This window comes from Arachis ipaensis, chromosome B7, assembly GCF_059453495.1.
Source record: "Arachis ipaensis isolate K30076 ecotype BB chromosome B7, ASM5945349v1, whole genome shotgun sequence".
Taxonomy (NCBI): domain Eukaryota; kingdom Viridiplantae; phylum Streptophyta; class Magnoliopsida; order Fabales; family Fabaceae; genus Arachis; species Arachis ipaensis.
The window spans coordinates 120,341,098-120,413,186 of record NC_142442.1 but is presented as its reverse complement, the minus strand read 5'-3'; the positions used below and the strand labels follow the sequence as shown (position 1 = coordinate 120,413,186).

At 37.0% G+C, this 72,089-nt stretch overlaps 2 protein-coding genes and 1 non-coding gene across 5 annotated transcripts; 1 reads left to right on the top strand and 2 right to left on the bottom strand.

Annotated features, from left to right (window-relative positions):
* Window positions 1-26,468: 26,468 nt before the first annotated feature.
* LOC107608422 (uncharacterized) lies at window positions 26,469-27,375 on the bottom strand. The gene has a single exon (XM_016310213.3). It carries the CDS (start codon window positions 27,373-27,375, stop codon window positions 26,686-26,688), a length of 690 nt encoding a protein of 229 aa, XP_016165699.3. The 3' UTR covers window positions 26,469-26,685.
* A 2,012-nt stretch (window positions 27,376-29,387) lies between these two features.
* On the bottom strand, window positions 29,388-34,272 carry LOC107610143 (transmembrane and coiled-coil domain-containing protein STS1-like). 3 transcript variants are annotated; one of them, XR_015892180.1, is made up of 15 exons: window positions 33,691-34,107; window positions 33,520-33,604; window positions 32,726-33,217; window positions 32,449-32,617; window positions 32,203-32,355; window positions 31,950-32,044; window positions 31,756-31,847; window positions 31,481-31,551; window positions 31,246-31,381; window positions 30,755-30,814; window positions 30,575-30,679; window positions 30,400-30,476; window positions 30,240-30,310; window positions 30,035-30,092; window positions 29,388-29,945 (listed from the first exon to the last, which is right to left on the bottom strand). XR_015892180.1 is itself a non-coding variant. In XM_016312227.3 (15 exons), the coding sequence occupies exons 1-15, from the start codon at window positions 33,915-33,917 to the stop codon at window positions 29,799-29,801; spliced, it is 2,019 nt and encodes a 672-aa protein (XP_016167713.1). In that variant the 5' UTR covers window positions 33,918-34,272; the 3' UTR covers window positions 29,388-29,798. The 3 variants fall into 3 exon arrangements, 1 of the variants encoding a protein (XP_016167713.1); XM_016312227.3 differs by having other exon boundaries at window positions 30,575-30,660; window positions 33,691-34,272; XR_015892181.1 differs by lacking the exons at window positions 29,388-29,945; window positions 30,035-30,092 and having other exon boundaries at window positions 30,575-30,643.
* Window positions 34,273-56,870: 22,598 nt separating this feature from the next.
* Window positions 56,871-56,978, top strand: LOC148553915 (small nucleolar RNA R71). The gene has a single exon (XR_015892768.1). It is a non-coding gene; the product is annotated as a small nucleolar RNA R71 (small nucleolar RNA).
* Window positions 56,979-72,089: the final 15,111 nt, after the last annotated feature.

Sequence of the window (72,089 nt, the reverse complement as noted above, 5' to 3'; positions counted from 1 at the left end):
TTTATGTTAAATTCACATTTCTGGACTTTACTATGAGTTTGTGTGTTTTTCTGTGATTTCAGATATTTTCTGGCTGAAATTGAGGGACTTGAGCAAAAATCAGATTCAGAGGTTGAAGAAGGACTGCTGATGCTGTTGGATTCTGACCTCCCTGCACTCAAAGTGAATTTTCTGGAGCTACAGAACTCCAAATGGCGCGCTCTCAACGGCGTTGGAAAGTAGACATCCAGGGATTTCCAGCAATATATAATAGTCCATACTTTGCCCGATTTTAGACGATGCAAAAAGGCATTGAACGCCAGTTCTACGCTGCAGTCTGGAGTTAAACGCCAGAAACACGTCACAAACCAGAGTTGAACGCCAAAAACACGTTACAACTTGGCGTTCAACTCCAAAAGAAGCCTCTGCACATGTAAACTTCAAGCTCAGCCCAAGCACACACCAAGTGGGCCCCGGAAGTGGATTTATGCATCAATTACTTACTTTTGTAAACCCTAGTAGCTAGTTTAGTATATATATAGAACTTTTTATCATTGTATTCAAAGTCTTGGTTACTTCGGTTCCCCTCTGGGGATGAGACCAATGAACTCCATTATCACTTATGTATTTTCAATGGTAGAGTTTCTGTACTCCATAGATTAAGGTGTGGAGCTCTGCTGTTCCTCATGATTTAATGCAAAGTACTACTGTTTTCTATTCAATTCAACTTATTCCGCTTCTAAGATATCCATTCGCACCCAAGAACATGATGAATGTGATGATTATGTGACGCTCATCATCATTCTCACTTATGAACGCGTGCCTGATAAACACTTCCGTTCTACATGCAAACAAGCTAGAATGAGTATCTCTTAGATATCTAATACAGAGGACCGAGTCCGAGATATTAGAATCTTTGTGGTATAAGTTAGAACCCATGGATGGCCATTCTTGAGATCCGGAAAGTCTAAACCTTGTCTGTGGTATTCCGAGTAGGATCTGGGAAGGGATGGCTGTGACGAACTTCAAATTCGCGAGTGCTGGGCGTAGTGACAGAAGCAAAAGGAGAGTGAATCCTATTCCAGTATGATCGAGAACCTCAGATGATTAGCCGTGCCGTGACAGAGCATTTGGACCTTTTTCACAGAGAGGATGGGATGTAGCCATTGACAACGGTGATGCCCTATATAAAGCTTGCCATGGAAAGGAGTAGGACTGGTTGGATGAAGACAGCAGGAAAGCAGAGGTTCAGAGGAACGAAAGCATCTCTATACGCTTATCTGAAATTCTCACCAATGAATTACATAAGTATTTCTATCTTTATTTTCTGTTTATTTACTATTATTATTCGAAAACTCCATAACCATTTAATATCCGCCTGACTGAGATTTACAAGATGACCATAGCTTACTTCATACCAACAATCTCCGTGGGATCGACCCTTACTTACATAAGGTTTTATTACTTGGACGACCCAGTGCACTTGCTGGTTAGTTGTATCAAAGTTGTGACAAATTATGAATTAAGATTAGAGCACCAATTTTTTGGAGCCATTACCAGGGATCACAATTTTGTACACCAGTATTTCATTCATCTCTTCCCAGTTTTCTAAATTCCCCACCGTTACGCATTTTTGGGTAGTTAGTGTTAAAATCTTGTGATTTTGGTTGTTTAGACATACTCTAACATGGATTCTAAGTGGGTTCTATCCCTATTTCATATGGGCTGAGGTAAGAAGTACTCAAACCCTTGTGATTTATCAATTTCATGAACCCTAGGTTGATTATAAGTGTGATAATTGATTATGTTAGAGTATTGGGTAATTTTGGTGCACAATTGGAAGATTGATATTGCTTGAGGAGCTTTGGTGAGGGTTGGAGCTAAGGATTGGTGGAGACTCTCAAGAAGAAGTTCAATTATTTTGGCTACAAGAGGTACGGTTTAAGTTTCATTTAAGTACCGTGTGGTGTGATGAGAATTCCTAGGCTAGATGCCCCTAAGATTAAGTTTGGATTGTGTGAATGGTTGGCACTAATATGCATAGTTGATATGTAATATAAATTAATGATTGAGTTGAGAATTGTGTGAATTTGTATGTTTGGTGCGTTGAGGATTTGATGAATTGGATAATGAATATTGGTTTGTGGAATATGTATTTAAATTGTGAATTTGGGCCGGAGGCCATGAATCTTGGGCCGGAGGCCAGAAAGAGGTAAGGAAGGTAAGTTGATGTGTGTATTGTGTGATGATATAAGAGATTGGAAGGATCTTTGATATTGAATGTGTGAATAATTGGTTTGATTATTGAATAATCAGGTTTGAGGAATTAAGGTGTGGGATTTGATAGTTTTGGGTGAAATTATGTAGATGAGGTAGGTTTGGTTTTAGTTGAGTGTAATTATGTGAATGTGGTTGGGTTGTGGTCTTTTGGATGAGTGGAAATGAATTTAGCCTGTGAACATTGGAAAAATTGGTGATTTCTATTTTTGGGTAGAAATTGATTTTTGACCAACTTTGGTGGTCCGTAACTCGGTCCACGGAGTTTGGAATTCTTCAAAATTAGATTTTTATGAAAGTTTATTCAACGATCTTTCCAACAGTTCAGAAAATAGATGAAAAAGGAATTTTGTAGAAGAAGTTATGTGTGTTGGAAGTTTGGGGTTTGAAAATGTAATTCTGCAGCTTTTTTAACTTGGTAAAAATTTTGGAATATCGTGCTTCCACGCGCACGTGTGGCCGACGCGCACGCGTCAATCTCGATTTTTACTCACCCATGCGTGCGCCTGGCCGACGCGTACGTATTGCTGCACTGATACGAATGCCTCGTAGAAAATTCAGAGAGTTGTGCGGGTACTGTGCTGGTTTTGTGCGAGAAGCACAAAATGCACCCACACGTATGCGTGGCTGACGCACACGCGTCACTCTGCTTTTCTGATTCCCACATGGGCGCATGGGCGACGCTCACGCGTCACTTTACTTTTTCAGTCTTCCACGCGTGCACGTGGGCGACATGCACGCGTGACCTTGTTTTTGGCAGAAATTGATTTTTGAGTTTTAAAGCTGAATTTCAGACTTCTAAGCCTCCACTTTCATCCTTTAAGCCTTAAATTTTTATAGTATGCCTAGTAATGAAGAGAAGTTAGGACATCTGGTAACTTACGGATGAAGTAAAGTAAGAACGAATGATGAATGATGAGTAATGATAATTGTATGAGTTGCTAAGGATGAAGGTGAAAGTACTGTGTACAGTATGAGCCAGATGGCTGTGATAAGAATTGAATTATGGCTGAGTATGTATATGTATATGATTAATGACTAAATGTGGTAAGGGAATAATGATGGAACGTGTTGAATGTGATGTGTGAACCCGAGGTAGTAGGCAGTGGCGTTGTCCACTTGCTCCGGGTATGAGATGGGAAGAAGGATTATGATAAATGAGTTTAATTATGGAGTTTTGAATGAATGTATGTTTGAGATGCCTAGGTAGTAGCAAGGGTTGTGGTTCATCCTACTTGCTCCAGGTCAGAAATTGTGATGCCTGGGTAGTAGAAGGGTTGTGGTTCGTCCCACTTGCTCCAGGTCAGAGATTGTGACGCCTGGGTAGTAGCGGCAGTAGTGGTGATTCCACTCGCTCCAAGTTGAACTTTTAAACACCTGCCTGGGTAGATGCAGTAGCATTGATTCCACTTGCTCCGGGTTTGGTTTGCAACTCCTGGGGTAGATGTAGTCGTTATCCCCCACTTGCTCCCAGTCGAGGTTGATTTGAGATTTATGAAACTATCTGAGTTTCAAATTTCCTTGGGTAGATGCAGTGGGTCGGCTCCACTTGCTCCAGGTTGAGATCTGAGATTCTGCTGACCCTATATCGTAAGTGTGGCTAGACACTGTGAAAGTTCCGGATGAGCTCGCCTCCGTGAATAAACACCAGTGTGGGTGTTGTGTGATTATGATTATGATTGTGAATAACTCGAGTTGGGGATGCACGACAGAGGGACAGTCCAATGGTTAGCTACCAGGACTTGTCGGGTTGGCTTTATAACTGACAGATGAGACTCATCAGCCATAGGGCATGCATACATCATTTGCATATGTTTGAATTGTTTGGGTTTGCCCATTTATTTGGATTGCTGTATCATATATGCTATGTTACCTGACTATATGCTATCTGTTTTACTTGTACCTTAATTGTGTATTACTTGTCTGTATTGATTGTGTTTGTACAACTGAGAGGTCCTTCATGCTGGTGTCGGTTGACGCTGAGGGCTATTCTTGTTGAGATGGAATAATGATATGATTAATTTAAAATGATGATTACTGACTGTGACAATTTGAGTTCCCTGTGTTGATGCAGTGAAGTGATTTTACTGCTCCAGGTTGATATTGAGATAATTTGAGTTCCCTGGGTAGACGTAGTGAAGTGATTTCACTTGCTCCAGGTGAGAATATGAAGTATTGATATAGAATTGCTGAGACAAAGTAACTGGTGACGGTTTGGCTTATGATTCCAATTCTGATTTGTCGAAGAGTTAGAAAGTTATGAAGCATGAGGAATATGAATAAAATTTAGCATTCCCTTATGAGAGTTGCCTATTTATGGATTAGCGAGAACATAGGATGAATATTTGGTGAAAGGAAGTTTTGGATGCTTAGTGAGTTTTTATTAGAATGCATTGTATTTATTTGGCACTTTTACCATACTGGGAACCCATGGGTCGGGGGTTCTCATTTCGTATATATCTCTTGTTTTTCAGATACAGGTCCAGGTGCTCAGAAGTGAGTTGTGATTCATCTGAGAGATGGCAAAGATCTTTATATTCTCTACTTTATATTTTGCTTAGAATCTCTCCACTTTTATTTGGAAAAGCTCATATTATGTATTGAACTCTTTTGGACTTGCCTATAGAGGCTCTTATGTTTCTTTAGGGAGAGATTAGGAGATACTGTTGTCAACTACTTTTATACTGTACCCTAGCCAGCCTAAACTTCGCGGGTTGCGACTAGTGGCTATTTACTTATGTTATATATCTGTATACTGTCCTTCTCTTATTCTCCTTTATGACTTTATCCTTATAACGCTTTCGATATTATGCTTTATCTTTTAGTTGTCGATGCGTGAGTGATACGATTTCGCGATTTTATTTTTACACTTTTCAGGCTTCTCGATTAATACTCCTTTCAATTTTACTTATAATTATGTATTAAAAATCCACCTAAGAGTCGTACCACCATAATATCATTGACTTATGACTCGAGCATAAGGATTTGAATATTAGGGTGTTACAAATTGCATGATCACTGGCATCACACATTAGTTCAAATGGTAAGTCCCAGTTGGGTGCAGAGATGATAGGAGCAGTGACAAACTTGGCTTTCAGAGTTTCAAAGGTGTGCAGGCATTCTTGGTCAAAGACGAATGGAACATCAGTGGCCAAGAGATTGCACAGGGGTTTTGCGATTTTTGAAAAATCTTTGATGAACCGCTTGTAAAATCCTGCATGTCCTAGGAAACTTCTGATTGCCTTGACATTAGTAGGTGGAGACAAGTGTTCTATCACTTCCACATTAGCTTGATCCACTTCTATCTTCTTATTTGAGATCCGATGTCCAAGAACAATGCCTTCAATTACCATGAAATGGCATTTTTTCCAGTTTAGAACTAGGTTTGTTTCTTTGCATCTTTTCAGAACTCGGGTCAGATGATCAAGACAGGAGTCAAATGAGTCTCTAAAAACAGAGAAGTCATCCATGAATACTTCAAGGAACTTCTCTACCATATCAGAGAGGATGGATAACATACATCATTAAAAGGTGGCAGGTGCGTTGCACAGGCCAAATGGCATTCGCTAGTAGGCAAACACGCCAGATGGGCATGTGAATGCTGTTTTCTCTTGATCCTATGGATCCACTGCTATTTGATTGTACCTGGAATATCCATCCAGGAAATAGTAAAAAGCCTGACCTGCTAGTCTTTCTAGCATCTAGTCTATGAAGGGTAAAGGAATGTGATCTTTCCTGGTGGCATCATTGAGTCTTCTATAGTCAATGCACATACGCCACCCTGTAACTGTCCTTTTCGGGATCAGCTCATTTTTTTCATTTTGAACCACTGTCATGCCTCCCTTCTTAGGAACAACCTGGACAGGGCTCACCCAGGGGCTTTTAGAAATGGGATAAATGATCCAGCCTCCCAGAGCTTAGTGACTTCCTTCTGCACTACTTCCTTCATAGCCGGATTCAATCGCTTCTGTGGTTGTACCACAGGTTTGGCATTATCCTCCAGCAGGATTTTATGCATGCATCGGGATGGGCTAATGCCCTTAAGGTCACTTATAGTCCACCCAAGGGCGGTCCTATGCGTTTTGAGCACCTTAATTAGTGCTTCTTCTTCCTGTAGTTCTAAGGTAGAGCTTATGATCACATGATACGTATCTCCATCTCCCAGAAATGTATATTTCAGGGAGGAAGGTAATGGCTTAAGCTCAAACTTTGGAGGCTTCTCCTTTTCCTCAGAGGTTTCCAGAGGTTCCTCTGAATCAGGCTGGGTATCATCAAGGATATCATTCAGCCCTTTCCTGAGGCTTTCGGCCATGTTGACCTCTTCCACCAGGGAATCAATGAGGTCAATGCTCATGTATTCCTCAGGGATGTCTGGATGCTGCATAGCTTTGACAGCATTTAATACGAACTTTTCCTCATTGACCCTTAGGGTTACTTCCCTTTTTTCAACATCAATGAGGGTCCATCCTATAACTAAGAAGGGTCTCCCTAGGATAAGGAATGCACTCTTATGCCCTTCCATGTCCAACACCACAAAGTCAAGGGAAAAGCAAAGGGTCCAACCCTAATAATCATGTCTTCAATTACTCATGATGGTATCTTAATGGAACCATAAGCAAGTTGAAGGCATATGCGGGTTGGTTTGACTTCATCAGTCAAACACAGCTTCTTTATTAAGGAAGCAGGTATTAGGTTGATGCTTGCTCCAAGGTCATATAGAGTTGTCCTTGTACAAGCATCACCTAGAGTGCATGGTATCATAAAGCTTCCAGGATCCTTAAGTTTCTCTTGTAAGCTATTCTGATTGATTGCACTGCACTCTTCAGTGAGGAGGACTGTTTCTATCTCTTTTCAATCCTTCTTATGACTTAAGATGTCCTTCATGAACTTCGCATAAGATGGTATCTGTTCAAGAGCCTCTGCAAAAGGGATCTTTATCTCTAATGTTCTGAAATAATTCACAAAGCGGGCAAATTGTTTATCTTTTTCCTCTTGACAGAGTTTCTGATGAAACGGCATCTGAGCCTTATACTCATCAACCTTGGTTGATGAAGGCCGAATGCCATGTGAGTTGGAAGGAGGGTTACTAGCTTACTTAGGAGGGTTGTTATCAGTGAGTGACTGACCTCTTTTGCTTGGGCGTTCAACGCCCATGCTGCTGCCCCCTCCCTGGCATTCAACGCCAGGGACACTACCCCCTTGTGGGCGTTCAACGCCAAGGGTGCTGCCTCCTTGGGCGTTTGAACGCCCAGTCTCTTCCCTTTCCTAGCGTTCAATGCCAGGAGTGATACCTCCCTGGGTGTTTGAACGCCCAGAGATATCCTGTGCAGAGACCTGGTTTCCCTTCTTATTGTATTGAGGTTGGGTATTTAAGGATTTCCCACTCCTCAGTTGGATAGCCTGGCGTTCTTCTATTATCTACTTAGATAACTGCTGCCTTGTTTGACTCAGCTGGGCTTCTACATTCCTGTGAGAAGCCTGAGTTTTTTGCAAAGCCTCTTACAGTTCCAATAGTTGCTGGGCAAGGGTGTGCAGTTGCTGAGTCAATGGGCCATCCTGTTCTGGAGGGTTAGGTTCAGTAGCTACTGCCTTAACCTCTCCTATTATAGAAGTCTCAGCAGATGAGTACAGATGCTGATTAGTGGTAATTGTCTCAATAATCTCTTGAGCTTCTCCTATGGTCTTTCTCATGTGTATGAAACCACCAACAGAGTGGTCCAAAGACAATCTAGCCATGTCTGAAAGTTTATAGTAGAAGATGTATAACTGTATCCATTTTGAAAATATTTCAGTGGGATATTTTCTTAACATCCTCCTGTACCTCTCCCAGGCATCATAAAGAGATTCATTATCTCCTTATTTGAAGCCTTGGATGTCCAGCCTCAGCTGGGTCATCTTCCTTGGGGGAAAGTATTGATTTAAAAACTTATCTACTAACTGTTTCCAAGTTTTAAACTAACTTTAGGCTAGTTATCCAACCACCTTTTTGCTTGATCTTTTACAACAAAAGGAAAGAGCAATAATCTGTAGGCATCTTGGTCTATTCCCTCACTGTGTACTGTATCAGCAATCTTTAAGAAATCTGCTAGGAACTCTGTAGGTTCTTCCTGAGGAAGCCCAGAATACTGGCAGTTCTGCTGTACTAGAGTAATGAGTTGAGAGTTGAGTTCAAAGCTACTTGCTCTGATGTGAGGTTTGCTAATACTTCTTCCATAGAAGTCAGCAGTGGAATTTGTGTAAGATCCCAGGGTTCTTCTGAACTCTTCATTCCCATTTGGGTTCATGATGAAGAAAGGTAGAAGAAGAGAAGAAAGAAGAAAGATAGAAGAGGTAGAAGAAGAAATAGCAATGGAAAAGATAAACAGAATTAAAATATTTTTGTTTTTAATTTATTTATTGATTAATTGCGAAAAATAAGATTAATAATTTAAAAAGAATTGAAAATGAAATTATGAAATTCGAAAATAGAAGAGAGAGATGAAAATAATTTTCAAAAAATAAGAAAGAGAAGAATTAGTTAGGAAGTTTTGAAAAAGAAGAGAGAGAAGATATGTAACAAATTGAGAAAAGATTTGAATTTAAGATTTAAAATTTGAAAATTAAAATTTGAAAATTAAAATTTAAAATTTTGAAATTTGAAATTTAAATTTGATTTTTAAACTTTTAATTTGAAATTTGGTTTTTGAAATTTAAATTTGAAATTTTTTGAAATTTAGATTTTTAAATTTTGAAAAAGTTTTGAAATTCGAAAAGATTTTATTTTAAAATTTGAAGTTAGAAAAGATAAGATAAGAAACAAAAAAGATTTTAAAAAGATAAGATTTTGAAATTTGATTTTGAAAAAGATATGATTTTCAACCACTTCCCTAACTAGCCAATCATCATCAAGTACGTTTTCTCCCACCCCCAAGGCACTCCATGCTGCTCATTTCCACCTTGAATGGCCAAAAATAAGAGAGAAAGAAAAGAGAGAAAACTTTAAACACATGAAACTTCAAATCTTGATTTCTTCCAAACTAAAACTCAAATCAAAATTTTAAATCGAATAAAGTGATCCTTTCTTCTTCCTCTTCAAAATCATGTGACATTTCTTGGATCAAAATCAGGTGCTGCTCTCCTTCCTTCTTCAATTTGGTTTCAAGAAAACCTTGTTAAACTTGTGTTTTCTTGATGTTCTTTCATAGATCTCTTGCTTAGCTTTACTTATGGGCCAAGAAATTTCATTTTCTAGCAAGTTTAAGGTGAGGATAATCTTCTTATATGGCTGCTAAAGTTTCGGTTAAGCATGCTTCATGAGATTTAAAGTTTTTCTTGATTGGATTTAAGAGGAAAAAGTGCTCTAAGAACACTTTGAAGGATAGTCGAATTAGGAGCAGCAAATTAAGCTAAGATTTGGTGAAATTAATCTTTATTAATTGTGTTTGAGTTGTGTGATTATTTTATGGTTTAGTTATTCTTGAAATTGATTGTTTATATGAGTGATTCTTGGTGAAATTTTGGTGAAAATTTGATAAAATTCAAGCTATGAATTTTGTTCTTGAGGGTTGCTGGAAATACAAACCCTAGGCCTTAAATTGAGGATAAATTTGTATTGAAATCAAGTGGAAATCATGGGACTTTAGTGGCTACTAATTTAATTTGAATTTTTGGAAAAATTAATTATCGAAAAGATTGAAAAACGGGTCAGAATTAAAGAAAGAATCTGAAGAATTTACGTAGAACACTTTTAGTTTTATCAAAAACAACTCTTTGATCTTGTTAGGGCTCAAAGTAAAAATATTTTTATGTTTTGGGGAGAAAAGTATAAAATACTAAAAGTTTAGAGGGATTAAATTATAAATATCAAAAGTTAAGGGGGTGAAAATATAATTTTTATAAAATTTTTGTGGTCAACTTGTAATTTTTGAATATATATATATAATAAAATATTATTAAAAATATTTAATAATAAAATAATTGCAAAAAGGCAATTTTTTTAAAGCCTTAGGAAGACAACTTTAAGTTGAGAATCTCATAATTACTTTCATAAAACATCTAGGGAGTGGTAAGAATATGTTAAGAAGGCAAAGATGAAAGAAAGATAAAATGTTAAACAAAAGATAAAAATTAAAGAAAAAGAAAGTAAAACTTTAATGTAAAGATAAAAATCAATTAGGAAAGCGAGCTAGATACAATATAGTTAGTACTTGAATTGTGTTTAGGGTTTAAGGGTGAGCAAGGGTAGCGGGTACCTGATTACCCGTCCGAACTCAAACTGAACCAGTTAAATTAGTTTTGAAACCAACGGGTAATCGAGTCCAATCCGAACCAAACCAATGCCTCTCTCTAGTAATTGGTTCGGGTAACAGTTCTGAGGGTGCAGAACCCGAACCAACCCGTGGACCTGACCATATATTAATTAAATAAAAAAAATTTAAATATATATGCCTTTTAATGATGTTGAGTTTCTCACCCAATAACCCTAACACTAGCAGAGGTTTCCCCACCCTATGAAGTAAACCCTAGCAGAGCTTTCTCAAACCTCACCTTACCTGTAAGTGATACTGTTATTGGAAGTACTTCTTCTCCAAGTGCAGCCACTCCCACTGTATTTAATGTGTTTAGATTTTAATATATTTGGTGTTTAACATGTCTAGTTTATTTCTATTGATTTTACATATTTATTGTACTTAAAAAATTTTTAAGATAAAAATTTTGTTTTTTTATTTTTTTTTATGAATTTCTATTTCATCGGGTACTCAATTATCCGAACCGAACCAATTCATTTTTAATCGGTTTGGTTTGGTTCGGGTACATATACAAAAAATGTAAATCCAAACCAAACCGAACTAATTATAATTCAATTGGTTTGGTTCTAATTTCACCATAAACCTTAACCAATCCGACCCGTGCTCACCCTATTAGGGTTAGGTAAAGTATGAAGAATCAAACCGGTTCAGTATAGACTTAATGGACCTATGCTTAGAACAGGTTGGTTATTCATATTGAAACCAAGTAACTACAAAGTAAAGGTTAAAGACATAAACAAAGGAAGAATGTAAGTAAAGAGACACTGAACGAGAGTGTGAGATTGGTGATTAACTGATAACTAAGAAATAAGTTAAAAATGTTGTACATAAGAATGGATTATTGAATTGGGTCTTGGGCCAAACACTGGAACAGATAGAGATGCTTGTAAACTATGGGTCACTTTTTCGCTAGCCCTAGAGATCTTGTAGGTTAGAGTTCACCTACAGAGAGTTGTTATTCCTGTATGTCGAAGTTCACCTATAGTGGATATCAATTGTGTACTTCAAGGTGTTGCTCCTGTAGGCCAACATTCACCTACAGAGAGTTGTTATTCCTGTAAGCCAAAGTTTACTTACAGAGGCACTATTACTGTAGGCTAAAGTTTACCTACAAAAAGTTGCTATTCCTATAAGTCAAAGTTCACTTACAGGGGCACCATTTTTGTAGGCCAAAGTTTACCTACAGAAGGTTGCTGTGTTGGGTTTAGTTCTAGAAAAGCCTTATCCGGCTAAGAATGCTGGGTTACATCGGGGGCGGGTCGAAACTGACAAATGAGCTCATTATCCGCGCTAGGGATAGACATGCATCATCCTTGTATGCGCATTATTCTTTGTTGCATAATCTCTGTGTTTTTGTTTTGTTTCTTGTATTCCTTTATTTGTGTTTTGCTTTCTATTTTCTCTATTTATCTATTTTTTATTTTTCTCTGTTTACTCCTGTTTACTGTAAAATACGTTACTATTTGACGAGTACAACGGAAGCAATTAACATGACTAATTAGTCCGACTTTACTAAGAGCTTTCCAATTCTTATCCCTTTCCTCCCCCTTCAGATGCAGGTAGGAATACTCTCCCGTAATCCGCTAGTTATAACATCCCAGATTTTTAAAAATTAAATAATTAGTTATTTATAAGTTATTATATTATATTGAGATTTTGTTTTAAAAAAAATTATTTTACCAAAAATAATTAATTAAAATTTTATAATTATTAAAATTTAATTAAATTATGACTTATTTTATTAATTTAAATTATTTATTAAAAATTATTTCGATAAACAAAAATTTAAATTAATTTTTATAATTGTTAATATTATTATTATTATTTCCTTAGTTTAACTCATATTTGGCCAAAGCCAATAGCGAAACGAAAAGAAAGAAAGCTTGGCTTATATGAATACGTATATATATTATAAACATGACACATACCCCTTCTTTATTCATTAGTCATCATAATCATCATCTAGCTTCTTTTGGTTTCATTTTTTTTTCATGGTGAAGAGATAGTGACCGAGAGTGAGGGAGAAAACCGTGGAACCCATAAATCTTTTGACTTCAATTACTTTAAATATGTAACTCCAATAAAAAATTTAATCTGGTAAAAGTATTCGTATTTTTCTCTTCTACACATTGGCATTACTTTTATCCGATAGAAATTAACAGTGACGTAGCTCTATTTTCTTTTGAGTTTGGCCAACTGGAGTTTTAAGAGGCATAGACAATTTCTGACATTTTCTTCTTCAGCAGTCCAGTAAAAAAATTTCTCCAGAATTTCCATTGTTTTGGTTTCATACCGAAGTAGGATTTGATAATTTTATAATAATTAAACGTAAATTTGATAAGTGAATGTTGGTTTGATTGATTATTATTTGAATTTGATTAAGTTTATGTTGGATTTTTGTTGAATTATTGTTGTTTGCTTGAGATTTTGGTTTGGCTACGTATAAACAGCCAGCTAGGATGTTTTGATTATTTTGGAGCTGTTGTGATGTGGTATTTCGAGATAAATTTGATTTATCAAAAAAAGAGTTTGAGAAACGATTTCGATGGGACCTGAGAAGGGTGACAAAGTCAGAGTTTTAGAGGAAGTGCTATCGAAATTTTTAGAAGAATTCTGAGAAGTTTTATTTTGGTTAATTTGGATTAAAAGAATTGTTTTATTTAATTTTAATTTATTTAAGAAAAGAATGATATTTAGAAATGGATTTAAAAATGAAATTGAATTTAATTAAGAATTGAGACATCGGGTAAGAAGCAGTGGCGTTGTCCACTTGCTCCGGAGAAGAGATGAGGAAGAATAATGATTAAAACTGAGTTTGAATTATGAAATTTAATGAATATAGTAAAGGAGGCATGATTGTCGTTGATTGATGATGAGTATGTCTGTATTTTTTCTCTGGTTGTAAGGGTGACAGGGCACGTAATCCCTCTAATGGTGATAGAGCACATAATCCCTCTAATGGTGACAGGGCACATATTCCCTCTAATGATGTGACAGGGCACGTAATCCCTCTAATGATATGATAGGGCATTCTCCCTCTAATGGTGACAGGATACATAATCCATCTAATGGTGATAGGGCACATAATCCCTTTAATGGTGACAGGGCACGTATTTCCTCTAATGGTATTAATGCACAATAGAGAGACAGTGTCTGGGTTAGTTACCGGACATGTCGGGTTGGCTATATAACTGACAGATGAGTTTATTAGTCATAGGACAGACATGCATCATACTTGTTTGTGCATATTTGTTTGTGAGTGTGTTTTCTGTGATTGTGCGTGTGATATATGATTGTTTGATTCTGTGTTCTATATTTGTTAAGTCTAAATGTATTCTACTGCTCGTAGCTGTTAGCTATGGTAATAAAATGAACATAACTATATACCCCGACCCTACTAAGAACTCCCCAATTCTTACTCCCTATTTCCACCCCCTTTCAGTTACAGGTGCGAAAGTTTAGTGCGGAGCTACAGGAGCGTAGAAGAATATATTCACGAGTTGATTTGTTAGAATTTACTTTTTCCTCGCCGTTTATTGTTTTAGTTTTTAGAAGGGTAGGATTTGTTTATGAGAATCTTGAAATAAGTCTATGTATTTAATATATATATATATATATATATATATATATATATATATATATATATATATATATATATATATATACCTTTGTGGTAAAGTGGTTTAAAAAATAAAAAATCTTCATTTTCTTAATAAGAGTTTCGATTCGTACTCGCGAAAGCTCAATATTAAATAAATATAGTATTTAATTAAAGGAATAGAGGTAAGTAGCGCTTGAACTTTTAGTACGATTATGAGGTGCTAAAAGTTAGAGTGTTACACTGGTGGTTATTTTGCAAAAGGATTCTACTTTGGGTAGTCTTTTAAGTCTTGAGCGAGATTCATTTTTTATTTATATGTATATACTGTGAGATCAGCCGACATCTACATACCGTTTATCTACAAACTTTAGCCTAGGTCCTCCGTATGATGTTACTGTTATGTGGCTACTCAATGAAGTACTAGTGAGATGCTCTATGACGACGTATGATCGTGCATAGGAGTAGTAGAAGATGTTCCACCTTTTGATAATATTTGACCTGATTTGAGTTTTGAAGATCTAGAATGTACTTTTCCTCACTTTTATAGTTTAGAGAGATTAGATGATTATAGAGTCTAGTCTAGTCTGGGTGCCAACTTAGGAACTTTTTAAACAGGTCAGTGTCTGGGATGTTGTATGTATATAGTTATTATCTAGCTACTTCTAGGGATATTCTAACTAGGATCTATACTCTAATAAAGGCTAAATAACTTAATGTTGTTAACTGCTTGAGATATATATAAGTGTGGTTGTTTATAATTGTGTTATCTGTTATTATTTGCAAATTGATTATGAATAATTCCATTTATAAATCCAAGCAATTAAAAAAAAGACATCGCCAAATAACTATATTTTAACAACGAATCAGACTCATATAGTAAACAATAAATAATAATTAGGAAGACAAGTTGGTAGCACTCAATTTTCAGTATGATCTAGACATATTGAAAATTGGGTTGTTGCATCTTCGGTCCCTTAGAATCAATTTGTGAGTAGGCTTTACATTTATAATTGTTTAATTTTGCATATATAATTATTTTGATATACATTGCTTTAAACGTATAATTATACTTACAAAAATTACTATTAAAATTACTATTAAAGGATTTTAATTTGACTTGAATAATTGATTTATTAGAATTAAATATTTATTCTTGTTAAGCTTGTTTTAATTTGTACATGGGACTTTATGTTTTTATGAGGCTACATAATTTTAAAACTAATTATTTATACTTGCTATTGTTGGAATCCTTTATGATTTAAAAAGTACAATTAAAAATGATTTGTATGAGAAAGTATTGATTCATCTTATTTGAGATTGTGTATTTGAAAGATTAATAGTTTGTTATGTTTTGAATTATATATTTTGAATTGGTTGGGGATACTCGTATTAGAAAATTGTAGTTAACAATGGTCATGACGTTAATTTAGATGCATCTGACTCAGATCTCAGCTAGCATGGGCGTTGCTAGCCTAAGGTGTAGGCCATACGTTGGATCTGTTATTTTGTATGGACACACGAGCAGAAAGGGCTATCCTTAGAGGTGGAGCTGCCCAAGTGTAAATTATTTGATTTGATTTCTGTACTGAGAACTCCCTTATTGATTCACTTATTAGTATCAACTACTATTTTCTAATTAAAATTAGGTTAAGTAGGATTTTGGTCCCTAAGGTATAGGCCGAAAATATTTTTTGTCCCCAACCATTTTTTGCATACAAAATCGTCCCTAAGGTTTAACTTAGTTTTAAAATCGTCCTTCATACTAAAATACCCTTCTCCTTCTTTACCAAAATACTCACTTTTTATTCTTTTTTTCCTTCTTCTCCATTACAGTAGCATCTATTTTTCTTTTTCTTTTTCTTCATCACAGTATTAGCAGAAAAATGAAATCAGAAGCATAGCCAATGTAATAAAAAGGGTTATCTGAGAAAAAAATCAAAATCGTTCCCGACCTTTTTTTGTTATTAAAATCATCCTCAATGTACAAAACGTTATAAAATTGTCTTTTTGTCTATAAATAATATTTTTTGGACAATTTTTCCTTAAACAAAAATGAAAAAACCCTCCCTACCCTTACTACTAACCTCCATGATCATCACCATTGCTACACATCTCTTCCTCCCTTTCTTTGTTGCCATCACCACTTCCACCATAACTAGCACATCTTCTTTCTCTCTATTTTTAATTCATCATTCGAAATCACTACCACCTACCCACTACTCCCAACCCTTTTTTTCACATGAACCATTTTCTTTATACAACAATTCAACAACAACAACAATCACAATAAATCCACAAAAATTTTAACTTAAGGTGATTTTTCAACAGTCACCCCCAAGCCCCACATATCACATAAAAATTCACTTCAACATTCTAAAATAATCAAACTTTAATAGAATGAATTGAAGAAATACAAGTTCAGAAACAAAAAACACCACACCTCAACCGTGGAGGACAAAATTAAAAGGCATCAAACATTGGAGAGGAAATTGATTATCAAGAACATAGACTTAGTGTAGGTCTTGTACCAAGAGAACCCAATCCTAGCCTTCACCAAATGATTCAAATTCAAATCAAACTTCCCTGGGCACAAATGGGTCCTCCACATGCGTCGTTGTAGGTTGATTCCAACTCCAATTTCTCAAGAACAGGCACCTAGCAAAAAGCATCACTATATACTCATAGCACTCAAACAAAACCCTATTCCCAACGTGCAGTACCTTCAGCGAAAGGAAGGACACAGCGAAGGGAGCCCCGAGCTCCGTCGACTAAGTGTAGCACGTTCTCTGGGCCTCTTCGCCGGTGACAACGACAACGACCCCAACGAACAGAATTTCGAGCACCTCGTTACCCCGCGCAACCCAGGCGCCCGACTCCGACCTGTTGCCATCCCCCTAATGAAGCAACTGCTGACGTCTCCTCGCTGTAAAAGGCTGCCCTCTTCTCCGTCATTGCCTCCCTCATCTTCCTTTCCTTTTCCATTTTTTCCCTCTTTTGTTCCTTTTTTTTGTTTCAGTTTGTCTGTTTTAGGTGCAGTGGGGAGGGATGGGGGTGGGACTGGGATAATTAGTAAAATAGAAAAAGGGTATTTGTGTCATTTCAAAATTATTATGTTCAAAGGAACGGTTTTATAATATTTTGTAATGTTGAGAATGATTTTAATAATAAAAAAAGGTCGGGGACGATTTTGATTTTGGCCTCAGAATTTAGGGACGAAAAAAGTACTTAACCCTAAAAAAAATAGCAATAGCAGCAACAATTTCAACTAGCAGCAATAGCAGAAGACAACTTGCAGCAACAGCAGAAGACAAGAAGAGAAGAGAAACTATCACCATCTCTCTCAATCCAAAGAACAACAACAAAGAGAGAAAAAAGCGAAGCAGGAAGCAGGGAGAGGGTGCATTCATGCGGCGCACAACAGGGCAAGGAGGAAGGTTGAGGATGACGACACCGGGACGGTTGGAAAGCCACGCGCCGATACCGGGATGTGCACGGCGGAAGAACGAACAATGGACGTGCCTCTCCACCTTCCTTTCACGCACGGGAGCTATGTGGTAGCTTGAGCAGATCCGTGACAAGGAAGGATGTAGCGGCTGCAGCTGATGGACCGAAGGTACACGGTAGCAAGGAGTCTTGAAACTGGTGACTGGCGCCTTTGCCCCCTTTTGGGTTCGCATAAAGTTGAGGATTAATGGCCTTGGGTTCACCCAATTTCGATTATTAAATCAAATTGAGCAACATGTGATTCGCGGCGGTTGATACACAAAACAGCTGCTATCTTGACCAATCTTCAACGGAGACAACTAACGTTACAACAACTGTAGGTACTCAATCAATTTGCGGCAATTCGAAAAAATGCCGGCAATTTTTCACTGCAATTTTCCGTTTTTCTTGTAGTGTTCACAAATAAAATTGCCTCTCATGATGATGGTCAGTAGTAAAAAATGCAACGATATACGGAGAGAAAACGCTTATATGGAAAAAAAATTTCTTCTTTTTTTTGGTCAACTAACAAAAAAGTCATTTAAAAAAAAACTAATTTGTCGTGTTGCCCCAGTAATGAGCTCCTAAAGTCCTAGTATTTTTTGAAGTTATTATTAGTCAAGACTTAACTCTGTACATTAATCTAATATATTTTTCTAATTCAAATTTTTTCACTACTAAGTGTGTATTTAGATTAAAATTTACAAATGAAAGTTTGAATAAAATTTTGCAAACTTGATTTTGATGGAAAGTAGATTTGTGTTAACATAATTTATGTTTGACAACTTTTTTATCAAAATAAATTATAATAAAATAAATATTATTTGGATTACACTACTCAACATCACTTTTAAATGAAAAGTTACTAAAAAAGACATTAATTTAAATAATTACTATCATTTTAATTTAGATATTTGAATAGATATTAGTAATTAATTTATAAAAAAATTAATATTTACTTACTAAATTAAAAATAAAATATAAAAATTGGTAAAATATACTTTATATCAAAAAATATATATATGAATAAACTAATAGTTTAAGATGTTAATGTAAATAAATAATAAATTAAAATATAAAACACCAATAAAATACATAAAAAATAATATCATATATATAGTCAAATAAAAATAAGTAAAAAATTAAATCAACAAAACCAAATAAAAATAAAAAAGATTTCCTAAAAAATAGACATAGACAACAATTTAATAAATGATAAAAAAGCCCATATGAACTAAGAAACAATAAGAACTTTAATAAACAATAACATATATGAGAAATCAGAATACTAAAAAAATTATAAAAAATATTTATTATATAAATAAAATAAATACAATAAAAATATAAAAGAAAGTACTATAAATTTTATAATGTTAAACAAAAATTTTTTTTATAATTTTTCTAGTATTCTCAATGCTCTTTAATTTAGTATTATTTTGTATTATAAAATTTTTATTATTTATAACTTTATTGTTATTTATGGTTAGTTTTTTATTTATTTTGTTCTTTTTAACGGGATCATCATTTATATTATAGAAAATTTCAATAATAAACATTAGTATATAAGAATTACAAACTCACTGTTACTTGTATATTTTTTATAGAAGAAAATAAAAGGTAGAGTTAATAAGAAAGTGATGGTTCTGATTGAACTTGAGAAGGGGGTTGAATCAAGTTTGCTTAAAATTTACTTTTCAAGCTCTGTTTTAGCGGAAGCAGAAAATGCAGGAGATTTTTTTGTTTAGTCTCATGTGCAGAACAGAAACAGTGAAGGGAGGAAGAGAAAGAGGCCAGCATATATCTTGGTTCAGATTCTTAGTGCAATGAATCCTACGTCCAGTCTCCACCACAAACCATGGTAGAATTTTCACTATAATCCACTTATTACAATCACCAATACTATTGAATTACAACCTAATTCAACTAGTATCTACCACTAAGCTTTCTTCACCAAAGCTCAGTAACCCATAGTGCTATCCCAACTTGGAAGGGAAATCTAAACAGATTCAAACTCCCCAAGTGCTAACTTAACTTGGTAAGGGGAACTAGTCCTAGTTCAACAACTCAAAACACAAAATATCATTGGCTCTTTCATGCATCTTTTTGCCTTTTCTCTCATGACTTTTTCACTCACATTTTCAACCTTTTTCTCAATACAAAAGATGACTCAAGATAGCCAAAACAAATAAAATAAGAAATGAAATTCGAATAGAAGAAAAAGAATTCAACTCAAAGTTGAGATGATGTTCTGAATTTTCTTACTCTCTTTTTCTTGTCTTCAAATGTTGGAATGAGGTTGGTTTTATATCTTCAGCTTGCTCTCTAATTTTCCTCTTCTATTTCCTTGTCCCAGCTAACCATTGGAGCTGTCTCTACTAGCATGCAGTCCTTCTTCACCTTGCTCCACTAACTCTGCTGGTTGAGGAGTTCGTCCACCACCTCTGCTGTCCTTGGTTATGCTTTGTTTCTTAGAATGCATTTCTTTTTTTCTCTGCTCCATTACCTCTGCTACTTCTATTCTTTGCAAGTTTGTGTTTTACTCACCCACAATCTGAATGTTGCTTTGCTGATGTCCTTAGGTTAGTGGAGATGTCCTTGTATCCTTATTGCTTTGCCAGAGCCACACATGTCCTTGCTATGTTGTAGCTTCATCTTTGTTCCAGCTGTCTTTCATTTTTCATAATGAAGACAAATGCCCCTTTATCACTTTGCAAATGCAGAGCCTTCTTTCTTTGCACTTTTTTCTGATCGGTGCTTGTTTAAAGGCTTTGGGCTTATACATTGAGTTTATGCATTTAAAGAATACTTTTAGCAACATGTTGGGATGAGAATTGAATAATGGGTTGTTGCTTTGGAGCTGTGACATATGAGGTTGCTGAAGCAACATTAACTTGAGCTGAAACAACATGTAAATGGGCATGCATCACTTAGCACACACATTAAATCAACTTGGGCTTTTAACCCAATAAATGTTTGTCATCATTTGTTTATAAATCCAAAATCAATCTAACTCAACAATCTCTCCCTTGATGACAAACATAATAAAAAAGGATAAATAAAATTGAATTTTAATTTAGAGATGGAGTATGAACAGTTCCCTTTGATGATCAACCGAAATATGTAGTGCTCCCCCTCAATGTCAGCATTTCTCCCCCTTAATCATGGTTTACTTCTTGAGATAGACATAACTTAAAGCAGCCAAACAACCAATACCAAGGCAATACAACACAGCAACAATAATACAAAACATATGATCATTTAACACAAATACCATTATGCAAAAGGTGTAGCAATAGATTAACAAAGAACACATAATGTCTATCATGCAAAGATTATTTCGGGAGATAACAGCATAGCATAAACATTAAACATCAAAGGCTTTAAAGATCTCTTTTCTTTTCTCCCCCTTTTGTCATCAAGGAGGGAAAATAAAAAAATTTGCACAAGAGTGTTAGATTCACAGCAGTAACAGCCATAAGTAGCAATCAAAATAAAAGAAGTAAACTATTTACAGCTATCCAACGCAGGCAGAATAAAGTTTCAAAGGATGCGAATGCGAAGAGTTGGGTATAGGAATGGATAGAAGTGTGTGTGAAACAGTGCATGAAGTGGCGACTTGATATAAACCTAAAGTAGTGCAACGGTCTCAGCTTGAAATTGAGTTGAAAAATGAAAATTTTGAAAAACATTGAATTTCACCACTGTAACCAAATGAACCAAGTTTTCAAAAGATGAAAAGGTTAATTGTTGAAACAATTAAAAATAAGTCCAAGTTAAAATGGAAAACAATTGTTTTAAAATCCAAATTCAAAGTAGGCCAAACACTTTTAGACACAAGTGACTCATCTGAGAGTAGACAAGCAAACACCCTAGGCCCACCAATTCTGATAAGCCTCCAACGAGTCCAAATAGAAGCAAATAAAATTAATGAAGCCACTCATCATCTGCCCAGAATAGTCTCATCTCGGCTTATGAGACAAAATGCTTAAACCAGAATATCAGAGAAATTAAGAAAAATTAGATGAATCAAGAATGCCCAGAGCAGTTTGTAACTTGCAAAACCTCTCTTCTATCAATGGTTTAGTAAAAATATCAGCTAGTTAATCTTCAGATTTACCAAATTGAATATCTAAATTTCCATTTTGCATATGTTCTCTTATAGAATGAAATCTGACTTCAATGTGCTTTGTTCTTAAGTGCAAAACAGGGTTTTTTGAAATATTGATAGCACTCATATTGTCACAACGTAATGGAATATTAGACACTTTCAGTTTAGAATCAGCTAACTGAGTTTTCAACCAAAGTAATTGAGAGCAACAAAAAGAGGCTGCAATATACTCAGCTTCGGTAGTGGATAGTGCCATTGTTGCTTGCTTCTTGCTTGACCATACATTGAGAGACTTGCCAAGGAAGCAACACATGCCACTTGTGCTTCTTCTATCAATTATGTCCCCAGCAAAATCTGTATCACAATAACCCACTAATTGAAAAGAATCAGTTTTGGGATACCATAAACCATAATTAGTGGTACGAAGCACATATCGGATGATCCTTTTGAAAGTTGAGAGATAAGATTCCTTAGGCTTTGATTAGAATCTTGAGCACACACCAATGCTTTGTATGATGTCATGCCTTGAGGAGGTAAGATACATCAAAGAACCAATCATTCTTCTATAACGTGTCTCATCAACATCTCTAGCATGTTCATCTGTGTCAAGCTTGATGTTAGGATGCATAGGGGTTCCTATTGGCTTGGCACACTCCATCCCAAATTTCTTGACAAGTTCCTTTGCATATTTTTCTTGATGCACAAAAATACCTTCTGCAGTTTGCTTGATTTGCAAGACTAGGAAGAAGGTTAATTCTCCCATCATGCTCATATCAAATTCACTTGTCATTAAGTTAGTAAAATCTGCACACAAAGCCTCATCAGCTGAACCAAAAATGATATCATCAACATATACTTGCACAAGAATAAAATTATCATTATAATTCTTAATAAATAAAGTGGTGCTAGTGGCTCCTCTTTGAAAATTATTTTTCAATAAAAATGAGTTAAGCCTCTCATACCAAGCTCTAGGAGCTTGTCTTAAACCATATAAGGCTTTAGCTAGTTTGAAAACATAGTTAGGAAAAGTTTTATTTTCAAACCCAGGTGGTTAAGCCACATAGACCTCTCTATCTATGATACCATTGAGGAATGCACACTTTACGTCCATTTGGAATAGCTTGAAGCTGCAATGATCTGCATATGCTAGGAGTAATCTGATGGCTTCCATTCGAGCTACAGATACAAATGATTTATCGAAATCAATCCCTTCTTCTTTATCATAGCCCTGAGCAACCAATCTTGCTTTGTTTCGGACGATGGTTCTATCTTCACCCAACTTATTTCTAAAAATCCATTTCGTGCCAGTGACTTTCTTTCCATTTGAGTGAGGCACCAATGTCCAAACTTGATTCTTCTCAAACTGCTGCAATTTCTCCTCCATAGCTAATACCCAAGATGGATCAGCAAGAACTTCTTGGATATTTTGAGGTTTAATCTTTGATATAAGATCTAAGTTGTTGGATTCAGCTCTTTTCAAAGATGATCTAGTTGATATTCCTTTAGAGGGATCACCTATAATGAATTCTTCAGGATAATTTCTCAAAAATTTCTATTCCCTAGGCCTTCTGGTTTGAGTTGAGGATTCAGGTTCCTCCTGATCAACAATGGCCTCTGCATCAATATTTTCTGCTGCAACAGGAGATAATTCCAAATTGCCTCCTGCAGAATTGAGATTTTTGCTGCTCGCAGGTGCATTTTCTTGAGAACTTGAATTTTGAGGCACTGACTCAGTATTCTTGGGCAATTCAGCTTCAAAACCTGGACTATCATCAATGCAAACACTAGGAATAGAATTAGACTCACAGAATGTGACATGCATGGTTTCCTCAACAGTTTTGGAGCTCTTATTGTATACTCTATAAGCCTTGCTATTAGTGGAATAACCAAGAAAGATGCCTTCATGTGTTGTGGGATCAAATTTTTCCAAATTTTTTTTGATATTCAGTATAAAACACTTGCAACCAAACACACGAAAGTAATTAAGATTAGGTGGATGTCCTTTTCAAAGTTCATATGGAGTTTTCTTCAAAAACTTTCTTATTAGAGTTCGATTTAAAACATAATAAGAAAGTGATGGTTCTGATTGAACTTGAGAAAGGGGGGGTTGAATCAAGTTTGAATAAAATTTACTTTTCAAGCTCTGTTTTTGCGGAAGCAGAAAATGCAGGAGATTTTTTTTGTTTAGTCTCATGTGCAGAATAGAAACAGGGAAGGGAAGAAGGGAAAGATGTCAGCATATATCCTGGTTCAGATTGTTGGTATAATGAATCTTACGTCCAGTATCCACCACAAACCATGGTAGAATTTTCACTATAATCCACTGATTACAATCACCAATACCATTGAATTACAACCTAATTCAACTAGTATCTACCATAAAGCTTTCTTCACCAAAGCTCAGTAACCCATAGTGCTATCCCAACTTGGAAAGGGAATCTAAACAGATTCAAACTCACGAAGTGCTAACCTAACTTGGCAAGGGGAACTAGTCCTAGTTCAACAACTCAAAACACAAAATATCAGTGGCTCTTTCATGCATCTTTTTGTCTTTTTTCTCATGGCTTTTTCACTCACATTTTCAGCCTTTTTCTCAATACAAAAGATGACTCAAGATAGCCATAACAAATAATAAGAAATGAAGCTCGAATAGAAGAAAAAGAATTCAACTCAAAGTTGAGATGATGCTCTGAATTTTTTTACTCTCTTTTTCTTGTCTTCAAATGTTGGAATGAGGTTGGTTTTATATCTTCAGCTTGCTCTCTAATTTTTCTCTTCCATTTTCTTATCCCAGCTAACAATTGGAGCTGTCTCTGTTGGCATGCAGTCCTTTTTCACCTTGTTCCACTAACTCTGCTGGTTGAGGAACCCGTCCACCACCACTGCTGTCCTTGGTTATGCTTTGTTTCTTTGCATGCATTTCTTTTTTTCTCTGCTCCATTACCTCTACTACTTCTGCTCTTTGTAAGTTTGTGTTTTACTCACCCACAATCTGAATGTTACTTTGCTGATGTCCTTGGGTTAGTGGAGATGTCCTTGTGTCATTATTGCTTTGGCAGAGCCACACCTATCCTTGCTGTGTTGGTGCTTCATCTTTATTCCAGCTGTCTTTCATTTTTCATAATGAAGACAAATGTCCCTTTATCACTTTGCAAATGCAGAGCCTTCTTCCTTTGCACTTTTTGCTGATCGGTGCTTGTTTAAAGGCTTTGGGCTTATACTTTGAGTTTATGCATTTAAAGAATACTTTTAGCAACATGTTGGGTTGAAAATTGAATAATGGGCTGTTACTTTGGAGCTGTGAGATATGAGGTTGCTGAAGCAACATTAACTGGAACTGAAACAACATGTAAATGGGCCTGCATCACTTAGCACACACATTAAATCAACTTGGGCTTTTAACCCAGTAAATGTTTGTCATCATTTGTTTATAAACCCAAAATCAATCTAACTCAACAGAAAGAAATAAATTTTTTATCTAATTTTCAACGGTAACAAACTAACGTAAATATAAACGTACAAGTTACAACTTTTAGCTTCACGTGAACCTGAGAGGTGAAATCACTTTCACATTCAGAGTATAAAAATGTTACCAAACATAAGAAGTAATCGTTCAACAGACTCAAATGTGATTCTCTCTTCCTCAACTCTAAACTAAACACACCCTAAATTATTCTTAATAATTTGTATTTAATAATTTAATACTAAATAAAATAATATAATAAAATTCTCAAAAAAATAAATGGTTTTCTCAACTATTCATAAACAGATAATTTTTTTTCTTTCTTTTATCTACTATATTCTTTAATTTTTTTTTTTACCGCCTACTCTAATGAACATATTTAAAATTTTTTAATTAGTGTAATGATCAAAGTTTAAATAAAGACCATGTGTCAACATTATATTTGCCAAGTTGTTATAGACTTATAGCCACCATAATTATTAAAAAGACTAATATTAGATAATTAATTTTTTTTCAGTTAATATTAACTAATCTTTTTAAAAATATTTTATTTATTTTAAATTTTAAATTCTAAATTATAAAATTTTAATCTTAACTAAATCCTAAATTAAAAACTTAAATATTAAAACTAGTTAACGATAACAAACTAAAAGTTGATTCATGTACTTTTATGGTAGAAAAATATGACCACTTTGAATGCTCTTCTATAATATACATACATATTAGAGTGCCCCTATACATATATAGTTAGATAGATTGTATGTCTTAGTTATTGTTGATCCATTGATCTCCTTGAACTAAGAGACAAGATTAGGATCATCACTTTAGTTAGTCTAGTTTGTTGAGTCATAATTTATGTGATTGCATTGTAAGTATATAGGTATATTATATCTTTAAGAAACTTTGCCTCCTTTTTCAGACAAGTAGCAAAGGCAAAGGCTTTGCATGTGTATATTATTGGGGTTTAGGCTTTGCATTTGTATTATATGATGACTAATTTATTACAGTACGTTTATATTTTCCTTTTACCATTGCAATTAAAAAGCATGATACATTAATGGTCTTGTTGAAGTTGAAATTTTGGTCTTCTCTACATCTCCAAAGCATTAATAACTTTTGTTGGAACTGTTTTATTTATACCATGATTAATTCAGCAAACATAGCCCATCAACAAACGTTCATGAATATTTATAGCTAGTATATCTAAGACTCAGTCATCATCTCGCAACTATTTTTAAGAAATGAAATGGAAGGAAAAGAATCAAGCAGTATAAAAGATTAATAATGATTTTAGTAATGATTAGTAAGTACAATCTAATAAGGATGCTGAAAATAACACAAGGCTTTCTACTAGTTACCTAAACAAACTCAATATAGAAGAATGATTATTATATTGATTCGATCATATAAAAGTTGCATGCATGAAATTAACAGAAAAGGAAGGAAAATGAATAACTAAAAGAAAGTAGAAGGGACGACGATGATTTTAGGGTCGGTAACAGTGAGGTTTGCACATATGGTGACAGTCATAAAGACAAGGTCCTCCGCAATGAAGAGGGCACTCCAATCTCATCCCCTGGCATCGTGTTCTTGCCATGCATTCTGCATACTCTCCAATCCTATAATCTTTCTTATTTTCAGATATGCCCTTCCTCTTCAGCTTATTGCTACCATGCCTTGTTCGTCCCCCTCCACAACCCCATTTCCACCATCCACCACCACCTCCTCCTCCTCCCCATCCCCATCCACTCCCACCCCCTCCTCCTCCTCCTCCTCCTCCTCCTCCACCCCATCCCCATGTATAGCTCCCACCACCGCCTTCACCCCAACCACCTCCACCTCCACCTCCACCTCCACCTCCTCCTCCTCCTCCTCCTCCACCACCACCACCACCGCCTCCACCTCCGCTGCCTCCCCCTCTTCCTCTATAATACCAACTACTACCTTTGACAACTTTGTTCTCGGAACTAGTGTTGTGCTTTCCCTGAGTAGAGTTATTAGTTACGAAAGTGGCATTATTGCTTTGCCTGGGAGCAGTGTCATTTTTTAGCTCGACACCTTTAAGACCCACAAATACAAATAACAGAAAGAGAAGCAGAGGAGAATTTCTCAAAGTGAACGCCATAAGAACAAGAATGTTTTTGCATATGACGGGTGCCGTCTCCTTCAAGCTCATGTGCGTGTATATATAGTAGTAGTCGTAGTTGTGGATGGTGCATGTTGTCCCAATGTGCGTCCCTACCTAACCAGATCTATAACAATTAAGATTAATATATAGTATAAGCACGAAATTAAGGAACATGCCTTTATCCACACTTTGTCCCCACCACTTACTGATAATGACATAAATGCTAAGTGTATAGTAGTAAGTTAGTAAGTAAGTAGTGTGACACTAACATCGGTTGTCCCCATAGCTCTCTCAACAAACCCTGTAGGGACCTGTCTTGGCTTTGTCTATTACCTCATTTTTTAGTGAACTCATTCAAACTAATAAATTTTTATATATCTTACAAGGTGGACTCTAAATCATACTTTTTTCTGCTTAAATTATTGATATTTTAATTTTATTATAAAAAATTTGATTGATCCGATCAAATAAAACTAGGCCATCTACATTTCAAATTAAAAAAATGCTTTTGGCAGCATGCAGTGAACATTGATGAATTACTAAAAGCACTGTAATTTATTATAAATTAAAAGAAGAAAGGTAGAATACCAAACACAAGACGCAGGACCAGATTACTCTTTGTATCAAGCATTATGATTTATGAAACTTTTGCCACAATCTAGCTATATTCAAGCATGACTCTATACTTTATATAAAAGCATGAGTTCAGTCGTCATAGATACTCACCGCGAAGGTAATCACTGTGAGGACCAAATGGTTAGTTTTAAGTCTTATTCAACAGGAAATTGGAACACAGCACAGAAGTTCTCTACCAAAAGTGCTCACTTTCTATCTTATGCCTAATGTTAGTTATGCCATAGCGGGACACTAGGCTTCAATGCCTGGAATTTTGTCTGCTCTCAAGGTCTCTCCTTAATTAATTTTCTCATGAGTTTGACTGTTTGAGAAACATTTACTATAACTACATATATATTCCTTAATTTTCTTTTGTGGTACAAAATATTCCTTTTTTTTTTCAAAATAAAATATTCACGTTAAGAATTATGAATTCAAACAGCTTTTGAATATTGAGCCAAAATATTATTATTGTTAAATTGTTATAGGTTGTTTATTGGACATTCTAGAAGATTTTTGGACCGCTGCAATATTTATTATTTTGTGTCACAGACACAGGTTCTTGATATAAGAGTATGGAAATGTCATATTAAAAAATTTGAAAATGAAACACCCTCTAAATAGATGCAAACAATGTTTGATTCAATTCAAAAAACATGTGACTCGAGAAAGATTTTTTTCAAAAAGAAGAGTAGTATGATGATATGAATATGGGAATGCCAAACTAAAAATAACTTGTGTTAATAACTTAATATTGTTAAATTCGTTTAAGTTATTTATTGGATATTTCAGAAGACTTTAGTAAGCTGTGATACACACTGATACTCATTAGTCGTCTAATACCATTCACATTTCACCATGTTGATTTGGTCAATAAGATTACAATAACTGTATATACGATAGTGGCGAAATTAAATTAGTGAATGATTAACCTCTTGAATCAACTACCTGTACTTACATATTTAACATATTTAAAACAAATTAAATAACATACTTAACACTCCAGGCAATTCACTTAACGCTATCATGCATCACCAATGTGCTGGTTGGTATTTGATAATTGACTAGCATCTCCTTCGTATTTATGTCCAACCCAGCGTCGTAAGTTACTATTGCTTGACCTTTACGCCTACGAATCTATAGAACAACGTATAATACAAGACCTAGTCCTCCTAATGTGGCTTAGTGGGGATGGTTGTGGAAGATCGAAGATGTGTTGCTGCATATACCATCCATACCATATTGGTACCCGAATCACTTGCAACGCACATGCCTCCCACCATCATCCACGTGAAACCCAGTATCAAGCTAAAGAACCACAACAAATAAACTAACTAAATAAAAATCTTAAGTATATCTCTCTAATTAGCACCTTTAGTTGTATTGTATTCCTATAGGTCATAGCTAATTGATATAATATGCCGATCCAGAATTAACATAGGGGATTTGTGAATACAAATCGTAATAATCTCATCATGATCAAATTAAGGCTGGCAAATAGACGACAAATGCTATAAAACAGAGAAATGATGGTACTATGGTAAGACAAACTTCAAAAAGAATAATACATTATGACCATTTTTCAATTGCCTCCTAACCCCCTTTCAATAGGAAGTTCGGGATCTTTTAGCTTCCAATCTTGTCAGCTATCTCCACACACTTAATGACACAACATTATTATTCCTTCTAATCGTACTAACATAACCTGCTCCGATCCACCAACAAACATTGCTAGCCACACCACTCTTTAGTGTTTATCCGTATATAGGGAGTATCCAAGAGAGAAAATTATATTGATATTAGTCTGTTAACAAAGCAGCAGAAGAGTGGAAGAGAAAAAGGAAAGAAAATGCAAGCTAGCTCGCTGTACTCTTCTGCCCCTGGGGGCTTTCAGGTTCATTTCTGAAAATAGAGTTATAATTGTCCAATTCAAGGTACTTAAGTATATTCCGTGTCTCCTGCAGGTAGCTAGCGTGGCCTTCTATCAATTGTGTCACATCAATCTGCAAAGTAACAAAAGAAGATGGCAACTTTAACCAATACAATGTAAAACAGTTCAACCAAATATAGGAATAGGATTGAAAAATCTTACATTCTCCATCCCTGGAACATCAACAGGTTGGATTCCAGCTAGTCCTTGAGAAAGCAAACTATGCACACAAAATTTATTTCAAATATAGGTCTAGTCAAATCTATATAAAAGGACAAGTAGGAACTAACATTTTGCAATATATAGTATGCAGCATAATGAATGGTAATTAGCATGACTTGGCGTAAATCATGTAGAGAACCTGTACCTGGCACGAAAAGTTACACCTAGTGTCCAGTCATTCTTAGAGTAAGCGTTCACAAACCTTCCAGCTACCATCTGCATGTGGGTTGGATCACTGAATACTTAATAAAAAGTTAATAGATGGAGATTTAAAAATAGGTTGTAGGGATGTTATAGCTGGGTACCTTTCTAGCTGCCTCCCAATTTTCATCTTTAATTGAGATGGGTGCTCCAAGGATAACAACCCTTTCCACTAGTCCGGCTGTATAAGTTAGCACAGTATGAAGGTTTCATAAACCAAAAAATAATCTAATTTTCCAATACATAAGAAAACCAAGAGATGATGATATTCCAGACTACCATTGTCTCCTTCGGCCTCAGCCAAACATTGGAGACACTTGAAAATGACGCGGGCTCCCAATGAAAAACCTACTAGTGTCACAGGCCTGGACCATAAATAGAAAGCTACAAAATATATCGGATTATACAATGAGGCAATAGCATAATCAATTTTTTTGCTGTAACATTAGCTGGTGTTACCTGTTTCCCTGCAAGCCTTTCAGCAAGACATCAGCAAGCACCTTACCCGCCTTGTCTGATCTGTTCCAACAAAGAAGATTACCAGGTTAAATATGATGTAAAAATTTTAAAGAATCAAAAGAAGTTAATTCACAATTCACAAGATCAGATCACTAGCGGAAAGTAATTACACCAAGATATTAAGGAGATTTTTTTAACCTAAATAAAAGAAACAATTTCCTCAGGCGAAGACAAATTTATCAAAGAAGATGAATGGACCAGAATAGATCAGTAGATACAGATATGATGAAACCATAATATTGAATCGTTAAGATCATGAGTACCGCTAGAAGCCTATAACTGAAAATTCAAAGCAACTGAGCCTCTGTCCTTGTAAAAATTTTCTAGGCTAACTGTGTGTGCTGTTTTTGAACAGCCATCGCGGCATTTCTATACGCATGAATATATTTTATCTATTGACAGAAGTGTTACAACCAAGAAACATAACCAACCTATCCACTGCAATTGCCCATCTGCTGTCTATAAAATCAAATGCAGTAACTAAAGTTGCAGGCCACGCTAATGCTGACACAAGGGTACTTAATACTGTCAGCATGGCACCATCTTTCATCAACTCAAGCATAATTTCTACAATATTGACCAGTAAATACTTTCAATTAGAATATATCAAATATATTTGACTCTTAAGTAAAAAATAAAATAAAAGACAGGGTTCAACAGAGCTACTTGATCTGATCCAGTCCTGGATGGCAGTGCTTAGTGCAATCAAAATTTGCGACTCATATTGAAGCACATACCTACACAGACAGGATATTAAATACAGCAACTGAAATATTGAAAATGAAACTATTAACTTAAAGCACACGGGATTTTAAATTCCTCTGAAATAACATTTAGTAAAATTAATAGTTAATTAGATTAAAGGTATTGGATATAGAAGGTCATCGTATGCTTTTGCATGTCTATAAACATCTAGTTCTTGTGGAATAATTTTTCCTCACCTCTCCATGTTATTGCAGTAGCCTTCCCAAGGTTCTACAAAATCTTTTTCCTGAAACGCAAGCCCTGAAATGAAGATTCCTACTGCTAGACGCTGAAATTGAAAATTTTAACAATCATAGTCCTGTAGTGATATAAAGTTGAATATCCTGCTTGGTTAAGAGTGATGTAAATTATAAAGACTTTTGGAACTTACACCCTGATGAATGTCTCCAATTTCTTTCAACTCAAATTCCTCAAGACTTCCAATTCTTGTTGCCATCTTACTACCAGTAAGGCCAGCTCCAGCAGCTGAGATACAAAATAATCTTAAAAGCATATCAATTAGCATTTATCTTGCAGTGAAAAACCTGCCAAAGCCTCTACAGCACAATAAGAGGCAGATGTTTTATGAAGTTAAGTAAAGATTGGATATAAGCTTGAGCATTTTGACCGTATTTCTTCCTCACCTCCAAATGATGCAGCAACTGCTACTGATCCAGCAGCAGATCCTGTAGCAGTTGCTGCTGCAGCAAAACCACCAGTTCCAATGGCAGGAACAATAGTGCCCAGTGTAGGAGCCAAAGCAGTTAATCCATGGGCAATTGCTGGGGCAGCCAAGCCTGTCACATTATTCACATCAACACTTAAGAAGCCGATACTATCTCATTCTTGGGTTAGATAAAGATACTTATGAGATACAGATGCAGACATACCACCGGTTATAGCCATTAAGGTTCCTCCTGTTAAAGCAGCTGCTCCAATAATACCTCCACGCTTCCATTTATCCCAGTTGGTTTCTGCTTCTACAGTTTCTTCCTCCTTATCTCCTCCTTTAATCGCTGAATTCATTACTGAATAAACAACCATTGACTCCATTGCTTCCTACAAAACATTATGATTAAGTTTGTGATTAGACAATAGAGTTCTCTCCAACAACCGCTTTGTTAAAACCACCAAACCATAGACATACAGGTATCAAAGCACACAGACCATTTCATTCCACTTGACACCGAGCCATAAAGCAAGCAACCGCAAAGCAACACGGTGACGAGCATCATACCCCTGCCTTGCACGACAGCAGTTCTTGTCATCCTTAGCAATATCTGCTACACAAGCTGAAAGAAGTGCATAAAGAACTGTCACTTTCCTCTGGTAACTGATAAGGGTTGCCTCCTCCAAAGGTTCTTCAAAAACATCATTTTCAAGTGCAAGGGAAGCTTCTTTCTTCTGAGGCACCAGAACTGAGCTCTCGATGGTTTCATGACGTGGCTGAGCAACCACAGCAGATGATTCTGTCGGAGCATTGCTTGAATCTCCTTGGTTTCCATTTTTCAACTCATGGCTTCCACGTTCTGCGCCTGAAGAATCAGCATCAGTTTCCTTGCTTTCAACTGTGATATCAAGAACCTTGGCCAATGCAGCTTCTTTAGCCAGTCTTTCTGAAGAAGCTGCATCACCTTCCTCGGACAGTAGTTTCAAGAACTGAAACAAAGTCATATAACTATCCTTTTTAACATTTCATTTTCAGTAATATTATTATTATTATTATATGAACAAGGAATGAAAATGCCGATTGAGAAAAATCAAACAAAATCAATACAGGCCTTCGCCCTACCTATCACTATAACATGATTTGTGGTTTCTTTCTCTTCATGAATGTTTACCTGTATATCCATTTTGGCATTTTCTTTCTACATAGCGACAAATCGAATTCGTTCTACAAACAAAGAGATAACAACGGATAGTGAAACTGTAGAAGAGAAAAGAATGAATGAGCGACTTACAGCTCCAACGTGATCCCTGACTTGAGGAGAAGAACCAGCAGTTTCCTTTAGGCCACACCACGCTTGGTCATCCACTCCGAGAAACCTGTTAATTTTATCAACCTATCATTGAAATTTCAAAGATTCTTAATGCGTTAACTTTGATGAGATGAGTGGAATTGAATTGATTACCTAAACACTGGGAAGAGCAAACCACGCTTATCGTGGATCCAAAGGTCAGAATCGTCGGAAACAGAAGCCTTGGCGGAGGCGGGGCTAGTAGCATCACCGTCGGCATCGGCGTGAGGAGTATCGGGAGTTTGAGATTGATGGATCTGAGAGTGGTGAAGTGCGAGAGCAAACAGAGCAGCAGCTGCGTATCTCTGAGTAGGCAACAAGATAGAAGAGGTTTCATCCATCGCATTAACCGGTAGTTAGAATTTTCATGGCGAAGGAGAATGAATGAATAGCTATGCTTATTGGATTTTTGTTTGGATGTTGGATCATTAGAACGAAAAATAAAAGAGCTGCGAGCTCCTTTACTTGTTCAAACTTCAAAATCGGAGGGGTTATTTCCTCTCGCGCCAGCGGGAAACGCGACCAACACGTGAAGTACTCTGCTCAATTTATGACTTATATTCTTCAATCAATTTCTTAAATAAATAAAAAAAAAAACACTATGGATATTGGATAGTGAAAAGTATGGTTGATTTCTTTCAACATGGAAAGAAATTTGGAGTTACATGTTGGAATAGATGTGTATGAAGTAATTACACTGGCGTTAGAACAAAATGCAGGTTGTGATATGATTTTTTTTTTCTTTTTCTTAATTCTAAGATTTATTTCAAATTTTTTTTCTATTTTAAAATCTGCAAAATGTAAGTTACGATTTGCTTTTTTTTTTTTTTAATATAAATAGTAGGTTACATTTTGTATTATTAAAGTATTTTAATATAAGAGTTTGTTTATAAATATTATTGTCATTCAACTCTTTTTTGCTTGTGATTTTTTTGTGATAATTAGTAATGTCAAAAAAATTGGGTGAGTAGAGATTGAGACTATGAAAGGTATTGCAAATTTACAAGTATATTATAATAGTGAGATCATATCAAACACATACGAGAGAGTGACTTTTGTGTGTGAATATCCATTTTCTTTTACTAATCTATGTACCATGAGTTTTGTGAAGTTACAAAATGATTTTTGTGAGAACATATAAAGTCACATTTTAAAAAGGGTGAGCAACATTTTATACAGAAATCCTGTACAATTATTTGGTGGGTTAATATAGTTTCAAATAATGCCTATCATTGATGACGCATATATGCAGCATATGTTGTATATTTATCAACAAACTTGATTTCACGTGTTTAAAATAGAGTTGTACGTTGAATTTGAATAGCATATGAGCCTAGACACAGTTGACGAGGAGTTGAATATGGATAAAATCAGGACATAGCTTGGGAAGAAGATAACCACGACAGTAAATAGGAATTCAAAGCCAACCACAAAGTTGATGACAAAAATGACGACGTGAACGAGATAGACAATCTGGCGGTAAAAAATGAAATAGATACAATTGTCAACCAGCATCCCTTCGTTGTTTCATCTTTTATGCGAATTCTAGATCTCGCAGTCATGCATACTCTGAAATTTTCTGAGTATGCAAACATGGGTATGTTATGTTTATTATTCATTAAAGTTACTATTACCATTTTTTTTATTTAATCTTGACTGACTAATTATAGTTCGTATTTGACAGGTGAAGGCAATGTTATGGCAGAAGACTGAGGGTTTAGTATCGGAATAGAATTTGGTTCTAGAGAATCAATGATCTCTACAATCAAAAGCTACACTATCTCTAGAGGAGTCGATTACACTTTGTATGAGTCAGAGCCACATACATTCTATGCAAAATGCAAAGGGTATGACAGAGGATGTGATTGACTTATCCGAGCTAGCTTAATTTGAAAGAAAGATTATTGGGAGCTCAGAAGATACCAAGGGAAGCACATGTGTACCATGGGGACGATTTTACAAGATCATGCTAATTGGACTCAGACATGATTGCAGAATCTATCAGGTCGTTGGTTGAAGCAGACCCGTCACTAAAAGTAAAATCTATTATTATAGATGTTCAATCAAGGTTCAACTACATTATAAGTTATCGCAAGACTTGGTTAGCAAAGCAAAAGTCCGTCGCAAAAATTTTCGATGATTGAAAAGTTTCTTACCAGACTCTGCCAATTTGGTGCAAAGCAATATGTACCAAGATGCCAAGGTCATGCATTCAAATAAAAACTCAGCTTGTTAATCTGAGAGGGAGGAGGTAAATGGTGTGAGAGTTCTCCAACGAGTATTCTAGACTTTCTATTTGTGTATTACAATATTTAGACACTACAAGTATTGGTGCAGGTTGATAGTACACACCTTTACGGAAAATATAAAGGTGAATTTTTTGTTGTAGTTGCACAAGATGGGAACTAAAGCATTGTGCCGTTTGCTTTTGCCATAGTGGAGGGTGAGATGGCAAATGCGTGGGACTCTTTTCTTAATAATTTGCGAAAATATATTGTTACTTGAGATGGCGTGGGTATTATTTTTTACTGCCATAATTCCATCGAGGCAGTAGTAGCTCGTAAAAATAGTGCATGAGCACCGCCAAGAGCATGACACATGTTCTGTATTAGGCACATTGGTTCCAAATTCTTAAGGAGATTCAAGGCTCCATACTTGCATAAGCTCATGGTGAACATAGGTATTTGAAGTTATTGTTTCAGGTTCTATTCTTAATAATTTGTGGAGCCTGCTTATGATAATATGGCTTGTTTTGCAGGTTATTCTAGGACGAAGCAATAGTACAACAGAAATTACCAAAGGCTTAAGCAGCGAGGTGAGGCATATACTCAATAGTGCGATGAGATTGGTGTTGAGAAATGGGTATTATCATTTGATGAGGGTCATCATTGGGGTCACATGATCATGAATCTGATAGAGTGCATAAATTTGGTCCTTAAAGGTGCGTGCAACCTTCTTTTGATGGTCATAGTTAGATCTACTTTCTGCTAGCTAAACGAATTGTTTACTCGCAAGAGTGCTGAGGCTCATGAGTGCATTCGCAATGGATTTACATATTCGGAGTTTGCCACTCGATGAGTTGAAGAAAGTTTTGACGTGTAGGAAACATAGTTATCAACCAGTTTGACAGACGCAATGAGGTGTTTGAGGTTTGTAAAATGCGTGACAATTTGATACACACTGTTAATCTTGCACAACAACTTTGCGATTCTGGTCATTTCCAGATCGAGTGACTTCCAGCGTCTTGACTGTTCGATACACACTAATCGATACACATTGTTCTTGCATGTTGTGCCAACCAGCGTCTTGACTAACAAGTATATGTACATGATGTGTACAAGATGTCATAAATTTGGAAGATCTATAAAGGCGAGTTTGTATCGATGAGTGACCCAGATACGTGGCCTAGATATGATGGTCCAAAGGACATCGCCAATTGGACATTGTGGTGTGCGGCTAAAGGACGACCAAAGTCAACCTGCAACTTGAATGAGATGGATTCGCGGGATATGCGCTTTCCTCGCCGGTGTACTCTCTGTGGAAGAGATGGTCATAGCCGTAGTCGATGTCCTCAGCGCGCTGGTCCGAGTTCTGGTGCAGGTCAATAAGGTCAATAGTGTATGTTTCACCTTTTTATGTAACTTTTTTATGTATTTATGAATGTGAATTCTTTTATGTATGCATTTTTCTTTGTGCTAAAAATATTTAGCAGAAAAGTAGCCAAACATGAGTCTTACAAAATATAAGAAGAAAATATACGACATAAAAATAAATGTACAAAAACCTAAAAAATACAAGACATAAAAGAAACTAAAAAGAATACAAACAATCTATTTCTTTCTGAGCTTGTCCTTGAGAAACTTCTTCCCTTTCTTGGCGAAATAAGATAGAGTATATTTTTTCGGTGGAACAATCTCTGTCTGTAGAAAATATGAATGCCCCTTAGAAGCACCCACATCCTGGCCATTCGCTCCACCATCCCCACAAATCTCCTAAGTAATCACATCTTGACCACTATCTCCATTACCCTCATGAATCCTAAAAGCAGTTATATCTGTAAAACTCGCTCCACCATGGCCATAATCGTGCTGGATATCACCTTCTCTGAACCCCTCTTCTTCCTGTGCACACTTGGTTAAATAAGACAATATCGTATGCGGTGTTTTGAAAGTACATGGTGGCTTAACCCTTTGTGAATGTTGGCTCTGTTTTGATGGTCCATATTAAAGTCACTAGCACAAGGTGAGATGAACCTACGACCAACAGATGATTCAGAAGCAACAGATCTTTCTTAAGAAAAATGAAACAGTGTCTCGGTCTTCCTTAGTACCTGAGACAAGCTGATGTCACCAAATTGGTTCAACAAACTGAAAGATTCTTTTGTTGGAATTACCTATTGTGGTGTGTACGGTTCTACTTGCAGTTGTGGTTGTGGCTCCAGTTTTGGTTTCGGCTCTGGTTCTGGTTCTGCTTGTTGAAGTGGTGGTTGTGGTGGATAAAAATGAAATTGATGTTGTTGATAAATTAAAAACTGATGTTGTTGCCCATAAGATGAAAACTAATGTTATTGCTCATGCTCTGGAAACTATGGTTGTTGCTTATACTCTAGATATTGTGGTTGTTTCTCATAATCCAGAAACTTATAAGATAATAAATTAGGGGACTCTGAACACGTATCATGATGTTGCTACTCATAAACTAGAAACTGATATTGTTTTTCATAATGGCAAAATTGATGTTGTTGCTCATAACGGGAAAACTAGTGCGGTCTAGGTGGTGGCGGGGGTAGTTGTGGTTGATTCGCTCGTGGTTTGCATGCGAAACTCTCTATGACAACCTTAAGTGATTGTCATACTGTTGTGTACCAATTATAGTACACCGAAAGAGGGTGAAAGTCGACAGTTTCGTCTCCTATTTGTAGCGTAGCATAGCGTTGATTGTTCCACATATCGACCCAAATTCTGTTCCTTTCCCTCCAGTCATGGAACTGTGCTCCGATCAACCGCCTGGACTGAGCTTTCCTAATCTGGAATGCTTTCTCTAATGGAAGTTATACAAGTCCAAATTGGTGTCTCACTCGGTCTGTTGGGTACTATTCTATACATTCAAATGACACCAACGAGCACTTTGTGAAGCACACCCACAGTTGTAAGGATAGGTCCTGAGGAACATTAACTCCCATATATAGCCACCATATAAACTACACAACAATAAATACAATGACAATCAGTTAAATTATTAAACATAAAAAATTTCTTAGCAGAAATTGTTAGCACGTACGTTGTTTACACCCATGTGATCTAATTGTTGCCTAAATTGCGTCGTAGACCTTCGAGTTAGCAGAATTGGTCAATTTGTCTGGAAATACAATAGTTCCAAGCAAGAAGAATATGTGAGCCTAGACATACCGCTCGATAGATTCTTGGATATCTAATGATTCAATGTCTCTACGTTGTCGAGCCCATATTAGGTTTACCTTACCTAACGTATGATCGTGCGGATCGGGTTGCCTACCAAAAGTTTCTATATAGGTCTCCACCAAGAACGAGAGACTGCTTTCCATTCTGCCTATCACAGGGTCCCTATTAATTGTTAGGCCAAGAATATGTGTTATGTCTTCTAAAGTGACACTCATTTCGCCAACAGAAAGGTGGAATGTATGAGTTTCCGGTCTCCATCGCTCTACTAAAGCACTCAATAGTGCAGAATGTCCTTTCACTTCACCTAATCGCAAAATATGATGGAACTCGGTTGATGCTAGGACGACTGCTATGATCTCGTTGTACATTTTTTACGGAACAAGTTTTCTGGACAATAAACTCCTGGTAGGCTGTAGTAGAAAAAATAATAATATATTAATACAACAACAACAACAACAACAACAACAACAACAACAACATAATAATAATAATAATAATAATAATAATAATAATAATAATAATAATAATAATAATAATAATAATAATAATAATAATAATAATAATAACCATATAATAATAAGAATGACAACCGTATAATAATAATAATATTCATAATTAAATAATAATCACAAAAATATTCAAAATAATCTAATAATAACTAATAGGAACATTATATAGCAAAAATCTATCAATAACTATAATAACAACAATAAATAAAATTATCTATAACTAAGATTGAAAAATACTTATACATTGAGAATTATTCAGGTGTTTAATAATATATCTATAGCTAATGTAAAATTACGAATCATTTTAACACAATTAAATTTACACTGTATTTCGAGGGTTACATGAAACTGTAGGTCGATCTCGGATGAGATCTGCAGTGGTGGCCGGAGCTATTGTGTCCGACTTGTTAGACCTGGTGGAGCTGGAGATGCTGCTGATCCTTCGTCATCGGAGGGTAGTTGTTCCGGGGGTTACCTGAAACCGGAGGTCGATCTCGGACGAGATCTCCTGTACTGGTTGGTGCTAATGTGTCCGGCCGGTGAGTGGCGGCCGGAGCTGTCGTGTCCGACTTGTGGGACTGGCTGCACTGCTGATCCTTCGTCACCGGAGGGTGAGGGATACCTGCAAGGGATTCCGATGCTTAAGTTAGCAAGGATATTAAGCAGGTTTTTAGTAGAATCAGAGTATGAGTTATACCTGGGTGCTCCAGTGTATTTATAATGGTGTGGAGTGACCTTTCTGGAGATAAGATAGTTATCTTATCTTATCTTATCTTTAAGTGAGGTCATCTTATCTTCTGGGAACCGCCTTTATCCTTGTAGGCTTTGGCTGCCTTTAGATTGGGCTGTGTCCCTTTGTTTGGGCCTGCTTGGGCCTCTTATGGCGATTTGGCCGAGCTCTTTGAGAAGAGGTCGGAAATGGGCCAACCTTCCAAGAGGTCGGACATGGGCCAACCTTTTAAGAGGTCAGATAGTCTGACCTGAAGAGGTCGGTCGACTTGTCGTAAAACATCCCGGGTCGGACAGCTTGACCCAGGGTATGAACAGTAGTGGTACCTGCAAGAGACTTCGATGCTTAAGTTAGCATGGGATTTAAGCAGGTTTTTTATAGAATTAGAGTATGAGTTATACCTGGGTGCTCCAATGTATTTATAGTAGTGTGGAGTGACCTTTCTGGAGATAAAATAGTTATCTTATCTTATCTTATCTTTGAGTGAAGTCATCTTATCTTCTAAGGAGCCGCCTTATCTTTCTAGGCTTTGCCACCTTTGGATTTGGGCTGTGCTCCTTTATTTGGGCCTACTTTGGGCTCTTATAGTGATTTGGCCGAACTCCTTGAGAGGAGGTCAGGTAATCCTGACCTGAAGAGGTCGGTCAACTTGTCTTCAATCAGCCCGGGTCATACAGCTCGACCTAGGGCATGAACAGTGCCCCTGCTTGAGCTCGGTCTTTCTTTTGAGGTCGTGTCTTTGCTAGACTTTGACCCTTTTTGAGGAAGTCGAGCTCGAGCATTTTTGTTCTGTCGATCCCGTTTTGTAGAGCTCTTAATGGGTTTTTGAATGCAGAGCGTTTTGTCTTACTCCTTTTTAATTGCAACACGTGTTTTGCATTCCCTTGGAAACATGCGAAGGTTTAAATACTTCATTAACTCTTCGCCGTTTTCCTTTTATTTCCCTCTTTGTATCTTCATTTGAATTTCAAAGCCTCTCCAGTTTCTTCTTTCACCTTTCTCTTAGACTCCTTGCTGGCGTTTCATTCTTTTGTTCTCAAATCTTTCCATTCTTCACGCTTCCCTCTTTCTTTGCTCAGAAAGCGATTGTTTGGCGTGGTTGCTTTGTCTTTGAGCGTTTATCATCTCCTTTCCACTGCAAGTTGGTTTTTCATCTTCTCTCTCTCTTTTACTTTTCACGCCGTTCTCTTTATTGCTTGTGTTTGTTTGGGGATGAAAAAGTTTTGATCTTTGTTTGGATTTGGAAAGTTTAAATCTTGTCTGCGTCGTTGTGCTTGTAATGCGCGCCTTGAGGGTTTCTTTGATTTGTTGCTTGTTTCTGCCTCTTTTACTTGATTTCTTTATGTGTAGATCTTCTTCTGTTTGTATCTTGGAGTAATGGACTGTGAATTTGAAAAAAGGTTGCATCTTTTTTATGATTTCTACATGCTTGATGTTGATGGTTTGCTGCTTTGTATTGATCGTCATTTGTCAGAGAAGGCTTTTGATCTTCTTTGTGTTTTTAGGACTTAATGCTGCGAGATTTTTATTTTATCTGGATCCTTGATTTGTTATTGCCTCCAAAGGATGCCCTTAGACCTTGGTGTGAGTCCTGGGATTTCCTTTTACTGTTGTTTCTGAGTCTTTTAACATTCGCATGCTATTTGTCCGAGTTATCTCCATACTTGTCCGAGATGTCTCCTATTTTGTCCAAGCTGTTTGATTAGTAACCCTTTTTTCCTTTTTCTCACTGTAGGACTAGTTGACCCATGTCTTCTCGCAAAAATATTGTCGAGATGTCTTCCAAGGTCCTGGATGGCATGCTGACTGGCTGGACTCCCTTGTTTTGATGTGTGTTTCCGTGGTCGATTTTGAGTACTGTGTGCGGCTTAGGAGGCATCATAGGATTTGTAGTAGTAGAGAGCAGGAGAAAAACTACGAGTTGGTAGCGCCTGACCCTGAGGAGAGAGTTTGTTTTCCTTCTCTGACTCGGGGGGAACGTCCCTTCTTTTATGCGTATGATTACTTTTTTAGCCAAATGAACATCACCATTCCTTTTACTTCCTTTGAGACCGACCTGTTGTGGTCCTGCAACGAAGCTCCTTCTCAACTTCACCCGAACTCGTGGGGCTTCATAAAAATCTTCCAACTGTTGTGCCAAGAATTGGATGTCCGACCTTCTCAAACTCTCTTTCTTTACCTTTTTGTTTTGACGAAGCCTGAGGCAGCTAAGAAGAAGGCTTCCTGGATTTCTTTCCGACCTGCCCAGGGAAAGAAAGTTTTTTCTATGTATGACGAGTCTTTTAGGGATTTTAAGAACGTCTATTTCAAGGTCTGAGCTGTTGAAGGAGCTCGGCCTTTCTTCTTGGACCAAAATAATGAACTAGCCTTCCCTTTATGCTGGCAAAAGAATGTGGTAGTGTCTAGGTATACTTGGGAAATGCTAGATGAAATCGAGTAGGCTTTTGTACATGTACTAGAGGAAAATTGGGAGGAGCCTCCCCATCTTGACACGAAGAGATTCTTGGGGGATCCCTCCCTTCTTCAAGTTGATTTGGGTAGCTACCGATTTCTTTTTTAGTCTTGTCTTTTTCCTTTATTTTATCTGTTTATTTTATCAATCCACCTCTTTCTTATTTGCAACTTTGGTTTTGCTGCTTTATTTTTTCAGAGATGGTGAAGACCACTGATTCCATGAAGGCTTTTAAGAGGGCGAGGAAGGCGACTGCGGTCCAGAACATCTCGGCTAAGGGTTCTGGGGAGGAATCTTCAAAGGCTACTCAGAAGAGGTCGACCTCGGATCCTTCTGGGTCGAGAAAAGTCATACCAACTCCCCAGGTTCGCCTGGCTTCTTCGGATCCTCCCCGGTCGACCTCTGGTGCTACTTCTCCTTATGCTACCAGTCCTCCTCCTAAGAAGCAGAAGACTGTGGAGCCCTATGACCTGGATTCCCCTGACTTTGATGCTGTGGGGTTTGTTGACAACCAGATTGTCCCTTATGGCCGACTTCCTATGGATGACGTGTCCATCCAGCACCACCTGGATTTCATCACCAGTAGTAGTGTTCGGATGGCGCACATGGGTGCAGCTTTGTTTTGCTCAATCCAAGACTCTCCCGTCTATGCGACGAAGATTTTTATGCTGGAAGCCAAGTCTGAGTTCGACAGGATTAAGGCTTTGAAGGATGAACTAGATGCTAAAGTGATCAAGCTAGAACTGGATGTTGAGAAGGAAAAGTCCAGGGTTGTTGCTGCGAAAGCTGCTGCGAATCTGGCCGAGGAGATGGCCAAGAAGTCGAAAGAGAGTTATACCCGTACTTATGGTGAGTTGCTGGAGGTCAGGGAGAGGCTTGACTCGGCCCGTGCTGACTATGCTGAGCTTCAGGGCCATCTAGTGGGCAGCGTGACGGATGCATATGAGAACCTAAAAGCTTAGGTCCGAGTTCTTGCTCCCGAGCTCGACCTGAATTTTTTTAGTTTGGATAATATTGTTGAAAATGGTAAGATTGTTCATGCGCCGGATGAAGATGAAGAGGAAGGTCCTCTCCCAGAACCGTCGATCAAAGCTTCTACTGCCGCGACTTCTTCAACTGCTGCTGCTGAGGTCAGCCATCCCGAGTCCGACCCCGATGTCCAAATCTTAAATCGGCGGGATGGGACGGTAGATGCGGTTCCTATAAATATCATTCCTCCCTCAACGACCCAGGGTGCCGCCGCTGAGGAGACCTTGGATCCCTTGTGACTTTTTATGTATTCGTTTAGCCTGGTTTGTGGGATTTTGAACTCTTATTTTTTGTAACTTTGCATGGTGTGTTTTCCGTTTCTGACATTTTGGTTGCTTTTCTTAGCAACTTTATTTTGGAAAAATAAAGAATATCTTTGAACTCTTGGGGTCGACCTTCAGGTGACCTTTTTGAGCTTTTAATGCTTTTAGAATAGCCTTGTTTTCTTTGACGTGCTGGCTGTCTTTTTGCGATTTCTGTAGACCTTCTGTAGGGTGTCGAGATTCGGCTGTCAGACCTCTGTCGATATGATCCTTGGGGCTGACTTGTTTGATGACTATTTTAGTATTCTCATAGAACACTTTTTTTTAAATAATTCTGGTAGCTTTGTCGTGAGGTCGTGGCTTTTTTTGGCTGAGCTGTGTCCCTTTTAGTGCACGCCTTTCGTTGGTCCGACATCCCATGTCGATCCGAGCTGTAGCTTTCGTTGGTCCGACTTCTCTTGTCGGTCCAATCTGTAGCTTTCGTTGGTCAACTTCGCTTGTCGATTCTTCTTAAGTTATTTTTAGTAATCCATTTTTAGTAAGACCTCGTCAGGCCACTTTTTATGGATTACTTTTTATAACTTTGTCGCCTTGGTTTGTGGATCCGATTTTTTAATTTCGGTTCGTCCTAAATTATTTTTAGCAATCCATTTTTATTTAGACCTCGTCAGGCCTCTTTCTATGGATTACTTTTTATAACTTTTGTAGCTTTCATGTCGATTGGTCCGACTTCTTCATGTCGGTCCATTCTAAGTTATTTTTAGCAATCCATTTTTACTCAGACCTCGTCAGGCCTCTTTCTATTGATTACTTTTTATAACTTCTTGCATTAATCCGTTTTTATCGCTTTTTCATCTTGTCGATTTTGTAGAAATCGGGTGGTGAGTTTGGTTCTCACTCAGCCGACCTTTGTCGAGATCGGACGATGAATTCGGTTTTCATCGTGATCGGGCGGTGAATTTGGTTTTCACCTTGCCGACCTGTAGCTTTGTAATCGAACGATGAATTCGATTGTCATCGTGATCGGGCGGTAAATTTGGTTTTCACCTTGCTGACCTGTAGCTTTGTAATCGGACGATGAATTCAATTTTCATCGTGATCGGGCGGTGAATTTGGTTTTCACCTTGCCGACCTGTAGCTTTGTAATCGGGCGATGAATTTTTGCGTTCGGATTAATGCGTCTTGGTAGAGAAACTTTGTAGAGAATCTGGAAAATTTTATTCAAATAGAAAATAGGCATATAGGCAAGAATATATACATGTGGGTGTTTACCTCTCTAAGTCAGGCAATTTTACAGATCTTGGCTTGGTGCCTCGTTAAAAAACCTTTTCAGGAAAAAGAGTGCACCTTGACCTAAGATCTTTATTACCTCCTAACTATAATACCTTCTTAGGTTGCAGGCATGCCACGACCTTAGTAGTTCTCACCCCTCGAGTTCGGACACCTTGTAGTAGCCTTTTCCCAGTACCTCGATAACTCGATAGGGTCCTTTCCAATTAGCTGCGAGTTTTCCTTCTCCTGGCCGACCTGTTCCGATGTTATTTCGGATTAAAATGAGATCGTTGTGGGCGAAACTTCGCTGGACGACTCTTCTGTTGTATCTTAAGGCCATTCGACGTTTTAACGCCTCTTCCCTAATCCGAGCTCTTTCTCAGATTTCTGGAAGTAGGTCGAGCTCTTCCCTTTGATTTTGGGAGTTGGCCTCTTCATTGTAGTAGATCATTCTGGGGGATCCTTCCTTGATTTCTACCGGGATTATTGCCTCCATTCCGTAAGCCAATCGGAAAGGTGATTCCTTTGTGGTGGAGTGTGGAGTTGTTCGATATGCCCATAGGACTTGTGGGAGCTCTTCAGCCCATACTCCCTTTGCGTCCTGTAATCTCCATTTTAATCCAACCAATATGACTTTGTTAGCTGCTTTTGCTTGTCCATTAGCTTGTGGGTATTCTACGGATGTAAATTGATGCTTTATTTTCAAGTTTGCTACCAACTTCCTGAAGCCTGTGTCCGTAAATTGAGTTCTATTGTCTGTGGTGATGGAGTAAGGAACCCCAAACCTTGTAACAATATTCTTGTATAAGAATTTCTGACTTCGTTGAGCAGTGGCATTAGCTAGAGGCTCTGCCTTAATACATTTTGTGAAGTAATCCACCCCTACAATAAGGAACTTGACTTGTCATGATCCTTGGAGAAAGGGTCCAAGGAGGTCGAGTCCCCACTTTGCGAATGGCCAAGGTGATGTTACGCTGATGAGCTCCTCTGGTGGGGCGATGTGGAAGTTAGCATGTTTCTGACATGGTGGGCATGTCTTAACGAACTCGGTTGCTTCTTTTTGCAAAGTCGGCCAAAAGAATCTGGCTCGGAGTACTTTTTTAGAGAGAGCTCGCACTCCCAAATGGTTGCCACATATGCCACTGTGTATTTCTTCCAAAACCTCCTTTGTGTTGGAGGTCGGCACATATTTTAATAGGGGTGTCGAAATTCCCCTTTTGTATAGGGTGTTGTTTATGATGGTGTAGTATTGTGCCTCTCATCTCAACCTCTTCGCCTCCTTCTTATCTGTAGGGAGTGTCTCTGATTTGAGGTAATTGATTATGGGGGTCATCCATCCTTGATCATGACCTGATATGGCTAGGACCTTTTCTTCCTCTGAAATTGATGGGCTTTACAGTATTTCCTAGATAAGACTTCTATTATTGCCCCCTGGTTTGGGGTTGGCTAATTTTGAGAGTGCATCAGCTCGAGCGTTTTGTTCCCGAGGTATATGGCGGACCTCATATTCCCCGAGCTGTTCAAGTTGTTCCCTGGTTTTGTCTAGGTACTTTTTCATGGTAGGGTCCTTAGCTTGGTAGCTCCCCGCTATTTGTGAGGTGACCACTTGTGAATCATTGAAGATGATAAGCTTTTGAACTCCAACCTCTTTGGCCAGCCTCAAACCGGCTAGTAATGCCTCGTATTCGGCCTGATTGTTTGAAGCAGGGAACTCGAACTTTAGGGAGAGTTCGATTTGGGTTCCTTGATCGCTTTCTATTATCACGCCCGCACCACTTTCGGTTTTGTTTGAAGAGCCGTCTACATAGAGATTCCATTTTGTAGGAGTTCCCGGGGTGTCAGTGTACTCAACAATGAAATCGGCCAAATACTGAGACTTTATGGCCGTCCGAGCTTCATATTGAAGATCGAACTCAGATAGCTCGACTGCCCACTGTAGAATTCTTCCAGCTAAGTCTGTCTTCTGTAGAATGCCTTTCATAGGTTGGTTAGTCCGAACCTTGATGGTATGAGCTTGAAAATATGGGCAAAGTCGTCGAGAAGTTAGTATGAGAGCGTAGGCGAACTTTTCTATCTTTTGATAGTTCAGTTCGCCCCCTTGTAGGGCTTTGCAGATGAAGTAGATGGGTTGTTGCCCACTTTCGTCTTCTCTGACTAGTGCTGAGGCTATTGCCCGACTTCCCACTGCGAGGTATAATATGAGTGCTTCTCCTTCCCGTGGTCGAGTAAGAATGGGTGGTTGTCCTAGGAATTTTTTGAAATCCTGGAAAGCTTGCTCGCACTCTGTGGTCCATTCAAACCTCTTTTCCTTCCTTAGTGTGGCGTAAAAGGGGAGAGATCTTATGGCCGATCCGGCTAGGAATATGTACCACTGGCTTAGCATCGTCCTCCAATAGGATCTTGGGCATGCATCTGGCTAGGCTAATGCCCTTAAGATCACTTATGGATCACCCAAGAGCTGTCTTGTGTGTCTTCAGCACCTGAATTAGTGCTTTCTCTTCCTGTGGCTTTAAAGCAGAGCTTATGATTACCGAAAAAGTGTCATCTTCTCCCATAAATGCATATTTCAAGGATGGTGGTAGTGGTTTGAGCTCGGGTTTAGGAGGCTTCTCCTCTTCCTGAGGAGTTTTTAGAGGTTCTTTTGTTTTCTCTGGTTCCTCCAGATCAGGCTGAATATTTTTAAAAATGTCCTCTAGCTCTGATTCGAGACTCTCAGTCATATTGACCTCTTCCACCAGGGAGTCAATAATATCAACGCTCATGCAGTCTTTTGATGTGTCTGGATGCTGCATAGCTTTGACAGCATTCAACTTAAACTTATCCTCATTGACTCTCAGGGTTACCTCCCCTTTTTGGACGTTAATGAGGGTTCGTCCAGTTGCTAGGAAAGGTCTTCCTAGAATGAGAGTTGCACTCTTGTGCTCCTCCATTTCCAGCATTACAAAGTCAGTGGGAAAGGCAAATAGTCCAACCTTGAAAATCATGTCCTCAATTACGCCTGATAGAATTTTAATGGAGCCATCAATAAGTTGGAGACATATTCGGGTTGGTTTGACTTCTTCAGTCAAACCAAGCTTTCTGATAGTGGATGCAGGTATCAGGTTGATACTTGCCCCAAGATCACATAAAGCTATCTTAGTACAAGCACCCTTTAATGTGCATGGTATCATAAAGCTTCCGGGATCTTTAAGCTTCTCTAGTAAGCTTTTTAAAATGACTGCACTGCATTCTTCAGTGAGAAAAACATTTTCAGTCTCCCCCCAATCCTTCTTATGACTTAAGATCTCTTTCATGAACTTAGCATAAGAGGGTATTTGCTCAAGTGCCTCTGCAAACGGAATCTTTATTTCAAGAGTCCTGAGATAGTTTGCAAAGCGGGCAAATTATTTATCCTATTCCGCTTGGTGGAGTTTCTGAGGATAAGGCATCTTGGTTTTATATTCTTCAACCTTAGTTGCTGCAGGTTTATTTCCTACAGAAGTGGTTGGAGATGCTTGCTTAAGGGGATTGTTATCAGCACTTGCAGGTGTCTGATCCCTCATTGGCGTTTGAATGCCAGAACTGGGTACTTTTTGGGCGTTCAACGCCAGATTGCCACCTTTTTCTGGTGTTTGAACGCCAGAATTGGCCATCCACTGGGCGTGCAACGCCAACTTCTGACCCTTTTCTGGCGTTTGAACGCCAGAATCATTCCTCTTTGGGCTCCTACTGTCCTCAGAGAGATTTTGGGCAGTGGTTTGGTCACCCTCTGTCAGATGTTCCTTTCTTGGCTTCCTGCTGCTTTGAGTTGAGACATTCAATGTCTTTCCACTCCTTAAATGAACAGCTTGGCATTCTTCTGTTATCTGTTTAGATAACTGCTATCTTGTCTGATTCAAGTGTTTTTCCATATTCTGGTTAGCATCTTTGGTTTCTTGTAGCATCTCTTTAAATTCTGCTGACTGTTTTATTATAGAAAATAGTTGCTGATTGAGTTCAGCAATTTGTTTTGGAGGACTAAGTTCAGTGGATACTGCCTCAGCCTCTTCTTTCATGGAGGTCTCACCACTTGAGTACAAGTGCTGATTTCTGGCAACTGTATCAATGAGCTCTTGAGCCTCTTCAGTTGTCTTTTTCATATATATAGATCCATCAGCTGAGTGGTGTAGAGACTTCTGGGCCTTTTCTGTAAGCCCATAGTAAAAGATGTCTAACTGCACCCATTCTGAAAATATTTCAAAGGGGCATTTTCTTAGCATCTCTCTGTATCTCTCCTAGGCATTATAAAAAAATTCATTATCCTCTTGTTTAAAGCCTTAGATGTCCAGCCTTAGCTGTGTCATCCTTTTTGGGGGGAAATATTGGTTCAGGAATTTGTCTAATAATTGTTTTCATGTTCTTATGCTTGCTGTGGGTTGGTTATTCAACCACCTCTTAACTTGATCTTTTACAGCAAATTGAAACAGTAATAATCTGTAGACATCCTGATCTACTTCTTTATCACGTACTGTGTCAGCAATTTGTAAGAACTGTGTTAGAAACTCAGTAGGTTCTTCTTGTGGAAGACCGGAATACTGGCAATTTTGCTGCACCATGATAATGAGCTGAGGGTTTAGCTCAAAATTGCTGGTTCTGATGGGGGGTATACAGATACTACTCCCATATGAAGCAGTAGTGGGGTTAGCATATGACCCCAGAGTCCTTCTGGACTGTTCATTTCCATTTAGGTCCATGATGGAGAAAGGGAGATGATGTGGATTGTAAATAAAAATTTTATTCCCCCTTTTTTTTTGAAATTAAAGAAATTAAAATAAAGTAAATAAAAAAATTGATGCAAGTTTCGAAAATTAAGAAAAGAAAAAGAAATAAAAGAAATTAGAAAACTAAATTAATTAATTAATTAAAAAGAATTGAAAATTTGTGGGTGAGGATTTTCAAAAAATGAAGAGAGAGAAAGTGGTTAGGAAGTTTTGAAAAAGATATGTCTTAAAATTAAAGATACTTGTAAGAAAATAAATAAAAGAAAAGATTTGAAAAAGATATGATTTTAAAATTTTAAAGATTGAAACTTTCTTAACAAGAAAACACCAAACTTAAAATTTTTCAATCAAAATAATAAAATAGGACAAGTAATTCGAAAATTATAAAAAAAAAAAGAAAAAAATTTTGAAAATTTTTTTAAAAGATTTTCGGAAAATATAAAAAGAAAATTGAAAAAGAATTTGTTTTGAAAATGATTTAAAAAGATAAATTTTAAAATTGAAATTTTAACTTTACTAACAAAAAACTACCAAATTTTAAAAATTTTGACTAAGTCAACCTAAGGAATTCGAAAATGATGAGTAAATAAAGGAAAAGATATTTTTTTGAATTTAATGAGGAAAGAGAAAAACAATAAAATGACACCAAACATAGAATTTTTAAATCAAAACAAAGAAAACAAACAAGAAAACTTTGAATGTCAAGATGAACACCAAGAACACTTTGAAGATCAAGATGAACACCAAGAACAAATTTTGGAAATCTTTAAGAAAATAAAAACGCAAAGGACACCAAACTTAAAAGATTTTTATATTTTGGACACCAATAATTCGAAAATACACAAGAAAAACAAGGAAAGACACAAAACAAGAGAAACTAAAGATCAAACAAGGAAAATAAACAAGATCAACTTGAAGATCAAGAAAGAACAAGGAACATAAAACTCGAAAATATGGAGAATAAAAAGAACATACAATTCGAAAAATTGAAGGAAAATAAAAACATGCAATTGACACCAAACTTAAAACATGAAACTAAACTCAAACAGAAGACTCAATCATTAGTTTATTGGTTTTTATCTATTTATTAAAAATTTTCGAAAAAAATCTAGAAAAAGAAAACAAGGATTTTAAAATTTTAACAAAAACAATAATAAAAAACTCAAATTTAGTGACTTTAAACCAAAAAGATAATTTTTTCCTAATCTAAGCAACAAGATGAACCGTCAGTTGTCCAAACTCGAACAATCCCCAGCAACGGCGCTAAAAACTTGGTGCACGCATTGCAATCACACCTTTGCAACTCCGCACAACTAACCAGCAAGTGCACTGGGTCGTCCAAGTAATACCTTACGTGAGTAAGGGTCGATCCCACGGATATTGCCGGCTTGAAGCAAACTATGGTTATCTTGTAAATCTTAGTCAGGAGATTAGTGATAAAAATGATTTTGTTTATGAAAAGTAAATAACATGAAATGAATGATACTTGTGATTCAGTAATGAGGAACAGGTTGAGGTTCCAGAGATGCTCTGTCGTCTGAATCTCTGCTTTCCTATTGTCTTCTTCTCCAAACACGCATGGCTTCCTTTCATGGCAAGCTGTATATTGGTGGATCACCGTTGTCAATGGCTACCATCCGTCCTCTCAGTGAAAATGGTCCAGGTACGGTTTCTGTACGGCTAATCAACTGTCAGATCTCTCATCTCGGATGAAAAATACCAGGCACAGCTACCGCACGGCTAATCATATGTTGGTTCTCACTTGTGTCAGAATAGGATCTCTCTATCCTTTTGTACACTGTCACTGCACCCAACATTCGTGAGTTTGAAGCTCGTCACAGTCATTCCATCCCAAATCTTACTCAGAATACCACAGACAAGGTTTAGAATTTCCAGATCTCAGAAATGCTGCCAATTGGTTCTAGCCTCTACTACGAAGGTTCTAATCTCATGGATTTGAATGCTCTGTTGTCAGGAGAGACAAGTCAAATCCGTGGATCAGAGACCCAAGAGATACGCACCCAAGCTGTCACCCAATGACTACATTGAGATCAGATAGAACGTGAGTGGTTGTCAAGCACACGTTCATAAATTTGAGAATGATGATGAGTGTCACGGATCATCATATTCTTTATATTGAAGTACGATTGAGTATCTTAGAATAGAATCAAGCGTGATCGAAAAGAAAACAATAGTAATTGCATTAATCCATTGAGACATAGCAGAGCTCCTCACCCCCACCTATGGGGTTTAGAGACTCATGCCGTAGAAGATACAATATGAGATGTAAAATGTCATAAGTTCCCAAAATGAATCTCTAAAAGTAGTTTTTATACTAAACTAGTAACTTAGGTTTACAGAAAATGAGTAACTAAGTGCAGAGAATGCAGAAATCCACTTTCGGGGCCCACTTGGTATGTGCTTGGGATGAGCATTGAGATTTACACGTGCATAGGCATTTTCTGGAGTTAAACGCCAGCTTGGATGCCAGTTTGGGTGTTTAACTCCAGTTCTGGCGTTTTATGCCAAAAAAGGTCTCTGGCTGGCGTTTAAACGCCAGTTTGGGCCATCAAATCTCGGGCAAAGTATTGACTATTAAACATTGCTGGAAAGTCCAAGATGTCTACTTTGCAACGCAATTGAGAGCGCGCTGAAAGAGCTAGAAGATCGATGGTTTAGAAGTTATAGTAAATACTCGTTGCAAGTATAGTTACTAAACCAAGCAATAAACCTTTCTTGCAAACGTTCTAGTAGTCACAAGTAACAAACCCCTAAATAAATTGTTAACCGAAGTATTCAAACCTCGGGTCGTCTTCTCAAGGAACTGCAGGGAGGTATGTTCTTATTATTGGTTATGGAGATTGTAAATTCGGGGTTTCAAGAATGAGGAACAAATATGACAAATAATTTAAATAGCAATTAAAATAAATAAATAACTGGAAAATAAACTTTTGGCAAGGTATGAGAAATTGGAGGTCCTATCCTAGTTATCCTTATCAATGATGATGAGAATTGAATCTTAATTCCACTTTGTTAGCCTTTACTAAGATAAAGGAAGGTCAAGGGATTAATTGGTTTGATCTTCGGATCCTATTTATTTCCTAAGAAAAGATTGAGATTATTGAAGTTCAATTCAATTAACAAAGATAACAATTATCAATCATGTTGAGTTTGATAACTCCTGAGTTACTAATTTCTTAACCAAAACCAAAAGGGGAAAAAGCAAATCTACTGGAATAAAAATGTCTTCAGAGTAAAAGCAATAATAGCATAAATAAAAGAAAGCAATATTAAACTAAAATACCTCAAATAGCATTAATTCAAAAGAGTAGTTTGTAACATGGAAGAATTCATAAATCAAATTGCAAAGTAAATAATCATCTACAGTAATGGGATGAACAAAAGTAAAAGGGAAGCTTAAAGTAAAGGAACATTAAACCTGGGATCGAGAGTTACTCCTAAAGAGAGAAGTCCTAAATCCTAATCCTAAAAGAGAGAGAGAATCTCTCTCTAAACTAAATCTAAATAATGAAAAGTAACTAATTGGCGAGCTCTCTTTGAATGGATGCATTCCCACACTTTATAACCTCTGGTCTATGCCTTCTGGACTTGGATTTGGGCCAAAAAAGACTTCAGAAATCGCTGGGAGTATTTTCTGTAATTTCTGGTGCGTGGCCTCTGTCATGCGTCCGCATGGGTCACGCGGTCGCGTCATTCGGAGCTTTTCTTGTCACGCGGTCGCGTCAGTCATGCGGCCGCGTCATATGTGTTTTGCTTAAGGCGCGCGGTCGCGTCAGTCATGTGGCCGCATCGCTGTTGATTCGCGCTTGGCATGCGGTTGCGTCGTCCATACGATCGCGTGGATGCCAGTTTCTTTAGAAACTCCGTTTTGTGCTTTCCTTCCATTTGTGTATATTTCCTTTTTCATTCTTTAATTCATTCCTGCCTTAGAAGATCTAAAACTACTCAACATACTAATCACGGCATCGAATGGAAATAAAGGTAATTAAAAATAATTAATTTTAAAGCATAGAAAACATGTTTTTCACATACATCACATAATAAGGAAGAGAAAGTAAAACCATTCAATTAATATGAATAAGTGGGTGAAGGATTGAATAAATCACTCAATTTAAGCACAAAATATATCATAAAATATGGGTTTATCAACCTCCCCACACTTAAACAATAGCATGTCCTCATGCTAAATCCAAGGTAAAAAGTAAGGTTAAAGTGGTGGAATGTCATGCAATGCAATCTAATCTAAATGCAACTACCTAGATGAATGATGCATCATGCAATTCTAATTTTTATTTACTTGAATATAAAGCTTGCATGTAGTTAAATTAATTCACATTCTCAAGGAGTCATGTATATATATAGCCAAGCCTTAGATAGTGATAAAGTGCCTTTACAATTGAGATGGGAGAGAAAAACATTTTAAAAAACTTGCAAGACAACTAACAATTTAAACAGAGATATATGTTAATGAGCTATTGAACCCTCACTAGATTTTGTGTTTACTCTCTAATCACTCAGTGTTTATTGGGTTAATCACTCTATTCTTCTTTTTATTCTTACTTTCTATAACTTTGTTCTTCATCTAACCAATCAACAATTATAGAATATAGACATACCAAAAATCATGAGGTCTTTAATTAAGGTTGTAATGGGGCCAAGGTAAAGGTAAGGGTATATGTATAAGGTTAAGTGAGCTAATAAGTGAATCCTTAATTAGTCTAAGATCTCACCTAACATACATACTTTCTAAAGCAAAGCTGCTTTACCTATTTTTCCATATTTTCCCACTTTGATGTTACATGCTCATGCCTCAATATTTATTTTTATCCCATGTGCATTGCTTTATTTGCATTTGGGGGATCCTTTGGTGTCCCCTTTATTCAAATATTGAAAAATAATTAAAATTTTTTATTTTTTATTTTTTATTTTCTATTTTTTTAATGCACATGGTAATTTAATTTCTTTCACATGAGCATATTTCCCAAAAATTTTTATTTTGAAACATCTTTATTCTTTATTCTCCTCCAGGGTGTGCTATTTTTTATTCTGTTTTTCAGTTTGTTTTTGCTTTTTCAATTGTTTTTGTGACTTCACATGATCATCAACCTACAGAAAACGTGAAATAACAATGGAAAATAGAAATTTAACATAGATAAGTAAAATTGGGTTGCCTCCCAACAAGCGCTTCTTTAATGTCAGTAGCTTGACAGTGGGCTCTCATGGAGTCTCACAGATACTCAGAGCATGATGATGGCCTCTTAACACCAAACTTAGAGTTTGAATGTGGGGATTTTGTTTGACTCTGTATTGAGAGAAGCATTTCATGCTTCTTCTCCTTGGTTACAGAGGGAGATCCTTGAGCTTTAAACACAAGGGAGTCCTCATTCACTTGAAGGACCAATTCTCCTCTGTCAACATCAATCACAGCTTTTGCTGTGGCTAGGAAGGGTCTGCCAAGGATGATGGATTCATCCATACACTTCCCAGTATCTAGGATTATGAAATCAGCAGGGATGTAGTGGTCTTCAACCTTTACCAAGACATCCTCTACAAGTCCATAAGCCTGTTTTCTTGAATTGTCTGCCATCTCTAGTGAGATTCTTGCAGCTTGTACCTCAAGGATCCCTAGCTTCTCCATTACAGAGAAAGGCATGAGGTTTATGCTTGACCCTAGGTCACACAGAGCCTTCTCAAAGGTCACGGTGCCTATGGTACAAGGTATTGAGAACTTTCCAGGATCTTGTCTCTTCAGAGGTAATTTCTGCCTAGTCAAGTCATCCAGTTCTTTGGTGAGCAAGGGGGGTTCATCCTCCCAAGTCTCATTACCAAATAGCTTGGCATTTAGCTTCATGATTGCTCCAAGGTACTTAGCAACTTGTTCTTCAGTAACATCTTCATCCTCTTTAGAGGAAGAATACTCATCAGAGCTCATGAATGGCAAAAGTAAATTCAATGAAATCTCTATGGTTTCAGTGTGAGCCTCAGATTCCCATGGTTCCTCATTAGGGAACTCCTTGGAGGCCAGTGGACGTCTATTGAGGTCTTCCTCAGTGGAGGTCACTGCCTCTTCCTCCTCTCTAGGTTCGGCCGTGTGGGTTATGTTGATGACCTTGCACTCTCCTTTTGGATTCTCTTCTGTATTGCTTGGAAAAGTACTAGGAGGGAGTTCAATAACTTTCTTACTCAGCTGACCCACTTGTGCCTCCAAATTTCTAATGGAGGACCTTGTTTCATTCAAGAAACTTTAAGTGGTTTTAATTAAATCAGAGACTACAGTTGCTAATTCAGAGTGGTTCTGCTTGGAATTCTCTGTTTGTTGCTGAGAAGATGGTGGAAAAGGTTTGCCATTGCTAAACCTATTTCTTCCACCATTATTGTTGTTGAAGCCTTGTTGAGGCCTCTGTTGATCCTTCCATGAGAGGTTTGGAAGATTTCTCTATGAAGGATTATAGGTGTTTCCATAGGATTCTCCCATGTAATTCACCTCTTCTATTGTTGGGTTCTCAGGATCATAAGCTTCTTCTTCAGATGAAGCTTCTTTGGTACTGACTGTTGCTGCTTGCATTCCAGACAGACTCTGAGAAATCATATTGACTTGCTGAGTCAATATTTTGTTTTGAGCCAATATGGCATTCAGAGTATCAATCTCAAGAACTCTTTTCTTCTGACTTGTCCCATTATTCACAGGATTCCTTTCAGAGGTGTACATGAATTGGTTATTTGCAACCATTTCAATGAGTTTCTAAGCTTCTGCAGGTGTCTTCTTCAGATGAAGAGATCCTCCAGCAGAGCTGTCCAATAACATCTTGGACAGTTCAGACAGACCATCATAGAAGATACCTATGATCCTCCATTCTGAAAGCATGTCAGAAGGACACCTTGTGATCAATTTCTTGTATCTTTCCCAAGCTTCATAGAGGGATTCACCTTCCTTCTGTCTGAAGGTTTAGACTTCCACTCTAAGCTTGCTCAATTTTTGAGGTGGAAAGAACTTTGCCAAGAAGGCATTGACTAGCTTTTCCCAAGAGTTCAGGCTTTCTTTAAGTTGTGAATCCAACCATGTTCTAGCTCTGTCTCTTACAGCAAAGGGAAAGAGCATAAGCTTGTAGACCTTGGGATCAACCCCATTGGTCTTGACAGTGTCACAGATTTGCAAGAATTCTGCTAAGAACTGATGAGGATCTTCCAATGGAAGTCCATGAAACTTGAAATTCTGTTGCATCAGAGAAACTAATTGAGGCTTAAGCTCAAAGTTGTTTGCTCCAATGGCAGGGATTGAGATGCTTCTCCCATAGAAGTTGGGAGTAGGTGCAGTAAAGTCACCAAGCACCTTCCTTGCATTGTTGGCATTGTTGTTGTTTTCAGCTGCCATGGCTTCTTCTTGTTTGAAGGTTTCTGTTAGGTCCTCTATAGAGAGTTGTACTTTAGCTTCTTTTAGCTTTCTCTTCAAGGTCCTTTCAGGTTCAGGATCAACTTCAACAAGAATGTCCTTGTCCTTGCTCCTGCTCATATGAAAAGAGAGGAGAAGAAAATATGGAATCCTCTATGTCACAGTATAGAGATTCCTTGAGGTGTCAGAGGAAAATAAAAATAGAAGGATGAGGTAAAAAAGAGAGAATTTGAACTTATCAAAAGGGACAGAGTTCGAATTGTTGATAATGGAGAAGTGTTAGTCCTTTAAATAGAAGGATTTGGGAAGAGGGGAAGAATTTTCGAAATTAAAGTAAAAAGATTTTGAAATAATTAAAAGAAATTTTGAAAATTTGGTAAATGATTTTCGAAAACTAAGATTGGGAAAGAAATTAAGTGATTTTTGGAAAAGATTTTGAAATTAGAAATAAAAAAGATATGATTGAAAATTAATTTTGAAAAATATGTGATTGAAAAGATATGATTGAGAAGATATGATTGAAAATCAAATTAAAAGGAGAAATTTTAAAAATTAAAGTTGATTACTTGACTAACAGGAAATTAAAAGATGTGATTCTAGAATTAAAATTTGATCATTTCTTAATAGGCAAGTAACAACTTGAAAATTTTGATTTAAATCATTAATTGTAGCAAGGATTTTCGAAAATAATAATAATTTAAAAAATGGAAAGAAATTGATTAATTGATTTTGAAAAGATATGATTGAAGAGATATGATTTGAAAAATATTTGATTTTGAAAAATTATGAATATTTGAAAAATATTTGAATTAAAAACAAAATCTTCCCTCTAGTGTCCTCCTGGCGTTAAACACCCAGAATGGCATCCATTCTGGCGTTTAACGCCCAAACTGCTACTTTTTTGGGCGTTTAATGCCCAGCCAGGTACCCTGGCTGGCGTTTAAACGCCAGTTTTCCTTCCTCACTGGGCGTTTTGAACGCCCAACTTTTTCTCTGTAATTCCTCTGCTGCATGTTCTGAATCTTCAATTCTCTGTATTATTGACTTGAAAACACATGGTTGGAAAACTACGATTAAACAAATAATGCATGCAGGACACCAAACTTAGAAGTTTATATACTAAGGACTATAACAATTTGAAAATGCATATGAGAAACAACAAAAGACACAAAATAAGAGAATTTAAAGATCAGAGCAAGGAAATCATCAAGAACAACTTGAAGATCAATGAAGAACATAATGCATGTAATTTTTGAAAATTAGAAGAATTCAATTGACACCAAACTTAAGATTAGACACTAGACTCAAACAAGAAACATAAAATATTTTTGATTTTAAGATTAAAATTTTTTTTTGTAATTTTTTTGAAAATTAAGTGGAAAAAGAGAAAAAAGGACTTCAAAATTATTAATGAGAATTCCAGGAATCATGCAATGTTAGTCTAAAACTCCGGTCCAGGAATTAGACATGGCTTACTAGCCAGCCAAGCTTTCAGTGAAAGCTTCGGTCCAAAACACTAGACATGGCCAATGGCCAGCCAACCTTTAGCAGATCATTACTTTCAACAGCAAGATTGATAGAAATCAACAAGCTCTTGTGATGATAAGTTGAAACCTCGGTCCAAAAGATTAGACATGGCTTCTCAGCCAGCCAGACTTCAACAAATCATCATAAAACTCTAGAATTCATTCTTAAAAGTTTTGAAGAACAAAATAGAAATACAAATTCTTTTTTGAAATTTTTCGAAAATTAAAAGGTAAAAAGCTTAAACATAAAGTAAAATTACCTAATCTGAGCAACAAGATGAACCGTCAATTGTCCAAACTCGAACAATCCCCGGCAACGGCGCCAAAAACTTGGTGCACGAAATTGTGATCATCAATGGCGCCAACATCATGGTACGCACAATTGTAATCTCAACTCTTTATCACAACTCCGCACAACTAACTAGCAACTGCACTGGGTCGTCCAAGTAATAAACCTTACGTGAGTAAGGGTCGATCCGACGGAGATTGTCGGCTTGAAGCAAGTTATGGTCATCTTGTAAATCTCAGTCAGGCGGATTTAAATGGTTATGGAGTTTAAGATAATTAAAATATGAATAAAACATAAAATAAGATAGAGATACTTATGCAATTCATTGGTAAGAGTTTCAGATAAGCGTATGAAGATGCTTTGTTCCTCCTGAACTTCTGCTTTCCTATTGTCTTCATCCAATCATTCATACTCCTTTCCATGGCAAGCTTATGTTGGGTTTCACCGTTGTCAATGGCTACCTCCCGTTCTCTCAGTGAAAATGGTCCAAATGCGCTGTCACCGCACGGCTAATCATCTGTCGGTTCTCGATCATGTTGGAATAGGATCCATTGATCCTTTTGCATCTGTCACTACGCCCAACACTCGCGAGTTTGAAGCTCGTCACAGTCATCCCTTCCCAGATTCTACTCGGAATACCACAGGCAAGGTTTAGACTTTCCGGATCTCAGAAATGCTGCCAATTTATTCTAGCCTATACCACGAAGACTCTGATCTCATGGAATGGAAGGCTCGGTTGTCAGGCGAGGCAACCATGCGTCATGAACCAGAAGGCTAAGAGATACGCACTTAAGCTATTACAAGTAGAACGGAAGTGGTTGTCAGGCACACGTTCATAGGTGAGAATGATGATGAGTGTCACGGATCATCACATTCGTCAGGTTGAAGAACGAGTGGATATCTTAGAACAGAAATAGGCTTGAGTTGAATAGAAAAACAATAGTACTTTGCATTAATTCATGAGGAACAGCAGAGCTCCACACCTTAATCTATGGTGTGTAGAAACTCTACCATTGAAAATACAAAAGTGATAATGGTGATTATTGGCTTCGGCCCCAGAGAGGGAACCAGAAGAACCAAGATCAAAAGCATGATCAAGTGTGTGAAATACAATAGCAAAAGGTCCTATTTGTAGAAAACTAGTAACCTAGGGTTTAAGAAATGAGTAAATGATGCAGAATCCACTTCAGGGCCCACTTGGTGTATGCTTGGGCTGAGCGTTGAAGCTTTCACGTGTAGAGACTTTTCTTGGAGTTAAACGCCAGCTTTTGTGCCAGTTTGGGCGTTTAACTCAAGCTTTTATGCCAGTTCTGGCGTTTTGACGCCAGAATTTCTATGCTGATTTGGAACTTCAGTTTGGGCCATCAAATCTAGAGCAGAGTATGAACTATTATATATTGCTGGAAAGCCCAGGATGTCTACTTTTCAACGCAATTGAGAGTGTACCGATTGGGCTTCTGTAGCACCAGAAAATCCGCTTCGAGTGCAGGGAGGTCAGAATCCAACAGCATCTGCAGTCCTTTTTCAGCCTCTGAATCAGATTTTTGCTCAGGTCCCTCAATTTCAGCCAGAAAATACCTGAAATCACAGAAAAACACACAAACTCATAGTAAAGTCTAAAAATGTGATTTTTATTTAAAAACTAATAAAAATATAATAAAAACTAACTAAAATATACTAAAAACATACTAAAAACAATGTCAAAAAGCGTATAAATTATCCGCTCATCATATTTCCACATAACCATATGGTGAAGCTCTGGTAACTACAAACGGTCCTGACCACTGGGATTTCAGCTTCCTGGGAAAGAATTTGAGCCTTGAATTATATAGAAGCAATCTCTGTCCTAGCTGAAAGACTCTGATGGCAATATTCTTGTCATGCAGTAACTTAGTTCTCTCCTTATAGAGCTTGGCATTCTCATAAGCTGAATATCTGAATTCATTAAGATCATTCAACTGAAGCATTTGCTTAATTCCTGCAGCTTCTGAATCAAGATTCAGGTACCTGATTGCCCAGTAAGCCTTGTGCTCCAACTCAACTGGCAAGTGACAGGCTTTGCCATAGACCAACTGATAAGGCGGACATGCCAATAGGAGTCTTGTAAGTTGTCTGGTATGCCCAGAGAACATCATCAAGCTTCCTAGACCAGTCCTTTCTTGAAATACTGACGGTCTTCTCTAAAATCCTCTTAAGTTCTCTGTTGGAAACTTCAACTTATCCACTTGTCTGAGGGTGATAGGGGGTTTTCACTTTATGACGGACTCCATATCTCTGCAGAAGAGAGTCCAGCTGTCTGTTACAGAAGTGACTTCCTTCATCACTAATGAGTGTCCTTGGGACACCAAACCGGCTAAAGATATATCTCTGAAGGAAGCTCATTACCACCTTGGCATCATTGGTGGGTAGAGCCACAGCTTTCACCCACTTGGACACATAATCAACTGCCACTAGAATATAGTTATTTGAATGTAAGGGTGGGAAAGGTCCCATGAAATCAATACCCCACACATCAAACAACTCAACCTCAAGAATCCCCTGCTGTGGCATTTCATGGTTGGCAGGAAGATTTGTGGCTTTTTCACATCTGTCACAGTGCTTCACAAATGCTCTTGAGTCTCTGAAGAGAGTCAGCCAGTAAAACCCGCTCTGAAGGACCTTTGTAGCTGTCTTTTCACCACCAAAGTGGCTTCCATACTCAGAACCATGACAGTGCCAAAGAATCTGTTATTTTTCTTCATCTGGGACACATCTCTGGATGATACCATCTGAACACCTTTTAAAAAGGTATGGTTCCTCCCAAATGTAGTACTTTGCATCAGTCAATAGCTTCTTTACTTGTTGCCTACTGTACTCCCTTGGAATACAATTTATGGCCTTATAATTTGCAATGTCTGCAAACCATGGAGCCTGCTGAACGAGGAACAATTGCTCATTTGGAAACGTCTCAGTCATAGATGTGGGTGGTTGTACTCCTGCTTCAGGCTCAATTCTGGAGAGATGGTTAGCTACTTGTTTTTCTGACCTTTTTCCTGTCTTTTATCTCAATATCAAACTCCTGAAGGAGAAACACCCATCTGATTAATCTTGGTTTAGAATCCTGTTTGGTTAGAAGGTACTTCAAAGCAGCATGGTCAGCATAAACAATAATCTTAGAACCAAGTAAATAGGACCTAAACTTATCAACAGCATACACAACAGCTAATAATTCCTTTTCTGTAGTTGTGTAATTCTTTTGAGCATCATTTAACACACGACTGCATAGTAAATGACATGTACAAGCTTACCATGCCTCTGTCCTAAAACAGCTCCTATAGCAAAGTCACTGGCATCACACATCAATTCAAATAGTAAATCCCAGTCAGGGGGAGCTATAATGGGAGCAGAGGTAAGGTTTGCTTTCAGAGTTTCAAAAGCATGCAGACAATCAGAATCAAAGACAAAAGGAACATCAGCAGCCAACAGGTTGCTTAAAGGTTTAGCAATTTAAGAAAAATCCTTTATAAATCTTCTATAAAATCTTGCATGACCCAAGAAACTCCTGACTGCCTTAACATTAGTTGGTGGTGGTAATTTTTCAATTACCTCCACCTTTGCTCTATCAACCTCAATTCCCTTACTTGAAATCTGGTGTCCAAGAACAATACCTTCTGTAACCATAAAATGACATTTTTCCCAATTTAAAACAAGGTTTGATTCTTGACACCGTTTCAAAATAAGAGATAAATGCTTAAGGCAGGATTCAAAAGAATTACCAAAGACAGAAAAATCATCCATAAATACCTCAATAAACTTTTCAACCATATCAGAAAAAAATTGAAAGCATACACCTCTGAAAAGTTGCTGGAGCATTGCAAAGTCTAAAAGGCATTCTTCTGTAGGCAAATACTCCAAAGGGGCATGTGAATGCTGTCTTCTCTTGATCTTGAGGGTCCACTACAATTTGGTTATATCCGGAATAGCCATCTAGAAAGCAATAAAATGCATGACCAGCTAACCTCTCAAGCATCTGATCAATGAAAGGCAGGGGGAAGTGATCCTTCCTTGTAGCAGTGTTGAGTCTCTTGTAGTCTATACACATTCTCCATCCTGTAATTGTTCTTGTAGGAATAAGCTCATTCTCTTCATTCTTGATCACTATCATCCCTCCTTTCTTGGGAACTACCTGCACAGGACTTACCCAAGGACTGTCAGAAATAGGGTAAATAATACCTGCTTCCCATAGTTTCATTACCTCTTTTTGGACCACCTCTTTCATAGTTGGATTGAGTCTCCTTTGTGGTTGCATAACTGGTTTGGCATCAGCTTCAAGGAGGATCTTGTGCATGCACTTGGTTGGACTAATCCCCTTCAAGTCACTAATGGTCCACCCAAGAGCTGTTTTATGGCTCCTGAGCACTGAAATAAGCGCCTCTTCCTCTTCAGGCTTTAGGGAAGATCTAATAATCACTGGATAGGAATCATCTTCACCCAAAAACACATACTTCAGAGAAGGAGGTAAAGGTTTGAGCTCAAGCTTGGGGGCTTCCTCCTCTGTCTTAGGCGTGTGAACTAGTGCCTTCTGGGGTGGTGAATCATCAACTTCAACTAACTCATATTTAGAGATAGGATCCAGAATATCATCAAGTACCTCAGCTTCCAGTACTTCTTGAACAAGTGGTTCAACAACATCAATTCTCATACACCCTTCAGAATCATTAGGGTGCTTAAGAGCTTCAAAAACATTAAGGACCACCTATTCTTCATTGACCCTCAGGGTTAATTCACCCTTTTGCACATCAATCAGAGCTCTACCTGTAGCTAAAAAGGGTCTACCAAGAATAATAGAGGATTTTACATCCTCTTCCATGTCTAATATAACAAAATCAGCAGGAAAAATAAATGGTCCTACTTTCACAAGTAAATCCTCAACAACACCCACAGGTAATTTAATAGAAAGATCAGCAGGTTGAAGAGAAATACGAGTGGATTTTACCTCCTCAATTTGAAGCTTTTTCATCACTGAAAGTGGCATGAGATTGATGCTAGCTCCAAGATCACATAAAGCTCTCTGAATTGTGACATCTCCAATGGTGCAAGGAATCACAAAGCTCCCTGGATCTTGCATTTTCTCAGGATGTTTATGTTGAATAATAGCACTATATTCCTTGGTTAACACCACGGTTTCTTGATCCTTCCAATTCCTCTTGTTAGTCAACAATTCTTTCATAAATTTAGCATAGAGAGGCATTTGCTCAAGAGCCTCTACAAAAGGAATGTTGATTTGTAGCTTCTTGAAGACATCTAAAAATTTAGAGAACTACTTTTCTTTGGAAGCCTTCTGAAGTCTTTGAGGATATGGTATTTTTGGCTTGTATTCAGGAGCTTTTGGCAATGTAGGATACGTGTCAAGATGGTCAGGGAATGGGTTATCTAAACGCTTTGGAGGGGCGTGCTCCACTTCTTCCTTCTTCTCCTCTGGAGGTTTCTTCTCAACTAGATCTTCATTGGCCCTTGTCTCAGAGCCAGCTGTTTTACCACTTCTCAATTGAATAACCTTGCGATCTTCTCTTGGGTTCACCACTGTATCACCTGGAAATGTACTTGCAGACTTCTCAGGTATTTGCTTGCTCAGTTGGCCCATTTGCACCTCTAAGTTTCTAATAGAGGCTCTAGTTTCCTGCATAAAACTCCTCATCATCTCCCAATTAGAATCTTCTTGGGATTTAAAGTTTTTCTGCTGAGGTGGTTATTGCTGTTGAGACTGAAATTGGCGGTTATTGTGATTGTTCTGTTGAAAGCCGCCCTGAGAATTATTGTTGAAATTCTGAGGTTTTTGAGGTTGGTCCCTCCATCCAAAATTTGGGTGATTCCTCTACCCCTGATTGTATGTCTTAGAATATGGATCATTGTTGGGATTTCTAGAACCACTCCCCATGTAATTGACCTGTTCAGAAGAGAATTGAGCATAATCATAGTTATCATTTTGCACAAAATTACCTGTTATGTCATAAGAGATCTCTTGAGATGGGTTTTGGGTGTTGATAGCTGAGACTTGCATTCCACCCATCTGTTGAGTAAGTAGACTTATTTGCTGAGACATAAGCTTATTCTGAGCAAGAAGAGCATTAAGAGCTTCTACTTCCATAACACCCTTCTTCTGAGGGGCCTCAGAGTTCACAGGATTTCTGTTAGATGAGTATAGATATTGGTTACTAGCAACCAATTCAATCAGCTCAATAGTTTCCTCCGGTGTCTTCTTCTTGTGTAATGAGCCACCTGCAGAATTATCTAAGCACATCTTGGACATTTCACCTAAGCCTTCATAAAAGATATCTAGTTGGGTCCATTTAGAGAACATGTCCGGAGGGCATTGCCTAATCAGTAGCTTGTACCTCTCCCAAGCTTCATAAAGAGTTCCACCATCCCTCTGCCTGAAGGTCTGAACCTCCACCCTAAGCTTAGTTAGCTTCTTTGGTGGGAAAAATTTAGTAAGAAACTCAGTAACAACCTTGTCCCAAGTATTTAAACTCTCCTTGGGTTGGGAATCTAGCCATAGCTTTTCTCCATCCCTCAGAGCAAACGGGAAGAGCATGAGTTTGTACACCTCTGGGTTCACTCCATTTGTCTTCACAGTATCACAAATCTGCAGAAAATTAGAAATAAACTGATTTGGGTCTTCGTGAGAAGACCATGATACTGGTAGTTTTATTGTACCAGGGTGACTAATTGTGGCTTCAGCTCAAAGTTGTTTGCAGTTATAGGAGGCACCACAATGCTTTTACCATAAAGATCTGCAGTAGGAGCAGAGTAAGAGCCAAGCACTCTCCTTTGTTGATCATCCCCATTCGGATTTGCCACATTGGCATTAACAGCATTATTGTGATCCATAGTGGATTCTGCAGGCTTGCAAAGTATTGCTTGTTGTAAACGTCACCTACAAGTCCTTTCAGGTTCTGGATCAAAGTCTAATAGAGGTTCCTTGTTTCTGTTCCTGCGCATAAACAAACAGAAAACAAGAAAAAATGGGATTCTCTACGTCAGAGTGTAGAGAATTCCCAGTGATGTATCCCGTGTAAAATAATAAAATAAAAATACTAAATAAAATAAATAAATAAATTTCGCAAATAATAACTAAAATTAAACAGAAATTTTCGAAAATTAACAGGAAAAATAACCAAGAAAATTAAAATAAAGTTAACTAGGTGACACCAAACTTAAATTCAGAAATTAAGGAAAAATATTAGTGCTATTTTAAAAAAACAATTTCGAAAATAATAAACAAAATTTAATTAAAATCAAAACTAAAATGCCTAATCTAAGCAATCAAGCAACTAATAGTTGTTAATCACTATCAATCCCTGGAAACGGTGCCAAAAATTTGGTGCGGATTTTCTAACCATAAACTAACCGGCAAGTGCACCGGGTCGTACCAAGTAATACCTCAGGTGAGTGAAGGTCGATCCCACGAGGATTGATGGATCAAGCAACAATGGTTGATTGATGAGCTTAGTCAGGCAAGCAGAAAGGAGTGTTTGAATGTTCAAGGAGCATTAAACAATCGTACAAAAATTAAAATAGTAAAGTAAATGAGTTGGTAATAAAATATGGAGAAGACAGTTAAGGTTTTAGAGTTATCTATTTTTCCAGATTAACTTTTCTTACTAACTATTTTAATTATGCAGGATTTAATTCATGGCAAACTATATGTGACTAGACCCTAATTCCTTAGACCTTTCTAGTCTCTTCTAAAATTCATCAACTGCCAATTCCTTGGTCAATTAATTCTAATTAGAGGGTGATGATCAAATTCCAGTTTATATGCCACAAAAACTCTAATTACCCAAAAGTAAAAGGATTATATGTCACGTATCCCGTTAAATCCAGATAATTAAAATTTAGGAGAAAATATTTTCAAACTGTTGTTCAAGTAAAGAGCTTTTCCAAGTTATACAAGAACTCAAATAGAAAGAGGGTCATACTTTCGTTCCACCCAAATTCATAAAATAAAGAGCGAAAACAATTCTTAAATTATAAATCCATACATGAATTAAAATAGAAAAAGCAATAAAATCAATCCATACAAATAGACAGAGCTCCTAACCTTAACAATGGAGGATTAGTTGCTCATGGTTCAGAGAAAAATAAGGATTATAAATTGGAATGGAATAATGTTGTTCTGGAACCCCCCTGTTGGAATCCTCTTTTATATCTAATCCTAATTAATTTAAAAACTATCTTCTAAAACTAAAATAATATCTTTTTCTAAAAATAATATTTGAATTTAAATTAGAATTAATTAACAAGTCTTCAGTTGATGGGTGGGGACCACTCGTTTTGTCCATTCTGCAGCTTCTAATATGTGTTTTCTGGGCTGAAAACTGAGTCAAAACAGCCCAAAAATTGTCCCAGCGTTTTTCTGCATTTTCTGCACGTGGCGCATGTCACGCGTACATGTCGCTGAGCAAACTTCAAATCACGCGTACGCGTCAATCACGCGCACGTGTCGCCATGGAAAGCTCCAAATCACGCACATGCGTCAGTCACGCGTACGCGTCGCTCCTCGCTAGTCAGCTTCCAAAAACTTTTCTTTCTCTGCAGAAACTCTATCAAATCCATCCGAATGCTACCTAAAATAAACAAAAATGCACAAGACTCTAAGTAGCATCCATAGTGTCTAAAAGATAATTAATTCTTGATAAAACTTAACAAATTACATGCAAATTCACTAGGAAAAGATAGAAAAGATGCTCATGCATCAGGCATCCTGTTTTCCAAATCAGAGTTGTGATCGTTGTCAATGTCGTCCGCCATGATGATGGGATGACTTTCACGTTCCCCGACAATGGCGCCAATGTTCAGAGGGTTACCTGAAACTGTAGGTCGATCTCGGATGAGATCTGCGGTGGTGGCCGGAGCTGTCGTGTCTGACTTGTTGGACCTGGTGGAGCTGAAGATGCTGCTGATCCTTCGTCACCGGAGGGTGGTGGTACCTGCAAGAGACTCCGATACTTAAGTTAGCATGGGCTTTAAGCAGGTTTTTTGTAGAATTAGAGTATGAGTTATACCTGGGTGCTTCAGTGTATTTATAGTAGTGTGGAGTGACCTTTCTGGAGATAAGATAGTTATCTTATCTTATCTTATCTTTGAGAGAAGTCATCTTATCTTCTAGGGAGCCGCCTTATCTTTCTAGGCTTTGTCGCCTTTAGATTTGGGCTGTGCTCCTTTATTTGGGCCTACTTTGGGCTCTCATGGCGATTTGGCCGAACTCCTTGAGAGGAGGTTGGATAATCCTGAGTTGAAGAGGTCGGTCGACTTGTCTTCAATCAGCTCGGGTCATACAGCTCGACCCAGGGCATGAAAATACTGTAAAAAAAGAGTTTCTCATAACTCTCAGTGAATTTCTCTCCTCAAACACAATTCTCATTTATTTTATTTCTTCTCCTCACTAAAGAGCTAAAGAACACTTCACCAACTTTAACAAAATACATGTTTCGAATATGTAATATATCTCTCTTACTTGTCAAAGATGACTTGTAATTTGCTCTGCGCTCCCTGCAAAATGCTGTGTTTTGCTTAGTCCAAAAAAAAAGTGGTCAACGGAGCAGAACTTGTCTACATGTAGGACATATGTTTTGACACATGTTTCCATGCCCTGCTGAAACGCAGGTTGCGTTTTGCAAAAGGCTTTAACTTTTTTTTTCTTTTCTTTTTGACAAATGCAAGACATGTTGCAGGTTTGCAAGTTCATATCCATATTTTTGTACAACACACTATGATACAATATATTTAAATTACACCATTCTTTAATCTATTTATAAATTAATTTGTGAAAAAATATATTCAATGTATTTCTGGATTAATTTTTTTTACAAAAAACATTTTTAAAAAGATATAGTTTTATTCAATTTTTATTATGCTTAGATACATCTTTTAAAAATTACTTTTATTAAAAAATAAATTATTTATTTTTAATTTTTAAAAACCAATAATATTTTATTTTTAAAAATAATAAAAACAAAAAAGGTGTTTTACTATAATTAATAGTTATACAAGAAAAAGAAAATTATCCTTTTCTAAAATTAATAATTATAATTTATACACTTATTCCTAATTTTTCTCTTCTCTCTATATTTATATTCATAATTTTCCTCAAAGTCTTTTACACTCGTCATCATTTTAATTTATGGCAAAAAAACTTTTCAAAACTGGGCTCCACTAGTAGTATTTTTCTCCTTTTTAAATTAAATTATAAAGCTTTATATTTTTATTATTTATAGTCAATTATTATGAACTATACTTCAATTTTAGAGTTTTTACATCTATGTTTTCAATTTTTTTTTTATTTGTGGAATGATGAATGTCGTACATTTTTTTCACATATTGATTCCGTTTCTCAGCACTAAAAATGTAAGTTAGCAGCATTTATGAGTTCAAAAAAGCCAGGATAAAAGAAAGAAAATATAAACAAAACACTGACAGAAAAGATTTTTGTTTTCTTTGTTTTAATAAAACTATAAAAGTTTAATATTTGAAAATATTTTCTTATTAAAAAATATTTTTTTATAAAAAATAAGTATTTTTTAAAAGCCAATTTAAATCGATCCTTATTAACCGAAGTATTGAACTCACTATTTTTGTTATTAGGTATGCTATATATATAAGTCTTTTTGGTTTACAAGTCCTACAAGTTGGCCCAAGCCCAACAAAACACACGCGCATTATACTCTCCACATTCGAGAGTACATTCACACGCATTACTCAAACTCCTCGCGAAAACTAGACGAAATCAAGAAGAAAACATCCAAATCTCCATAAAAAACACCAAAAAGAACGAAGAAACATTACTGAAGGTACTGTTTCACTGTTCTTCTAGGTTTTTCAGATTTCTATTTTTCATTTCGAAGACGAAGCATTATATCGTAGTATTTCTCTCTCTATTTCACTGATCTTGGTTTAGGTTTGATATTAATTAATGTTCTGATGAAATAGTTCAAGTCGTTTATGCTGTTTTACATACTTCTAGTGAATGATTTAACGTGTGTTTTTGTCTATTTTTGTGCTTTTTTGCATGTTTTAGAAGTGAGTTTGTATACATATAAACTCTGTATTGAATTTCTAGTGAAATTATTTTTGGGTGTATATGGCCGATTTTTTGGTGTATATGTCCAAATTCGAATGTGACTGGTGCTTCTAGTGGAATTTTAAACTTAAATATCATTCTGAACTTATATAATGTCATGTAATCCAAAGAAAATAGAGGTGTATCGAGCTGAATATATATATATATATATATATATATATATATTAAGAGTATCAAAGTGTAACTGGTGCTGTTGTACCTTTGCTTGACCTTGTAGTATCATTGTATGCATGTTTGATTGAGTTGAATATCATTTTGAACTCATTTAATTTCGTATAATCGAAAGAATAACACATGTGTATAGGACTAGATTTGGGTGTATGAAACTGGTATTTGGGTATACGTAGTTGGTACTTGGCTGTATGTGTCTGTTACTTGCCTGGTATTTTTATCTTTGACAATATTTCTTATTTCTTACAGTAAAAATGACAACCAAGGACCAAGGTGAAAAAAAAAATACAATGTCAGCACATACACACACACACACACACATCTTAGAACAAATCAATTATTCCTAATGTAAATATGGCTTATTTAAATAACTCTCATTTTACTTTGTTTACAGCAAACCAAAGACTTGAAATATGCCACAAGACTATCGAGTGAAAAGTTTGAAAAGATGAGTGAGTGATAAACCACTATTTCATGGTTTATCTTGTGCTCAATTAAGTGGTTTTTATCAACTCTTTACCCACTTATTCATACTATTCGCATGTTTTACGTTTTCCTTCCTGATTTTGTGCTATGATTGAAAACATGCTTCTTTGGCTTTTAAATTACTAACTTTAATCCTCTCTTATTATCATTCGATGCCGTGATATGTGTGTTAAGTGATTTCAGAGATTACAGGGCAGGAATGACTCAGAGGATGGAAAGGAAGCATGCAAAAGTGGAAGGAATACAAGAAGTTGAAGAAATTGCTAAGCTGTCCAGCCTGACCTCTTCGCACTCAAACAGTCATAACTTGAGCTACAGAGGTCCAAATGATGCGGTTTTAGTTGTGTTGGAAAGCTAAAGTCCGGGGCTTCAATTTAATATATAATTTGCCATAGTTTCCTCAACGCCAGGCGATGCGAACGCGTGGATCACGCGGACGCATAACCTGGCAGAAACGCAATCCACGCAAACGCGTGGACGACGCTTCCGCGTCACTTTCCCGCGACCTGTACGTACCAGAATACGCTGGGGATGATTTCTGGGCTGTTTTTGACCCAGTTTTCGGCCCGAAAAACACAGATTAGAGGCTATAAAGTGGAGAAATGCATCCATTCATAATAATAAGATCATAATTCATAATTTTTAGTTTTAGATGTAGTTTTTAGAGAGAGAGATTCTCTCCTCTGTCTTAGGATTTAGTTTTAGGATTTAGGATTATTTCTTCTTCATCACAGGTTCAATGTTCTTTTAATTTATTTTTCTACTTTTATTTTATTGCTTTAATTAATATTTATCTTTTCAATTTAGCTTATAAACCTTTCCATATTAGATTTGAATTTATGTTTAAATGTAGTTTGATGTGTTTCAAATTTATGATTGCTTTATTCTATTTATGATGTCTTCAATTTAATTTAGAATTTTTCCTTTTGGATTTGGTTAAATAATTAGTGACGCTTGAGTTATCAAACTCGAGGTGTTGACTGAAAATTAGAATTCTTCAAGAATTAATTCAAGTTCCAATAACTCTAGCCTTTCCCAAGGAAAGACTAGGACCTGAGGATTCAAATCAATTCATCCACTTAATTTACCTTCAT

Excerpts from the sequence above, each read along its gene's own strand:
- LOC107608422 (XM_016310213.3), bottom strand. The coding sequence starts at position 27,375 with ATGAGCTTGAAGGAGACGGCACCCGTCATATGCAAAAACATTCTTGTT.
- LOC107610143 (XM_016312227.3), bottom strand. The coding sequence starts at position 33,917 with ATGGATGAAACCTCTTCTATCTTGTTGCCTACTCAGAGATACGCAGCT. Across the intron at positions 33,218-33,519 it reads TCAGGGATCACGTTGGAGCT|TTCTTGAAACTACTGTCCGA; the intron begins GTAAGTCGCTCA and ends ACTTTGTTTCAG. Across the intron at positions 29,946-30,034 it reads ATGTTCCAGGGATGGAGAAT|ATTGATGTGACACAATTGAT; the intron begins GTAAGATTTTTC and ends GTTACTTTGCAG.